General features: G+C 40.9%; 1 protein-coding gene across 1 annotated transcript; it reads left to right on the forward strand.

Moving 5' to 3' along the window:
- Positions 1 to 2,947: 2,947 nt before the first annotated feature.
- LOC127221948 (sodium- and chloride-dependent transporter XTRP3A-like) lies at positions 2,948 to 46,793 on the forward strand (the record flags this gene model as incomplete). Its single annotated transcript, XM_051183886.1, is given in 10 exon segments — positions 2,948 to 3,172; positions 22,671 to 22,744; positions 22,746 to 22,896; positions 25,774 to 25,893; positions 26,762 to 26,994; positions 27,966 to 28,039; positions 28,042 to 28,124; positions 38,194 to 38,305; positions 43,492 to 43,632; positions 46,702 to 46,793. Coding segments are annotated over 10 exon segments (1,305 nt in total), but the record flags the coding sequence as incomplete, so codon positions are not given.
- Positions 46,794 to 72,089: the final 25,296 nt, after the last annotated feature.

The raw sequence follows: 72,089 nt of genomic DNA on the forward strand, positions 1-72,089 counted from the left end.
TTAGGGTGGTGTGGTGATCTGACTACTTTATTTGCATTTACTTGGACTGGGTGATTCTTTATACTACACACACACACACACACACACACACACACACACACACACACACACACCACAGAGACACGAAGGCAGAGATTTTCACTTACTGGGCCTCATATATTGGGATGGCTTCCCAAGGCAGCTAAGACCAGATGCTGGCCTGGTCCCTGGGGTAAGGACTAAAAGAAGGGCACTGCCACCATTGTAGCAACAAATCCCATGGTAACCGTCCTGGGTATCTTTCTGAGGTGTCCAGTTCCTAAATGTCACTATGTGGCTAAGAACCCTATAGGAGAACTAATTTGTGATACCCAAAACATAAGTATATAGCTGGAGGCAGCAACAGCTTTTTTATCCAAACTATTCACCATCATGCCGTTAGGTAGACCCTCTACCAGGATGGCTGGGGCTGGAGATGGCTCATTGGGTAAAAGGTCAGGGACAGTGGCACATGACTATTTCTCCAAATACTGAGGAGAGGGAAAATATAGAGACAGGAGGATCCCTGCAGTGCATTAACCACCCAGCCTAGCAGAATCCTTGAGATCCAGGTTTGGTGAAGGGCAGTTTCTAGGCAGTAACTCATTCACTGCTGAGACTAGCTTTGCTAAGGGGTTGACTCCTCAGGAATATCTTCATGACCTTGGACTTGATAAGGAAGAAGTTGGGCTTTTTGCTGTTTGGGTTTTTTTTGTTTTGTTTTGTTTTTGTTTGCTTTTTTGTTTTTGTTTTTTGAGACAGGATCTCTGTGTAATCACTATGTTAAATCAGGATGGTCTTGAACTCACAGATTCTCCTGTCTCTCAATTAAAGGCATCTACTACTCTCCTGGTAGGAAAAGATTGTGTAAAGTAAGATATAAGGGAAAAAAATGGCCATGAAGACAACTTTTTAAAAAAGAGTGATAGATTTGTTTGTTTTTAATATTTATTTTTATTTTGTGTGTATTTGAGGGCACATGCATATAGGTGCCTCAAAAAAAAAAAAAAAAAAAAAAAAAAGAAGCCATCAGATCTCCTACTACACCTGGAGTTACAGGTGGTAGTGAGCTCACCATATGGATGCTAGAAACTAAACTCTAATCCTTCTGCTTACTTGTTTACTTTTTGAGATAGGGTCTCCAATAACAGGCTAGCCTTGAACTTGCTATGTAGCTGTGTAGCTGAGGATGACCTTGAACCTCTGATCTTCCTGCCTCTACCTCCCAAGTTCTGGGATTATAGGTATACACCACCATACATACCTAGTTTATGGAGAGCTAGGAATAGAGCCCAGGGTCTCATGCATGTTAGGCAAGCACTCTAAACACTGAGCTACATAAATCTCCAGCACAAATTGAACTTTGTTAATGTTAAGAATTCTCTACAATAGAAGACACTTAAATGGGCCAGAAAGGCAACACAGTAAGAAATGAAACTGTTGGTATATAAAGCAGACATAGGGCCCGTAGCCAAAGTAGGGAAACAAATGCAAATCAGTAGAAAAAGACAGCCCAGTAAAAAAAAAAAAAAAAAAAAAAAAAAAAAAAATCAAGGGCTCAGGCAGACATTTCAGAAACCCCGGGCTCTTTTGATGGCCCAGTGAGCAAGTGGAAAGGTTGCAGACTTGTCAGTTGTCAGGGAAATCAACAGGCAAATGGAACCATCAGTGTACAGTCATAAGTCTACATAAAAATTTAAAAACAGAACAGCAGGACCAGTGAAATGGTAAGGGCACTTGCCTGGTTCCCACAAATTGTCTCTGACATCCACTCATGCTGTGGCACCTGCCCCCAATAAATGCTTGTTTAAAACACACACACACATACAAACACATACACACACACACACAGAGAGAGAGAGAGAGAGAGAGAGAGAAAGGAACATGCTAGAATGTGCATACTAGTTCTGTTCATAGTAGCTGCAAACTGGAACAACACAAATACCCATCAGAGATAGACTGGAACTAGGCATGGGGGGAAGCAGACAGGGGTGGGAGTGGGGGTGGGGGTGGGGAAACCTATAATCTGAAGCTTAAGTGCCTTCTGCTGTATTGTGCCTGCTTTCTTTACTGTTTGAAGGTGAAAAGTTCTGGGATAGGTAGTTTAAGCTTGTTGGGGTGGGGGTGGGGGTAGCAGGGATTTGTTTTTGTTTTCTATTGCAGATGAAACAGTCAGAGGTGTTAAATGACTTGCCCAATCAGAGAGCTTAACCACTGGTGGAGTGGAGACACAGACCCAACATCACTGGTGGAGTCAGGTTCAGCAAAAGCATGAAAATCTTAGGTTTCCACCTAGCCTAGGGAATGAGACTCTCTAGCTCCCACTGGCCTCAAAGCAGTTGCTCAAAACCTGATTCTGCCACACCACAGGTGAAGAAGAGACCAAGTAGATGGAGAAGCTTAGGGTCAAACTGAGGGCCTCACAGGTGCTAGGGCAGTGGTCTGCCACTGAGCCTCCACACTCAACCTCTCTGTGCAAAAGTTATCTCTTCTCTGGAGCGCCCTGGGTCCCGGTCTATCGGTTCTAGGACTTATCCCTTTAAATTGTTCCTGCATCTCTGATTTAGGTGAACTAGGTGGTGTGTACCAAACGAAACTACCCCAGTAGGTCAAAAGAAGCCAAGAACAAGTCATCCCATAGCATTTAAATGTTCCCGCCATCTGAATGTCAGCTCTGGCGTGAGAGGGCTGTGTTTTCCTGTTGCACAGCTGTGCCTGGCAAATAAGTATTGCCATCGATGAATCCATAAGAGGCTGAGGAAATGTGATCCTTTGAAGTCCACACCAGGTGCCAAGGAGGGGCACCTTTCCTGCAGAGGCTTGGCGGGGGTGGGGCTCGCCCCTCTGATGCTTGTTAATGAGATTAGCAATTAAAAGGCGGGAGAGCAGCGGCCAGAGACCAGGACCTGACTGAGAGCAAGCATGGGACATGGAGAAGGCATGGCCTCAGTGGGGCAACTTGCTGCAGTTCGTGTTCCCCTGCATCTGTGGGCTTGGGCAATGTGTGGCCCTTCCACTACCTGTGCCAGATGTATGGCGGAGGTCAGTGCCCACTAGCAGGACACAGCAGGTGCCTGGACGCAGGTGGCGGTGGCGTTCTGTCCAGAGCGCCCCAGCTCGGGAACAAAAGTGCTTGGTTCTACGGGCTTCAAGGGTAAGTGGTTCTTACCACAGTCCAGAACCCAAGGCGCAGGGACTTTCACCCTAAGATACTGAGCCTAGTGGTCCTGAGCCAGAGCTGCAGCTCCAGCAGGTGCCTGGCAGAGGCAGGGAACCTGCTGTCCCAGTGTGGCAGGACAGGCACATCACCCTCTACTTTACTGAGGTAAAAGTGAGCAACCCACAGATCAGAAATTTAAGTCCCAGACCACAAGTTGAAACACAAAGCAAAAGTGTCATGAGTTGCTTCTTTACTTTTTATTAATAAAGAAAAAGATTGGTTTGTGGATGTGGAGGCTTGGTTTGGGTTTGGAATTATAGAAGGCGGGAAAAACAAATAATCCCACACATGGATACTTTGTTTCTTGCTCCTGCTCTCGTTTTGTTTTTACAATGTTTTCTCTGACAGGGAGTCGAAGGGGTGAGGGGTAGAACAGACAGCTGCAAACTCACCAGGCATTCCTGTTAGTGGAACAAAGAGCAGGGAACTCCTGGGACTCAGACCCGGACATTCCTAAGGCCAAGTACCTTTCTGAAGCCAGTATGGCATGAAGGAAGTAAGTCTCAGCATGTATTAAAAAAAATTCCTCTCCAACTCCATTTTTCTAAAGCCTTGTCTAAAGGACAAGTCAGCGTTCTGAGGCAGAAAATAACGTGATCACTGTCTTTTAATAATATCAAAATGTTAAAAACATTCTAAGCCCTTCAGAAAAGGGGGTTGGTTCAATAAATTGTGGGACATTCACCTAATGGTGCCCTTGACAGCCTTGGAGGTAAAGTTTTAGTAAGATTTTATCATATATTAAGTGGAAGGAGAGGAAGTCAGATTCAAAACTGGTAACATTTTAAAGCTGTTGTGCTTAAAAGCATGCATGGAAAGGAGAACTAAAAAAAGTATTCTAAAGTATTTAGAGTAGTTCCCTGGGTGTCTCTTGTTTACCTAATAGCATGAGTGTGTGCACCTGGGGGAATTAATCAGCACTTCTTTCTCACCCTCAGAACTGTGAAAGATGCTAAACTGGTGTATGACAAAATTTAACCTGTTTAAGAAAAAAATCTAACCCTCCCTGCTCCTGTTACTCTAGCCAGACCAAAATCAAGTCAACAAAAGGTTAAGCTATAGATTTTTAAAAAGTACATTCGTAATTCTCTGTCTCCTTTATTATAATTTAAAGTGATCAAATATGGCGTATATAGAGGACATATGCCACTGCATGCTTCTAAAGCTTCATAACTGGCTTTGGAGAGAATTATTTTCAGAAGCAAATTTTCATATCTTTAGTATACCTGCATTCTTTTACCTGGGTTCATAGTGGTTCCATTACTGTTTAATTTCTTGTTTATAATGGTACCATCACCTGAAAAGTCATCAGGTGGGTACTAGTGATGCTAAATTGTTTTGAAGTTGGTCATGTATGGGAAAACCTTTAAGATACTGGAAAAAGAAAGCAAAAGGAATTATAGATCTGGTACAGTGGTTGTTTAGCTGGGACTGAGGGTCCAGTAAATAAATGGATTAGTGTGGAGCAGGTGACAGGGGGTAATTGTAGGTGAGAATGTGTACAGAATAAAAACTAAAACCATTTGCCCTGCCACAGGAAGCATTTGACCATCTTGCTTGATGGTTCCACTTCATCCTATCCTATGCAATTCATATTCAATCCAGTCCCTAAGCTCCTCCCTTCCCCAACTACCCACGAGTTAGGAATCCAACTACCCATTAGGTAGCTCCTTCTCCCTACCTTGGCTGTTTTTTGTTTTGTTTTGTTTGTAAGACCCTCAGAATGAGGAGTCTCCTAATTTTGGTCGGTACCCCCAAGAACTCAATGTCCAGTCCAGTGGCTGCAACATGCAAGAGGCTTTAATGGACAGGAAATGTTTGCACAAATGGGCTCCTCCAGCATGCAGGCTAGAGAGAAGCCCCCTCCCCTGGGCACAGGTGTTTTTAAAGGCAATCCCACAAGCTTGGGGGGGGGTGGGGCCCTCTGTCCATTGAGTATGTGACCCTTTGAGGCCCGATGGTCTCGCTATTAGGGTCAACAGATCTTAGGGCCTCAGGGTGTGCTAATTAATTTTGTGTGGGCAAACCAGGGAGTTGCAGCTATCTCTTTGTTTTCTAAGGACACTATTCACCACCTGCTGACTCACAAGAAAGGAGGGGCAGTGTGAATTCTTGGTATCTTGTTATCTCAGGGCCTTGTGAGGGGAAGTTAGCAAATTCCAAGGAATATTGGTTTCCAGGTTAGTCCTTCATTTCAAGTGAGGGGTTTCTTTAACTTTACTTTTTTTGTCTTTCAGTTTACTTGGAGAACTCCCTTGTTACCTTCTTGTGTTTGTCTTTCTGACTCTCCTTACCTGTAAAATCAGATGAGCACTTGGTCATGAATGCTGGGAGCTTTAGAATTTCTCTTTCACCCTGCTCATCTAGTCCTCCGGTGCAGGGAAGCCAGAGGAAGAATCCCATTAAAATCTTACTGAACAAATGAGCCAGAGCTGCAATGAAAGCCATACATTCAGACTAAGAAGGTGGCTCAGTGGATTAAAGCACTTGCAGTGCAATGGTGAGGGTCAGTTTGGATACCCAGAACCCAGGCAAACATCTGGCAGATGTAAGAGTCTACGCTCAGGAAGCAGAAACAAGATCCTTACAGCAAGCTGTGTGGCTGCACCAGCCCATCAGAGAACTTTGAGCTCAAATAAGAGACCTTAGGTCAGTAAACAAAGTGGAGACTGATGAAGGAAGACACCCATCAACTTCAAACTTACTAAACGTGTGCACGTGCACACACACACACACACACACACACACACACACGCAAAGTCAATAATGGGAGATGCTGGAGGCACTCCCATACCCCTCTGGATCCATAGTAGTCAACTACCAGCAAGTTATTAATATCACCCAAACCCAAGTATTTTGAACTCGCTCTTAACCTCCATGGTAAGGATGGACCAGCTACAAAAGCAAAACTGTTGACGCTAAAGCAGTGATTCTCAGCCTCTAGGTCACAACCCCTTTGGCAAACCTCTGTCTCCAATATCATAATAGTAGCAAAATTACAGTTAGGTAGCAATGAAGATAATTTTATGGTTGGGGGTTACTATAGCATTGTAGGAAGTTTGAGAACCAATGTTCTTGAATATAAAGGAAGGATGTAAGATGTTTCCTGACACAGATGTAATCATGCCAGTCAACCAGGAACTTGTTTATAAACTGCCAAAAAACCTGGAATCAAGCAGACTGTAACTGCTCCCTTCAGCCAGTCCTGAACAAAGAATGTTAATTCTAAGGATTATGTTCCAGGTGTCCCTCCTCTCTGCACGACTCTGTAGTTCCAACTCCTACAACAAAGATGAAAAACAAAACCAACAAGGAGGTTGAAGGAATTTTACCAAATCACACTTTCAAAAAAGTCAGCAGACCAAAGTCCAAGATGTTAATTACTTCCGGGCTGCATATGGGCTGAATACCAATGTGTGAAAACACATGCACGAACGGTGTACTTGAATGCATGTAAAATGTTTGGGAGAAAGGCAGCAGTCATGTGACTGAAGAAAGATATTATGCATCCCCCCTCTTAATTATTCTCTAGATGATATTTGAACAAGGGGAAAATTAGAGGGCATTTGATTCTATAGAGGGTCATCATTCTCAGAGTTAATGTTCCATTCCTCTTTAATGCTTCCCTTCCCTCTCCTTCCCTACCCTTTCCTCCACTTCCCTTCCCTTCATTTCCTTTCTTTTCCTTCCTTTGCCATTCCTTCCCTTTCATTTTATTCCTGTGCTTTTAGTCCTTTAATTCTGCCAATTCTCAAAATGTTGCTTTTTTTTTTTTTTTTTTTTTTTTTTGAGATAGGGTTTCTCTGTGTAAAAGTTCTGGCTGCCCTAGAACTGGCTCTGTAGATCAGGGTGGCCTCAAACTCATCGAGGGCTGGGAGTAAAGGCATGAGCTACCACCACCCAACCAGGATCTGACACTTTTAAACAGCTCCTGTTGAGATCATACCTTGGAAGAAGATTCAGGGTTATTCAAATGTCCCATTCTATCAGCTGCTGGGGGCTTAGCCTGCCACCCTGGGTCTTAAATCATAGCATTAGCTTTCCATCCTAGTATAAACAGTCCCACTGTGCCTGGCTCCAGAATGCCACACAATTCTAGGGTGAAAGCCTAGAAAGAGGTGAGGATGGCTAGGTGTGTGAGCTGCACCAGAAAGGCTTGTATACACCACTGGAGTGAAGCGCTATGGCGACCATGGCTCAAATAAACATTCAGCCTGGGCGTGGTACACACCAAAATGTTTAGGAACGGATGGGGACTTACCCTACAGTGTTTACTTAAGAGTGTGTGCACACACATTCAGGCTGTGTCTTGTGTTGTTTCTGTAGTTCTGGGTAGAACAGAACCCGAGCGTGAGAGAGCAGGTATTAAGCCTCTAGCTAGTATGTACAATTCCCAAACTGAGCTTCCAGGTATGAGGCCATAAAGTTGTGGTCTAGGCCATAGAAGACCCCTCTGCTTCTCTTCCCTGGTATTTTCAGCATCAGTCCTGGTAACAATCTACTCCACTGGGCTTCATGCTGTAGAACATTTTCTACAGATGTTCAAGGCAATCTTTAAGCACTCCCAGGATTGACCCTGTCTGTTACAGAGGAAAAACATGCCCAGGAAACCAAAGGTGACTTCAGGAGGAGTAACAAGGCTTAAACCATCCCTGTCTCCAAATTGGGACTCTGAAACTCTGCTTCTGTGTTTAACCTGATAAAGGCTGGAACTCCTCTTGAGGCTCTTTCAGTCAGGGCTTTGGGTAAACATTGGAGGTGGCCTGGCCAAGAGCTTGGGTGTCCTCTGTGCTCTCTTTTAAAGGTCCCATGTACCTTTTGTTCCAACCTCTTCTCTAGTTCTGCCCTTCTCTGAGTGCACATTGGAATATCTGATGTCCTCCCTCTATCTATGAACTTGGTCCCCTCACCATCTCCTGGAAACATCATTCTCCACCAAATCAGAAGTATTGCATGCAGCCTTTCTAGGTACCTAGGCTAAGCCATCTCTCCTCTGTGGTGATGGGTGTCACCCCATGGTAGAGAGGATAAGTGACAAGACTCAGTGTCCATGTGTTGGTAACGAAGCCTCCATTCTCATACACGATAGAAATACCAGTAGCTGTAGGTGTGTGTGTGTGTGTGTGTGTGTGTGTGTGTGCGCGCGCGCGTGTGTGTGTGCATTCCCAGTATCCCACCCCCAGAAGTCCTAAACCTAGAGAATATTAAAACTTCCCTGGATTGTTCAGTCAGTAATCACTGTCTTATAGTTTGTTCTTAGAAGAAGGGGACATAAAACAAAAATACATAATATAAACATTCTAGGCACTTAAGTCATTTCATAAATATTTTGAGTATCAGCCACAAGGCAGGACTTATATTGTGGGTGAGCTACCAGAGATGGAGACTATACTGGGGGAAGAAGGAGCAAATGTATAAACATCCTATGCACAGAGAAGGTGGAGCTTTCACAGAAGGCTGTTTACTGAAATGATTGAAGAATGACTTGTGTATGAGGGAGCCCAGAAAGCCTGTGGCAATGGCATCATTTAAATGAGCATATCAGATAGAGCTAAGGGCAGAATACTCCAAGCAGAAGAGACTGTGGAAAAGGCATAGAGAGCATGCATACATGAAGCAGAGACCAAGGTAGTGGTAGAAGTGGTGAGAGAAGTAGGTCCTTAAGGGTTCCTTATTCACAGGCAGATGAAGAAGAAGAGAAGGAGGAGGAAGAGGAAGAGGAGGAGGAGAAGAAGAAGAGAAGAGAAGAGAAGAAGAAGAAGAAGAAGAAGAAGAAGAAGAAGAAGAAGAAGAAGAAGAAGAAGAAGAAGAAAAGAAAAAGTGCTTTGATTTTTACTCTTGAGGGCAAGGCCAGGGTTAAGCATGAGAGTGGTATTGTCATCACTGAGGCACAGGAGGATGGTGGCCAGGGAGTAAGTGGACAGTGAGTGAAGGGGGGGGGGATAGAGAAAGGGCTAGAAGAGAAAGCTTTAGATCCAGGTGACCAGGGACAGTAAGAAAGGCTCCAATTTTCCTCGCCTGTGCTTTTGCTCTTTGTTGCTAAAGCATGAGTCTGAGCGAACCCCAAAGGGAACCTGTAGAGTAAACTGAAGTGGGAGGAGGTAAGTGAATAGAATTAAGGAGTAGGATGGATGGAGCCCTGCATCCAGCGTTTACTCGCGAGTGGCTCTTCAAGTGGTCCCCATCACAGCGAGCTGCAGGGTAGCCTGTAGGCCTCAAGAAGGAAATCAGGCTAATGGACACCTGCTGTGGGTTTTGTAGAGGACTAAGGTATGTAAGTGGAGGGGAGATCAATAGTCAGAAAACATGAGTCGACTTTCTGCAAGCCACTAACTTTGGGTTTTCTATCTTTCTCTCTCTCTCTCTTTTGAGTCCCAGGGGGATAGAACTCAGTGCAAGGCCTTGGCCATAGTGATAAATGTCACACAGAAATGAGTCTATCTTCCAGTGAGACCCTTGGGTTCAGCAAACAGGGTACTGCTGTGGTGGTTATAAAGATAAGTCATTGCACGCTCCAAATAACCTATTGTATGAGTAGGAATTCTGGAAAATATAGAAATTCATGAAGAATAAAATACAAAATCAGGGTCTAACAGTGAGGTTTAGTAGTAAGACATTGACCTAGCATGAATGAGGCCCTAGGTTGAATCCTTAGTACCTGCACACACACACACAAAATCAATAACAAAAAACCCTGAAATTCTGCTACCCAGTGATAATAATAGCTCCTATTTTTTATTTTAAAAACGAGAGCTACCTTTTACATGTCATTTGATGTTTTGCTCTTAAAATTAACCTAGCCTAGTTTGGCCAGCAAAATGGCTCAGTGAGTAAAGGCTCTTGCTGCCAAACCTGATAACGAGTTCAGTTCCCAGAACCACATGATAGAAAGAGAGAACCAACTCCTGAGCACTGTTTGACTCTGTACATATGACTTGGCATATGTGCAGAAACACCTGGTCAGGCATGATGAGTAATAGCACTCACGTAGCTGAGGCAAAGAGATTTTAATTTCAAGACCAGTCTATGGTACAGACTGAGATCCTGTCTCAAAAAATAAGATAAAATAAAATGAGAGAGAGAGATAAAAGAAATGAAGGAGGAAAGAAAGGAAGAGACAATAAAGTGGGGGGAAAACTTTTGTAATAATTTTCAAAGTCATATCCTATTATTTAAAAATATAAACTTAATGGCTCCATAGCATTCCATTTATAGAGGTAACAACACATTTAAGCATTTTCCAGTTGTGGAACCTAATTGCTTTAAAGTTTGACACTTTATTATTAAATAATTATAAACTTCTAGTGGAAGAGTTGGATTCGTTTATAATCATCACACTATATTTGCTGATTTATTATTATTATTATTATTATTATCATCATCATTATTATTATTATTACTGAGGCAGGATTTCTCTGTGTAGCCTTGGCTGTCCTGAAACTCACTCTATAGATCAGACTGGCCTCAAAGTCAGATCTGCCTGCCTCTGCCTCCTGAGTGCTGGAAGTAAAGGTGGGTACCACCACCTATTGACTATTGGCTATTTTATGTTCTTGCTGTTTGATTGTTGCATTCTGATCTCTTATAATACAAAATATAATTGCTTCTCTCTCAAATGATTACAGGTTTTAAGTACCAATTTTACTCTGCTAATAATCAAATTTTTGAAAAATTGTTCATTTTCCTTCATCAACATCATGAATGAAATGTTATCTTTGATATCACCCTGTGGAGTTCAAACTTTTAACACATTAGCATTCCATTTTATGTTGTTATAACTGAATAGCACCCAGTGAGTAATATATAAAGCACAGGCATGTGTTCAGCTCATAAATCTGAAGGCTGAACAGTCTGAGAGTGTGATGCCTGTATAGGCTACTTTTCCCATTGCTACGACTAATACTTGACAAGGGCAACTTAAGGAAAGAAGATTTTGGCTCACAGCTTTAGGGTACAATGCTTCCTGGCAAAGAAGTAATGGTACAACGTTGCTGTTTTCCCTACTACCACCAACACTCTCATATCTGTTTGCACATACACACACACACACACACACACACACACACACACACTCATAGGCACGCGCGTGTGTGGTTGCATGTTCACAATTTATTTATACACATGTAAGTAGAGGCCAAAAAGTCAACATTGTGTCTTACTCGATTGCTCTCTACCTTATTATAAAAAAATTAAACATTTATTTTTATCTTATGTCAAGGAGAGTTTTGTCTACATGTATATCTGTATAATATGTACAAGCCTGGTGCCTGTAATGAGTACGGGTTTTTCCACCCACCGCCTGGTCTTGTCCTGCCGCCGCGCCAGCCCCAATTAACACACAGAGACTCTGTATTTGATACTATGCTGTTGGCCAGGTGCTAGTTTCTTATCGGCTAGCTCTGTCTTAAGTATTAACCCATTTCTATGTATTTCCACGTGGTCTTACCGAGAGTGGAGGAATGGCGGTTCTGTTCTCTCCAGACTCTCCATTCTGACTCCTCCCTACTTCCTATTTCTTCCTTGTCTCCTAGTCCCTCCTATCTTCCTTTCCTATTGGCCAACAGTGCTTTATTATTAACCAGTATGAGAAACATATACAGAATGACATCTCCCATCATCTCTTCTTTTCTGTCTAAATAAGAAGAAGGGTTTAAACCTTATCATAGCAAAATATATAACACAACAGTTATCCAACAAGAATCACAGTTAACAATATTTAGTCCATTAACATTTAGTAAGATTTAAGAAAATATTCCATCATCTATTCTATCTTTGTGAGTTTAAAGCCCTATATATAACTTATCTTTAATCCTAACTAAGGAAAACTATAACCATAACTATTTGTCTTCAACCACAGAAGGATAATATATAAACTCTAGAAATGACAGAGACAACTCACTGCCTGGTCACCCGAAGTTCTTTTGTAATCTTCCATCTTCAGCCCATAGGCCATAGTGTGTCTGGCAGACTCTTCAGCAAAGCAGGAAACTTTAAACTGTCTTCTTGTATTGGCAGTTTGTTAGTCACTTTTCTCTGTGTCCTGCATACTGTCTCGCAGACTCTTCCATGAAGCAGGAACTCTGTAGCAATGTCCATCTTGAATCACCAGTCACTTTTCTGTGGGTCCTGCATGTCCAGTTTATACAGCATAAAGTCAAACAGTTTGCCATATTGGAAGCAAATTCTGTAACGAGTTTCTTCAATGTCCATCTTCCTTTCTGATGCAGGTGGTGTTGCCAGGAACAATTATGTCTCATTGTCAAGAAAAACCCTAAACCATTTTAAATGCCATATTCTGTAGGTCTTTGAAAGGTTTGAAGAATGCCTATCTATCTCAAATACATCTCTGTGTATCTTGGGCGTTGTTCTTTCCAAACTACTTCCTGCTGATAGGGGGCGCTGTCATGGGGATCCTAAGAACATGCAGAAATCCTTGCTGTAGTCTGCAAGGCTGTCTTGTTCAAGCTGTTTTGAATGTTGGATCACCCTGTTTCAGGGGGTCTGGCTTGCTCAAACCACATTAGTCTTTTTATTTTCTGTGGAAACAAAAATAGAAATCCTTTTCCCCAGTAACTTGTCCTTAGACTTAAATTTTTGAGTCAAAGCATTTTTAAAATATATAAATTGAATTAATTCAGCAGCATTTGTTTTAACAGTTGTTTCCTTAGCAGTCAAACAATACAAAGACAGTACCATACAGTAACCAGATTCTCTCTGAGCTTTTCTTTTTCTTTTCTTTTTTTATTTAATTTTATATAACAAAGTCCAATTAAATGAAAACAAACATTTATACACAATATTTGGGAATTTGGGCGTCGTTCTTTCCAAACTACTTCCTGCTGGTAAGGGGCGCTGTCTTGGGGGATTCGAAGAAGATTCAGATATCCTAGCTGTAGTCTGTAGGGCTGTTTTGTCCAGCTGTTTGGAATGTAGGATCAGCTTGTACTCTGTTTCAGGCGGTCTGGTGTGATCAAACCACATTAGTCTGTAAGGAATCCACATCTTTTCATTTTCTGTGGAAACAAAAATAGAAATCCTTTTCCCCAGTAACTTGTTCTTCAACTTAAATTTTGGAGTCAAAGCTTTTTTTTTTTTTTTTTTAATTTATTATTTTACATGTCGATCCCAGTTCCCTCTCCCTCCCTCCCTCCCTCCCCTCCAGCCTTCCCTCCCTCCTTCCCTCCCTTTTGCCCTCTCTGCCCTCTCCCATGCACTCTAAACACCCTCCCCTCCCAACCCCCCACCACAATACCATATGTAGGGGAATGCCATCCAGTTGGGGTCATGTAGATCTGACAGATCCTGTGAAGTAGGGACTAGGGCTTCTCTCCTATCTCTAGAATAAGGCAGTTATCCCTCCATGGGGGATATGTTTGCAAAGTCCTTTTGTGCACCAGGGATACATCCTGGCTCCACTGTCTGAGGTCTCTTAGACTGCTCAGACCTTCTGGCTGAGACCCATATTCAGGGGGGTCCGAGTCAGTCTCCTGTTGGCTTCCCAGCTATCAGTCTAGTGGCCCTTAGCTCCTCCTTGTTCAGGTAAGCTGTCTCTATGTACTTCTACCGCATGGTCTTGTCCTCTCCATCTGCTTCTGGGTTCTAGTTCAGCTCAGTGTTTATGTATGGGTGTTTGCTCCTGTTTTCAACAGGCATTAGTTGAGGACTCCATGGAGATGTTAGTTGTTGATCTCATTCTCCGGGAAGGGCATTTATGATAGCCTTTCCACGGAAGCTGAGATTGTTAGTTGGGAGCAGTCTTGTAGTTCCCTCGACCTTTCTTTGTGTTCAACTTTATCTTCAAACCAATATTGGCTCCCTCTTTTATGTTCTCTCTCTCTCTGTCTCTGTCTCTGTCTCTCTCTCTCTCTCTCTTTCCTATTTTCCATTCCTAACCAGGCTCAATCCTCCTGGTCACACATGCCTTCCTCTCCTCCCTCTCATTTTCTCCTACTTCTCTCTCCATTAGCTGTCTTCCCCCACTTTACCTGGGGTCTGGGGGACTTGTCCCTTCCCAGTTCTGTGAGGGACATTATATGAATCTCTTAGAATACAACTTGTATCCTAGTTCCTCTGGTGATGTGAATTATAGGCTGGTGATCATTTGATCTAGTTCTAAAATCCATATATGAGTGAGTACATACTGTGTTTCTCTTTTTGTGACTGGGTTACCTCATTCAGGATGGTTTCTTCAAGTGCCATCCACTTGCCTGCGAATTTCAAGATACCATTATTTTTTTCTGCAGAGTAGTATTCCATTGTGTAGATGTGCCACATCTTCATTAACCATTCTTCAATTGAAGGGCATCTAGGTTGCTTCCAGGTTCTTGCTATTACAAATAGTGCTGCTATGAACATAGTTGAACAGATGTCTTTGTTGCATTGATGTGAATCCTTTGGGTATATGCCTAAGAGGGGGATTGACGGGTCCTGTGGTAAACTAATTCCCATTTTCCTGAGGAACCGCCATACTGATCTCCAAAATGGCTGTATGAGTTTGCACTCCCACCAGCAGTGGAGGAGTGTTCCACTTTCTCCACATCCTCTCCAACATAAGTCATCACTGGTGTTTCTAATTTTAGCCATTCTGGCAGGGGTAAGATGGTATCTCAAAGTTGTTTTGATTTGCATTTCCCTGATAGGTAAGGATGTGGAGCATTTTCTTAAGTGTCTTTCAGCCTTTTTGATTTCCTCCATTGAGAATTCTTTCTTCAGTTCTGTACCCCATTTTTTAATAGGGTTATTTGGTATTTTGTTGACTAGTTTCTTGAGTTCTTTGTATATTTTGGAGATCAGCCCTTTGTCGGATATAGGATTAGTGAAAATCTTTTCCCAGTCAGTGGGCTGCCGTTTGGTCTTGTCAACTGTGTCCTTTGCCTTACAGAAGCTTCTAAGTTTGAAGAGGTCCCATTTATTAATTGTTTCTTTCAGTGTCTGTGCCCCTGGAGTTATGTTCAAGAAGCGGTCTCCTATACCAATTTGTTCAAGGGTACCTCCTACTTTCTCTTCTAAGAGGTTCAATGTGGCTGGATTGATGTTGAGGTCTTTGATCCATTTGGACTTGAGTTTTATGCATGGCGACAGACATGGGTCTATCTGCAGTCTTCTACACACCCTCATCCAATTGTGCCAGCACCATTTGTTGAAGATGCTGTCTTTGCCCCATTGTATAATTTTAGCTGTTTTGTTGAAAATCAGGTGTTCATAGGTGCGTGGATTAATATCAGGATTTTCAATTCGATTCCATTGGTCTACCTGTCTATTTTTATGCCAATACCAGGCTGTTTTCAGAACTATAGCTCTGTAGTAGAGCTTAAAGTCAGGAATGGTGATGCCTCCTGAAGTTCTTTTATTGTATAGGGTTGTTTTGGCTATCCTGGGTCTTTTGTTTTTCCATATAAAGTTGATAATTATCCTTTCAAGGTCGGTGAAGAATTGTGGTGGGATTTTAATGGGGATTGCATTGAATCTGTAGATTGCTTTTGGTAAGATTGCCATTTTTACTATGTTTATCCTACCTAACCAAGAGCATGGGAGGTCTTTCCATTTTCTGGTATCTTCTTTAATTTCTTTCTTTAGAGTCACAAAGTTCTTATTATATAGATCTTTTACTTGTTTGGTAAACGTTACACCAAGATACTTTATGTTGCTTGTGGCTATTGTAAAGGGTGATGTTTCTCTGATTTCTTTCTCTGCCTCTTTGTCGCCTGAAAAAATAGGGCTACTGATTTTTTTTGAGTTTATCTTGTATCCTGCTCGTTTGCTGAAGGTGTTTATCAGCTGTAGGAGTTCCCTGGTAGAGTTTATTGGGTCGCTTATGTAAACTATCATATCATCTGCAAATAGAGACAGTTTGACTTCTTCCTTTCCAATTTGGATGCCCTTGATCTTCTTTTGTTGTCTTATAGCATTAGCTAGAACTTCTAGTATGATATTGAAGAGATATGGAAAGAGAGGACAGCCTTGTCTTGTTCCTGATTTTAGAGGCATTTGGTTTGCTGTATATTGCTTTTATTATGTTTAGGTATGTTCCTGTTGTCCCTGACCTCTCTAATACCTTTATCATGAAAGGGTGTTGAATTTTATCGAAGGCTTTTTCCGCATCTAGGGAGATAATCATATGGTTTTTCTTTTTCAGTTTGTTTATATGGTGGACCACGTTGATAGATTTTCGTATGTTAAACCATCCCTGCAATCCAGGTATGAAGCCTACTTGATCATGGTGGATGATTTCTCTGATGTATTTTTGAATTCGGTTTGCCATTATTTTATTGAGTATTTTTGCATCGATGTTCATCAAGGATATTGGTCTGTAGTTTTCTTTCTTAGTTGTGTCTTTGTGAGGTTTGGGTACCAAAGTTATTGTGGCCTCATAAAAAGAGTTTGGCAATAAACCTTCTGTTTCTATCTTGTGGAACAGTTTGAGGAGTAGTGGTATTAGTTCTTCCTTGAATGTCTGGTAGAATTCTGCACTGAATCCATCTGGCCCTGGACTTTTTTTTCGTTGGAAGGCTTTCGATGACTGCTTCTATTTCATTGCGGGTTATAGGTCTATTTAAGTTGTTTGTCTGTTCTTGATTTAATTTTGGTAAGTGATAGTTATCCAGAAACTTGTCCATTTCCTTTGAATTTTCAATTTTTGTGGAATACAGATTTTCAAAGTATGACCTGAAAATTGACTGGATTTCCTCTGTGTCTGTTGTTATGTTCCCCATTTCATTTCTGATTTTGTTAATTTGCATGTTCTGTCTCTGCTTTTTCCTTAATTTGGATAAAGGTTTGTCTATCTTGTTGATTTTCTCAAAAAACCAACTCTTTGTTGCATTGATTTTTTTGTATTGTTTTCCTTGTTTCTATTTTGTTGATTTCAGCCCTCAAGTTGATTATTTCCTGGCGTCTGCTCATGCGGGGTGAATTTGCTTCTCTCTGTTCTAAGGTTTTCAGTTGGGCTGTTAATTCTTTTATGTGACTATCCTCTGTTTTCTTCATATGGGCACTTAGTGCAATGAACTTCCCTCGTAGCACTGCTTTCAAGGTGTCCCATAAGTTCGGGTATGTTGTATCCTCATTCTCGTTGAATATTAGAAAGTCTTTAATTTCTTTCTTTATTTCTTCTTTGACCCAGGAGTGGTGCAATTGCACATTGTTAAGTTTCCATGAGTTTGCAGGTTTTCTGCTATTTGTGTTGTTGTTGAATTCCAATTTTAAAGCATGGTGGTCCGATAAGATACAGGGAACTATTCCTATTCTCTTGTATCTGTTGAGGTTTGTTATGTCTCCTAGTATGTGGTCGATTTTAGAGAAGGTTCCATGTGGAGCAGAGAAGAAGGTATATTCTTTTGTGTTTGGATGGAATGTTCTATAGATGTCTGTTAGCCCCAGTTGAGACATAACTTCTGTTAATTCTTTTGTTTCTTTGTTGAGTTTCTGATTTGTGGTCCTGTCTAGTGTTGAGAGTGGTGTATTGAAGTCTCCCACTATAAGTGTGTGAGGTTTTATATGAGCTTTGAGTTTTAGTAGTGTTTGTTTTACGAATGTGGGTGACTTTGTATTAGGGGCATAGATGTTCAGAATTGAGACTTTGTGTTGATGGATTTCTCCTGAGATGAATATGAAATGACCGTCTTCATCTCTTTTGACTAGTTTTGGTTTGAAGTCTAACTTGTTTGATATTAGGATAGCTACGCCTGCTTGCTTCTTATTTCCATTTGATTGGAAAATCTTTTCCCAACCCTTTACCCTGAGGTAATGTCTATCTTTGGAGCTAAGATGTGTTTCTTGTATGCAGCAGAAGGATGGATTCTGTCTTCGTATCCATTCTGTTAGCCTGTGTCTTTTTATAGGTGAGTTAAGACCATTAATGTTGAGGGTGAGTAAGGTCCATTGATTGTTGATGCTTGTTTGATTTAGGTTTGTTGTTGGCAGTGGTATTGTGAATATATTTGTTCTGCTTCACCCTAGGTTTCTGGTGTAGTTGGATTATCTGTTTCCTACATTTTTGTGGGCGTAGTTACCTTCCTTGGGTTGGAATTTTCCTTCCAATACTTTCTGTAGGGCTGGATTTGTAGATACATATTGGGAAAATATCTGGTTTTGTTATTGAATATCTTGTTCTCTCCATCTATATTGACTGAGAGTTTTGCTGGATATAGTAGCCTAGGCTGGCATCCGTGTTCTCTTAATACTTTTAGAACATCTATCCAGGACCTTCTGGCCTTGAGGGTTTCCATGGAGAAGTCAGGTGTAATTTTGATAGGTCTGCCTTTATATGTTACCTGTCATTTTTCCTTCGCTGCTCTTAATATTCTTTCTTTATTCTGTATGCTAGGTGTTTTGATTATTATATGTCGAGGGGTCTTTTTTCTTTGGTCCAGCCTATTTGGGGTTTGGTATGCTTCTTGTACTTTCATGGGCATGTCCTTCTTCAGATTTGGAAAGTTTTCCTCGATGATTTTGTTGAATATGTTTTCAGCACCTTTGAGCTGGGCTTCCTCACCTTCCTCTATGCCTATTATTCTTAGGTTTGGCCTTTTCATGGTGTCCCACATTTCCTGGATGTTTTGTGTTAAGGATTTGTTGGATTTATGGTTTTCTTTCGTCGATGAAACTATTTCTTCTAGTTTATCTTCTGCGCCTGAGATTCTCTCTTCCATCTCTTGAATTCTATTGGTTATGCTTGTGTCCGTGGTTTCCGATTTTTTGCCCAGCTTTTCAATTTCCAGCTTTCCTTCCATTTGTGTTGCCTTTATTTTCTCAATTTCGGTTTTCAAGTCTTGAACCGTTTCCTTCACCTGGTTAATTGTTTTTTCTTGGCTTTCTGTACTTTCCTTAAGGAATTTGTTCATTTCTTCCACTTTTTTGTTTGTTTTTTCCTCCATTTCTTTAAGGGATTTTCTCATATCTTCTTTGAGGGCCTGTATCATTTTTATGATGGTGATTTTTAAGTCGTACCCTTTTGCTTCCTCTGCTTTGTTGTTGTGTTCCATTCTAGTTGGTGTAGATTCCCTAGATTCTGGTGGTGTCATGTTTGTCTTTCTGTTGTTAGGTGTTCTCTTGTATTGCCTTCTTCCCATAGTTTCTTCCAGTAGGTGTTGGTGGTGTCTCTTCCCTCTCTCTATGGTCCTTCCCCGATGGGCTTATGCGGATCAAAGATTCAATATCTGTAGCTCTGTGTGGTCCAAGCTCTCTAGGAGGTTTCTCCGCAGATAGGGATCCAGGGATGGGGTCAAGGATGAGGATCCAGAAGAAGATGCCAGCAGGTACTCACAGTGGTCCTCTGGCCAATAGCTCTGGCCAATAGCTCTGGCCAATGACTGGCAGACGAGGACGAGGGCTGAGCTTGAACTTGAGAAGGTTTTGCAGGGTGGTGGGATCTCACTGGAAACTGGCGCTCTCCAGCTGAGACCTCGTTCTTTGGCAGGAGCCCGGATTTGGGGGTCAAGGATCTTGCCCGCAGGAACTCCGAGTGGACCTGCAGAGATAGTCGGATCTCTGGGAGGGGCCCGGGACTCCAGCACAGGACTGGAGGCGGGGTCAGAGACCAAGCCGGTGGAAATTACAGGTGGTCCCGAGTGGATAGTCAGGTCTCCTTTGTTCGGAGTTGCTCCGAGAGGTCTCCGAAGTAGGGTGGACTGTTGGCTCCACCCTCTGTCCCAGTGCTCAACCAGAGCGGCAGGACCATAGGTGGGGTAGGGCACAGGGTGGGGGGGGGTAGGCTGGAGGTTGGGATGGGTGGGGGTGTATCAGAGCTCCAAGGGTGCTCTCAATGGGGACCGGAGACAGGAGCAGCAGGATCAGGGGCCAATCCAGGGAGTTCAGGCGGGGGGGGGGGAAAGAGGTTGAAGGGGACAGGCAGCCCCAATTGGGCCCAGACTCACCTCTGGCCAATAGCTGGCAGAAGAGGAAGAGGGCTGGGCTGGAACTTGAGTAGGTTTTGCAGGGTAGTGGGATCTCACTGGAAACTGGCACTCTCCAGCTGAGACCTCGTTCTTTGGCAGGGGCCCGGATTTTGGGACTCATTTCTTATATGCAATTTTCTCTCTGAAATCCTAATTTTCTCACATACTTTTTAATGCTTATTGTTGTCTTTCCCTAATGCATACCTTAAAACTTGAAAATTTTACTTTAATATTGATGTGTAACTTTTCCACAAAGAATAATTACGATTCCTAACAGCAGTCTTTACACTCTCCAGAAAGAAGATGGGGCCCCACATCATCGTTTCCACTTGACTCAACCTGATGCAGCTAAACTACAAACATCACCCTAAAACTGGTTTGAGACTGTTTTGCTCAAGACAACTCATGACTAGCTAAGCTGTAATGGTGCCCTTTTTGATTACACCCTGGCCAGAGTTTCAGATACAACTACAGTCAAGAATTTTCTGCCACACAGTGACTAGCTACATATGTTACAGCCAGTTCTGTTGAGAAATTTGGTTGCTAAAAATTTTCTTCCTACAGGATCCATTGGAGCAATCATCGTCCCATTTCAGCAGGAAGTAACCTTAAGATAACCCTGTCCCCTTTCCCTATCCTTGGAATTTGGGATAATAGTCATCGTCTTTGGATTGGTTTTAGTTATTTAGGGTTGGGTATGGAAGGTGATGCTTACACTCAGGTTTATCTTTTAGACAGTAATAGGGAATGGTTGGGAAAGGCATGGTTTAGATGGGATATAGGTAGATTGGCCTATTTTCTTGTGAATTTGAGTAAGAATGAGATAGTATTTTACAGCTTACATTGTTATGTATTCTTATATGTGGTAAGCTATGTAAAATTAAGTTTATATTTTGTTATATTGTGTGAAATCGTTCCACTTACGATGTTTTATGCACATTATTTTTTACCATATTCTATGTATGTATACTTTTCTTGTATTCAAGACATTTGTATATTGATACAATTTGGGATATTTATCTTGCTGCCCTTTATAGTTCTACCTCTTGTCTTGACATTTCTACTCTACCTCTATTTTAGGGATTTATATGTATGTATATGTATATAGTTATATTGTTTAAGTATTTGTTCCTGCTTTACTCAGGGAAGTTTTAATCAGTTTTTTTTTTTAGCTAAGTTCCTGAGTATTACAGATTATCTTCACTCATGTTTTCTGTACCTATGAGATTAGTCAGATATAGATGCTTAATCTTCAATCACTTCATAGACATGCAGAACATGGAATTTAAATGTTTTAATATTAGTACTCCATTGACATGAGGCACTGTTGCTCCTGACAGCACCGTGCACTTTCCCGAATATATGTTGGACACTGTTGTTGCTCCTGCTGGAGTTTATTCTCGCCTCAGCTAATGGCCTGTTGGGCAAAGAATTGCCCCCACCTTGACCACTGATTTGGACATGCAGTCCTATGTGCTTGCAGGAGACAAATATAGAAGACTGCTTGACCTTGCCAAGTCAGGGTAAGACAGCCATTCTACCTCCCTGCTGTTGTTGTGGTCTGTCAAATTCTCTTGGCCTTAGCCAAAACTGGGTGTACCAACATTGCTGTGAGACCTAGGGTGACTGTTCAGGTGGCTTGCTGTTTCTGTCCTTGCTGCACCTTTTGGAAGTTGTCCATCCGCACTTCCTGTCTACTCTAGTATCGTTATTTTCCTTCTCAGGTCTTGATGAGGTTGAAGATTAAACTATCACAACTATTATTCTCTCTTCCTAGTTAGATATATTAGGTACTAGACTTACGTTTTCCAGCTTAGGACAACTCTATTGTAAACTCCATTATGCCTTCACCCTAGGACTAGATATGTAGGTCATTTTGTTCTCGATTTTCCTTTTCTTAGAGCACACTTGTTATTCACTGTTTTGTATATAGTTTTGTATTAAGCCAAAATCTTTTCTTTAGACTAAAAGGGGAATTGTAGTGAGATAGTCCTTCTGTGGCACTGCCCACGCCCATTGGGGGTGGAGCCATGGTCGGAAGTGACCTGTGGAAGGAAGTTGGAGGGAGAGACAGGAAAAGCTCTTGCTGGCATGACTCGGACAGGAGAGCATCGGGTTGAATTTCCTGGTGTTCATCTGTCTAGGTTGTAAGTTATTTCTCCCTGAATAAACATCTATTTGGCCTATTTGTTTATCCTGATCCTTATTAAACCACGATAGGTGCCCATGAAGAGTTACAGATAGGGAGCCATCCTATGGGTAATGGGACTCTAACCTGGGGAAAAACAGCCAGTACCCTTAACTAGTGAGCCATCTCTCTAGCCCTACAACTGGTTTTGAACAGGGTAGCTACAAGGATCTGGAAAGTCTAGGCCAGGAAGCCTCTGATCCACTGTACTTTGTTGTTTTACACAAGCCAGGCTAGCCCATATTTACAGGACAATGTGTGAAGCCTCCTGTCAAAGCCACTTCCTATCATCCCACCAAGCCCTTGACCTTCCCCTTGACTCTCTGTTGATTCTCACTTCATTCCAAAGGATCCTCTGCCGTGGTCTGTCTGCCAGCTGAATGGTAACAGCACAGGCTACAACAAGGAGTATGAAAAGGTTTCTTGACACAGTCCCAGAGTACAGGAAAACACTCAACATCTCACCATCCATCCAGGAGAATGGAGGAGTGCAGTGGGAGCCAGCACTATGCCTCATCCTGGCCTGGCTGATGGTGTATCTGTTCATCCTGAGGGGCACTGAGTCGACCGGCAAGGTGTGCTAGGGAGTGTGATGGGACTGAATCTGGTCCATGCTAGGAGCTGTCTCTTGCCATCCAGAGTAGAGGCTCAGTGGGTCAGTGGGTCAGAAGGCATGGATGGTGTTATTGGCATGTCCCTGTACTAGTTGACAGTGGAGGATGTCAGAAGTGATTAAAGTGAATCTGAAATGACACTGAATCTGAAATGGCACTGAATCTGAAATGACACTGAATCTGAAATGACATGCCCCAGCCAGCTCTCACACTCACCTGTACCAGGGCATTTTATGGAGATCTTCAAACACCCTACTATTCAGTCCTTCCCCCTCAAATGCCAGAGCTATTATTCTGTGGAGGGAACCTCAACAGCAGACTAGCCAGCCTCTGGTGACTTTATTGTGTAGTTAGATTTGGGGTCCCATTTCAAAGTGCTTTCAGGAAATCAATACTACCCAGAACTGTTGGGTTCTCCCTTGTTTTTTTTTTTTTTTTTTTTTTTTTTTTTTTGGTTTTTTTTTTTTTTGTTTTTTTGTTTTGTTGTGTGGTATGGGGTTTTAGTTTTTGTTTGGATTTTATTTTTAAAGTGTCTCCTTATGTACTTCAGGCTGGCTTGAAACTGGCTGAACAGCCCAAGTTGGCCTCAAACTCACAGTGATCCTCCTGACTCAGCCTTCTGAGTGTGGGATTTTAGGCCACAGATATGCCAAAATACCCAGCATAGGCCTTTTATTTGCCTAAGCTCTTTCTTTCTGTTGAAATGCTCACGTTTCCATTCATCCTAGAGCTGTAGTATCTGCTGTATTTCCATCACCCGTACCTGTTTTAAGCTGGGGTGAATGCTCCATACTCAGCTACTAGGCAAAGCAAATCCATAGTTGATCACGGTGTCTTATTCTTGTAACAACCCCTCAGAGTAGATATATGAGGTCGCTCCCAAAAGGCTTAGATAGGCAAAGTAGTCTTCCCAAAATCACAGCCAGGGACAGCAGACTCAGGACATAGTCCAGATTTACTCCAAGCTCTTCCCATCCTATTGGTGACATGCAGCATGAATGATCTCTTCACATCTTTTGTGACTTAGTCATTTACAATTTTCTTCTTCTGAGAATCCCATGAGACCCCTAGATCTCACTCTCCTGATCACCTGACTGCCTTCTCCAGCACTGACATGTTTGTTTGGTTTTGTTCTTTCATGAGGCATCAAGTTTAGAACGAACTATGTCATTGAGATATTGCATGACAACCCCAATGTTGTGCCTGGCATGACATTTCACATTGGTTTCTAAGTCCCCATAATGGCCAGCACTTTGCCTCACAGCTGAGCAGAAGAATCAGGGTGTTCTTTCTCAGCTGAGCTCAGACCTTGCAGCATCTGCTCTGTCCCAACCTAGACCAAGCATGATCCAAAAGATCTAAGGGCGATGTCTGTACCCTTGACTATTAAAGCAGTCCTTTCCTCTCCATGCCTCTTATAGTTGTGAAAATAAGTAGAGTCTGGACATGATGCCATATTAATCCTCACCATCTATTTTCTCTGCTGATACTATGACCCTCACCCTGACGGAAATGCCCCAGGGTTCCATGTATGGGGAAAGAAAGATGCTGCCTTTTCCTTTTTGTTTGAAATCTCTTTTATTCTCCTCGGAAGTTTTACTTACTTCTCAGAGTTATTTCTCCTGATAGGTTAAGCTAAAACTAGATCACATGTCCAGCCATCCTTCCCACAAGAAAAAGAAGGAATCCACTTTTTGAGGACTCTAGAAAGCCCATAAGAAACATGGCCCACTGGCAGGGTAGGGGGGAAGTCCAGAGCTTTCCCTGAATGTCTTCAAAGTGCCCAGTGTTATGGACTGGGATCAGCCCTCCCCCATGCCCCTGAATTTCTTTCACCTGGTTTGACATATTAGATATTTGGGTATATTTACTAGCCCCCTAAATGTGTAAGAAGCCATGGTAAACATATACTCCACATTCTGCTCAGTGTCCTTCTGACAGTCTTAGAAGTTCATGAAATATGGTGCCATGCCAAGGAAGAAATGGAAGACTGAGATTAATTCAAGCATATCAAGACATGGGTCACTAGCTGTGTTTCTCAGAGGTGGACCCAACCTAAAAGAAGATTGATAAAACAAAACCAACCTTGTGAAAAGTTTTGTTTCATTTTGTTTTTGTCTATGAATCTAGGCATACATAGGAAGTGAGTTACACAAAATTTCCCACCCATGCTAGGCAGACGTGCATCTGAAAGCCCTTACTTTCAGGCTTTTAGAAGTCAGGGTGACCCCGAGTCTGAGATTCCCCTGCCAAAGAGACTAAGAACACATCCTTAAATTGTGATGCATGTTAACAGGGGAAGAAGATTGGCTTAACCAAGTAGCCTTTTTTTTTTTTTTGAAGAATGCACAAAATCCCTTCAGTACATTTGTTGCATTTATTGTGGGGACTTTGCCTTGTGCACTGCTTTCTACATATGGACATTCCTAACCAGGCTTCCCTTGGATCCCATCCTGAAAACCCAGTTCTGCCCCACAAGACACTAATTTCCCTTCGGAGATAACATAGACCCTGTAAGTGATTAGTCTTTCTGATTTTCTTGGGCCCTCAGAAAGCTGAGTCAAATCTGGCTGAAAAACAAACAAACAAACAAACAAAAAACCCCCCAAAAAACAAAAAAAACGTGTTGTGTGGGCTCTTCCAGTCTTTCAGCCTTTCTTAGAGAAACAGGGGCTGGGGGAGTGTGGAAAAGAGAAACTGGGTACCTGTTGCCTCTCACAGCTACTCACAGCTCTTAGCAGCTGTGGATGGAGCCTAAAAGCCAAAGAGGTAAGGTGTTTGTGGGAGTGGCTGTCCCCATCTCTCCAGCAGTCTTATTCTGTTCCTGGATGCCCACAGGTGGTCTACTTCACCGCATCTATGCCCTACTGTGTACTGATCATCTACCTGGTCCATGGCCTCACACTCCACAGAGCCACCAATGGCCTGATGTACATGTTCACACCCAAGATATGGGCTGCAAGGGAAGGGGACTGTCCCTTTCTGATACCTGGGAGGAAAGGGAAAGGGGGTAAGATCTGTAATAATCAGAGCTGGTGTGAGCCCATGACTGGCCAAAGACTATAGAATATCCCGGAAGTTAAATTCTCTGTACCCTGTCCTGCAGCCCTCACTACCACTGATGACTAGTGCCTGTGCCTTCCTTCTGGTCTTCCTGCTCCAGTTCTCACCTAAAGTCCAGTCCAGACTCCTCACTGAGCTAGGGACCATGGGCATCTCTCCAGTCATCTCCTTTATCTGCTCCCATATTTTCTTAGACCCTTTCCCTCTAGGGAATGCTATGGTCCCCTCCTTAATGTTTTCTTTCCAGTCACCCTAGCCAGTGTTCTTCAGTCTAGATGTTATTGCATTTAGAGTAGGGCACATTCTTTGCTTAACAAATGGCTGGAATCAGATGACTGTATCCTTTCAAAACGGACACTCATTTTGCATAAGCCTAAAGTGTCAGTACTGGAGTAACCTCAAACTTGACTCCACATCCACCTAAGTTTCTGTGTGTTAAGACCAGTGTTGTAGCGGGCTGGTGATTTAGAGGTTTTATGTGTTTTGGACTATTAGACCAGGCAATACTCAATTGCACTCTCCATGGGTAGGGTGCTATAGAGGGTATGAGAGGAAGATTGCTGAGTAGTTTACCTGCCAGGAAATACACTGGAGACATTCTGAGACAGGGACCTAGACTCCAGCCCCAAGTCATTCTGACTACCTGTGAGTTGGAAGTAATTTCTTCCCCATCTCTGAGCCTCCATCTCCTGGGAGGGCAGAGTTTGGGATTAGAGCTCAGGATTCCTCAGCCCTATCCCTACTGACATTCTAGATGAAACAGCTAGCCAACCCCAAGGCCTGGATCAATGTAGCCATGCAGATCTTCTTCTCACTGGGCTTGGGGTTTGGCAGCCTGATTGCCTTTGCCAGCTACAATGACTCCTCCAACAACTGCCAGAAGCATGCCATCATTGTGTCCATCATCAACAGCTCCACCTCCCTATTTGCCAGCATCGCTACCTTCTCCATCTATGGCTTCAAGGCCACCTTCAACTATGAAAACTGCTTAAACAAGTGAGTCTAAGCTGTCCCTCAGAACCTTGGACCCCAAGTGGGAAGGCAAGGCTCCAAAGCCCTGAGCTGGAAGGGAGACTGGGAAAGACTGGGTTCCCAGAGGTCAAGGAGTAGACTAAAGACACCAGTATTGAGGTCTGCAATGTGAAGGTCAGTTCTCTTTCTTTGACTTGCTAATTGCTGCCTTCTACCAGCACTAGAAACTGAGGGTCCAGAAAGTGAAGGCCTGCCTTGCAGGGAACGGGATGTTTACAGTAGGCATTGCACTTAGCAGAAAGGGGCGTTCAGGAAAAAACACAAACAAAACCAAACAACAACAACAACAAAAACACACCAGTGTCTTCATCTCAAGTGTAAGCAAGGCCTCTCTAGCCGAATCTACTGTCTTTGGCTTCCCTCAAAACAGATGCTAATATGTCCAGTCACTTACATGAGTAGCCATCTCTAAACTAGGACTTAAATTAATGGAAATCATTATACATGTGGATCATTTAATTCGTACTGTGATATAAAATTAAACTTAATAGTTCTAGGCCAAATGTAGTGGTGCATGTCTTTAATCTCACCAATCTGGAGGTGGAGGCAAGTGAATCTCTTAAGTTTGAGACTAGCCTGGTCTACACAACAAATTCCAAGACAGCCGAGGTTGCATAGTAAGGCCCTATCTGAAAATAAGTAAATATGCTTAAGTGATTCTAAGTGGTTGGTCATGGTATTAGTCACATTCTTGTGTTGTCACCACCAAAGGGTACAAATCTGGTTATGAAGTATTGAATACTTCCAGCATCCTACCCAATCTCACTGGAGGCCACTTATCCAGATGTGAGGTAGCCTGTTGGGAGGGAGTTTCTGTCCTCATCTCTTCTGCACTGGGCAGGAGGGAAGAGGAAAGAGGCTGCCTGCCTTCCTCCCAGGCTTTAGAGCCAATGGCCTTTTAGTGGTAAATGTTAAGATGATGGTCTGCTCTGCAGGGTGATTCTGCTGCTGACAAATTCTTTTGACCTAGAAGATGGCTTTCTGACAGCCAGCAACCTGGAGGAGGTGAAGGACTGGCATCCACCTACCCAAGCAAGTACAGTAAAGTGTTCCCACACATGAGAAACTGCAGCTTGGAGTCAGAGCTGAACATGGTAAGAGGCCTGGAAAGTGTGGGCACTGCCTCTCTCCACACGGTCCATGAAGACAGGGAACTGGATTGTTTCCCCTGCAACAGTGTCGAGAGACTGGACTCCTGCTCTCTCCTACCTGCTACTAGGAATTCTTTTCATTTCCCTGTCTCTTTTTGAAATTTCCAAAACTTGAGAAAAGCAAAGCACAAGGTAACACACTGTCTTACTTAGGGTTACTTAGAGGAGGAGAGGGTTTATTTGGCTTACACTCTCATGTTGCTGTTCATCACTGAAGGAAGTCAGGACAGAAATTCGAACAGGGTAGAAACCTGCAGGCAGGTGCTGATGCAGAGACCATGGACGGATGCTGCTTACGGTTTGCTCAACCTGCTTTATTTATAGAGCCCAGCACCACCAACCTAGGCATGGTACCACCCACAATGGACAGTGCCCTCTCCCAGCAACCATTCATTAAGAAAATGCTTTACAGACAGATCTTATGGAAGCATTTCTCAGCTGAGGTTCCCTCCTCCCAAGTTGACATAAAACTATCCAGCACACAAACACCAATACTTCCATTTCTCAAATTAACACTATAAACCTTTTTGTTACATAAAATGTAGATTTTTATATAGGACAAACAAAATTTTTTAAAGGACACACAATTAAAGGTCCCTGAAATTAATAGCAAGTTTTCCCTACTCATTGTAGAAAAATCCCTTACATTTTTGTGCCCATGATACATTGTTTTTAAATTTTATTTATTAACATAATATCTGTGCGTGCTTATGAAGGGCCTGATGATTTGATACAAGTATGAAACGCATAGCAGCTAGACAAATGCCACTAGCATTTCCTTCTCCTCATACATGAATTATTTTTTTTTTACTCTTCTAGTTATTTTTATGTATCATGGATTCTTGTAGATTAGAGTTGCCTACAGTGCTGGGCACAGAAGCAGCGATTTCTGCTTCTAATCGCTGTATTTTGGTGACTCTTGTCTAACCTTTGTCTTCACTGCCTTTCCCATCTTCTTGGAGGTTCATTTATCACTTTCTACAAATGAGTGCAAAAATGCATTATTTGTCTATGTCTGATTTGTTTTATTTACCATGATGCCTGCACTTCTCTCTACCTTTACACATGACAAGATTTCATTCTTTTTATGGATAAGTAGTATTCCTTTGTTGATACATATCACATGATTTCTATGTGTTCACTCTTCCATGGATGGTTTTATATCCTAGATTATTTTTAAAGGAATATCACAGTAAAAGTGAGAGTGCTGCTATATGGCTTTTAAGATCCCTTTGCAATAATATCTAATTGTGGTTTTTATTTGTATTCCCTTGAAGATTAATGATGCTGACTTTTTGTTCATATATTTGCTGGTTATTTGTGTCTTAAATTTTTAGATATATTTATTTTATTTGACACATATGAGTATTTTGCTTGCATGCGTATGTGTATGCCACATGTACAGCTGGTGCTCGCAGGGGTAAGAAGAGGGCTATGGCAGTGGTTATGAGTTGTTGCGCAGGTGCTGGAAACTGAACCCAGGTCCTCTGCAGGAGCAGCAGGTGCTCTTTCAGCCAGACCTGAAGTCCCCTCGTGTCTTTTTAAAGAAATGTCTATGTAGCCCATTTATTTGCCCATTTTTAAGGTGGACTCTTTGCTCTCCAGTTGTTTGAGCTCTAAATAAATAGAATTAAGGGAATGAGAGGTATTGGCAATAAAAGTGTGAAAATGCTAATGAAAGATGTCAGGAAAGGAAAGGTAATCTATGGAGCAGAAGATGCCCTAGTTAATTTTCTGTTCCTGTGAAGAGACACTATGTATTATGTACTCTGTACTCTGTACTATGTACTCTGTACTATGCTTATCAAAAAAAGCATTTAATTGAGGCTTTGCTTACAATTTCTATGAGTCTATGATCGTGGCCGGAAGCGTGGCAGCAGGCAGGCAGGATTAGATTATATCTAATCCACAGGCAAGAGGCAGAGGGAGGGGAAGGGTGAATGGCGAAGGAGGAAGTGGTAGGAGATGGAGGAAGAAAGAGAGAGAATGGGTTCAGCCTGGGCTCCCTCAGTGACATACACACTCCCTTCAACAAGGCCACCTCTCCAACCCTTCTAAAACAGTTCTACCAACTGTGAACCAAGGGCTCAAATATATGAGCCTGTGGAGATCATTCTCATTCAAACTATCACAGAGTTGTTATTGTTATTGTTATTATTATTACTAATTATTATTAAAGTGTACATACTACCCAAGACAGTTTACAGATTCAGTTCAATCCTTACCAATAATAATGTTCATAGAATCAGAAAAAAATCTTAAAATCTACATGACACTATTGAATAAAAGAACAAAACTGAAGTCATGTTAATACCTGATTTTAAGGCTGTCTACAAAATGCCTGGTATTGGCTTGAGAAAAGACAAGGAGACAAGTAGAACATTAGTAGAGAACCTGGAAAACCACATATTTCTGTCAAAGACACCAAGAGAATACATTGGAAAGCCATCATATCAATAACTAGATGTGCTAGATCCACATCTGACATGCTGTACAAAAGTCCAAAAGTCTAAGGGGAAACACTTGAAGACACAGGTTTGTGTGTACCTATGTTTTGGGATAAGATCCCAAAACTTGCAACAAAGTAAAAACCTTTAGGATTACATGAAAGAAAGAACTTTCTGTGCAATAAAAGAAATAGTCAATAGCATGAAGAAAATATTTAGGAACTCACACACACATTCACAGAGTAAGGGGGAGACTTAAATAAATAATATTGTTTTGTTAGCAGTTGTACTAAGTAATGACATTGTTTAAATAGTAAATACATAAAAAACAAATTTAATCATGGCATTTTAATACATAAGTATCATTGCTCCTTATTCTTATTCACCCTCTCTATCCTCCCTCTTTACCCCTTCTTTCTGGTATACTTTAGAGGAAAAGTATATGTTGGAGGTGTAAGAATAGAGGAATTACTATAAAAATACAAAAGGAAAAGTCATAAAATGCTGCTCAAGTAAGATGATTGTGGTTGATACATTGTTTATGAACTAATGAAGCAATGAAGATCAGAGAAGCAAAGCATCCAGGCTACCAGAGAGCTCTGTCCTGTACCATAACAAGCTGGAAACTAATTTCCAAGACTAAATACTTAATGCCCTGCTCCTATCTTATATATTAGTGCTGGGGATTAAAGCTGTGAGCTCTATTTCTCTTTTAGACTGATTCACTTCTCGTGTAGACCTGGATGGCCTTGTAAATCTAACATTAAGTATTTTTGACTTTTATATTTTCTTACTCTCTGTTGTTGACTGTGACCTTCTCTTGTGGCTCACTCGTTAGTTGTAACAGGATTTTCTTTAAACTCTGTAGGGATATGGAAGAGTGTTGTCTCCCCCTCTATCTTTTTCCTGGGTATTGGGTTTTGATTTAGGAACATGCTTTCTCTTATTCACCTAACTCTGTCAGCTAATTTCCTTTGTGAATGTCTTTGCATATTTTCTGTTACATTGCTATTATAAATAGTGTCTTTCTCCTTATTTCTACCATTGTTTATGTTGGTTGCAGAAGAAACATAAACATTTTTGTATGTTAGTCTTGTACCTTGAAATCTTGATGCATTTCCTAATGAATTCTCACAACTACAGATTGCTTCTGTTTTCTCTATAAACTATCCTATAACCTGCGGATATGATTTTGCACATTTCTTTTCAGTGTCTGTATTTCAGCCCTTTTTATTGTTGTTTCACTATTATTATTGATTTTATTGGAGTCTCAAGCACAATTTTCCTGTACTTTGAACACAGTGAAATTCCAAGTGTTAGGTAAACACTCTGACTAGTTCTTAGATTTACTATAAAGACTTTCTCAGACTGCTTTTAGAGAATACTTTCAAGGCCAGGATAAAGGTTCCATGGCCTTCGCTTATTGGTGAGGTTAGGGAGTAGTTGGTTTGGTTTTTTTTTTTTTTTTTTTTGTTTTTTGTTTTGTTTTGTTTTCTGGGTTTACCATTCTAAATCAGTTCACGGAGAGATACAACACTTTCCTCCTGTTGCTTGTTGTTGTAGTTAGGGTTATAATTGCTATGACGAAAGGCATGGCTCAAAGCAAGTTGGGGAGGAAAGGGTTTATTTGGCTTACACCTCCATTAGGAACTCAATGTAGATTCCTGTAGCTAAGAACTGATGTAGAGGCCACGGAGGGGTGCTGCTTACTGGCTCATGTTCAGCCTACGTTCTTATAGAACTCAGCACCACCAGCCACAATGGGCCGCTCCCCTCCCCATCACTAATTAAGAAAATGCCCTGCAGCTTATGGAAGCATCTTCTCAGTTGTGGTCCCCTCCGTTCAGATAACTCTAGTTTGTGTTAAGTTGACATAAAACTAACCAGCACTATTGTAGAGCTCTGAGCCCTGCCTACAGGATTTATAGCCTGACCCTCCATTCCTGCATAACTCAGACACCAAGACGCTGACACCCAGGCTTCCAGATCTAGATCCCAGTTGGGCATCTATGGTGCCTGTTCTAAGCTTTGGCATCCATTCAGTTCCCTTCTTTTGGTTCTGACACTTAGTTTTTCCTCGCTTGTTTTTGAGATTGGCTTTATGTCCAAGATGTTATAATTACTGATTTTATTTTATTTTTTTTAGAATTACTTTCTTTCCCCTGCTTCTGCCATTCTCTCTCTCTCTTATTTCCTTTCCTTTCTACTATATATTCTCTACTGTTTGAAATTTGAACTTTCTTATCTCCTTCCTGAAATCTCTTAATTAATATTTAACTTAACACAGCTTAATGTTAGAGAGTATTTATGACTTCCCTTTCAAACAGTGTAAGAATTTTAGATCACTTTCTCCTGTCTTTCCTGTCTTTGCTTTTTTAAAGACAGAAGAATGATATTATAATCCTGATCTTCCCACCTCTGCCTCCTGAGTGCTGGGATGACGGGTGTGTGCCAGACCTGGTTCCCCTCTTCCATTTTAAACATTATTGTCATGCAATTCAGGCCATTTGAGCCTATAACTTTCTAAATACCCAAACATAGGATGCACAAGGTCCTGAGATCAGTCCCTGGCCCCAGGGATGGGGACACACACACACACAATTTTATTTGTAAATACACTTTCTTGCATTCCAGCTATCTTTGGGAGAGAGGAGCCTGCTTTAAAATACCTTCCTGTGGGGCTAAAGAGATGGTTCAGCAGTTAGAAAAGCTTGGTGTTCTTCCAGAAGACCGGAGTTTAGTTCTCAACACTCACATCAAGTAGTTCAAAGTCACCTCCAGAGAATCTGATGTTTCCTTCTGACCTTGTGGGCACCTGCACAGACATGGTACACAAACACACATGTACATGTACATATACATATAACTAAATAAATCTTCTTTTAAAATATTGTCCTATAAGGCAAGTTTGTTTGTTTGTCTGGGGGGGGGGAGAAGGATGTGTGCTCAAGACAGAGTTTCTCTGCATAACAGCCCTGGCTGTCCTAAAACTTGTTTTGTAGACCAGGCTAGCCTCGAACTCACAGAGATCTGCCTGCCTCTGCCTTCTGAGTTCTGGGATTAAAGATGTGAGCCATCATCACTGACAGGGCAAGTTTTAAGGACTGTAAACTTTGTTAGATTTTTGCTTCCATATAAACATCTATATTTGTTTTCTCTCTTTCATTCTTTTTTCCTTATTTTTATTTGTTTGTTTGCTTCTTTTTGATGCAGGGTTTCTCGGGGTAGCCTAGACTCTCCTGGAACTCCCTCTGTAGACCAGGCTGGCCTCAAACTCAGAGATCCGCCTTCCTCTGCCTCCTGATTGCTGGGATTAAAGGCATGTTCTATCACTGCCTGGCAATATATAACAGTCTTTTAAAACATTGTTTTATGTGTATTTTGTCTATATGAACCATGTGTATTCCCAGTGCCCATAGAAGTCAGAAAATGCTGTCAGATCTCTGGAACCAGAGTTAGCCACTGTGTAAGCCACTGTGGGCACTGGGAATTGAACCCAGGTCCTTTGGCAGAGCAGCCAATGAATGCTCTTAACCACCAAGACACTTCTTCAGCCCCTGGCCCATTTCTTAAAGAACTTGTCCCAAGGGTAGGTTTTTTTTTTTTTTTTGCTAAAAGTTATTTTCTCCCAACACTTGGATAACATTTGCCTTATAATTCTGGTTTCAATCCTTGCTGCTGAATTTTTCTTTTATTATTTTGTTTTAAATTAATTATGTGTGTGTGTGTGTGTGTGTGTGTATGTGTGCGTGTGGGTGCATGTGTGCATGTGTGGAGGTCAGGGGACAACTTTGTGGAGTCAATTCTCTCCTACCTTTACATGGGTTCTACAGGTTGAACATAAGTTCAGGCCTGCACTGCAAAAACCTCTACCAGCTGAACTGTCTTGTCTGCCTCTCTTTTATTTGTGTAAGTGAGCAGTCCTTTGTCTGACTTCACTAAATATGTCCCTTTGTCTTTGGCATCTTTAGTGAATTTAGTATGGGTGGGTTTTTATTACCTCATCCAGGCCTGAACCTAAACACTATTAAACCTGCTGGATTTATGAATCCATGATTTCTTCTCGGTTTTGGCAAGTTAATACATACTATGTCTTAACTGTCACCTCTGCTTATGTCTTTTCTCCTTGAAGATCTTCATTTAGATTTATGTTAATCTTTCCCCTCCTATTCCACATGTCTTATAACTTTTTGATTGCATATTACACTCTCATGTCGTCATTTCTTTGGATTTCCTTCTATGTTGTTAAAAGGGAATATGAGGTGGTTTAATGAGAATGTCCCCATAGACTCACATGTTTAAATACTTGTTCCCCAGCTGGTAGAACTGTTTAGGAAGGATTAAGAGGTGTGGCCTTGTTGAAAGAGGTGTGCCACTGGGCGTGGTTAGCTCTCTCTGCTTCCTACTTGAGAATAAGGATGCCCCAGCATCATGACTGCCTGCCTGCCTGCCTGCTGCCTGCTGCCTGCCTGCTGCCTGCCTGCTGCCTGCCTGCTGCCTGCCTGCTGCCTGCTGCCTGCCTGCCTGTCTGCCTGCTGCCTGCCTGCCTGCCTTCCTGCTGCCTGCCTGCCTGTCTGCCTGCTGCCTGCCTGCCTTCCTGCTGCCTGTCTGTCTGCCTGCCTGCTGCCTACTGCCTGCCTGTCTGCCTGCCTGCCTTCCTGCTGCCTGCCTGCCTGCCTGCCTGTCTGCTGCCTGCCTGCCTGCCTGCCTTCCTGCTGCCTGCCTGCCTGCCTGCTGCCTACTGCCTGCCTGTCTGCCTGCTGCCTGCCTGTCTGCCTGCTGCCTGCCTGCTGCCTGCTGCCTGCCTGCCTGTCTGCCTGCTGCTATGCTTTCCCCATGATGATCATGGATTCTAACCTTCTGCAGCCATAAGCCCCAAATTAAACACTTTCTTTTTCATAAGTTGCCTTGGTCATAGTGTTTTGTCATGACAACAGGAAAGTAAGGAAGACAAAAGTTGGTACTAAGGGGTGGGGTATTGCTGTGACAGGAGGCTGGCCATGCTGCTTTTGGAAGGAATATGGAAAACCTGGGGAAATTAGATTAGGAAAGCTGTTGACTGCTGTAAGCAGGGCTGAATGGACATCCTAGCAAGAGCTTGGAGACAATAGTGCTAAGATCATTGAGGGTTGTGGATGCTCAGCTCGAGAAACTTCAGAGGGCAACAATATTACTGACAGTGTTAGAAACCATTCTTGTGGTGCTTGGGAAAAAAATGAGGATGCTTTCTGCCTGAGGGCAATTTGAAATTAGTTGGACTAATTTTATAGGCAGAGGAGATTTCAAAACAGCCTAATATTAACTCTGTTGCATGGTTATTAGTAATCACTTTCATGTGGAGCTACAATAAAAAATAATAAGCAGAGCAAAAAGAAACACAAAATGTACAGTTTGAGGAGGGGAAAAAGCACCAAGGAATTTGATGTCTGTACTGAAAGAGACAAGGAGAGGCCTGGTGTGAAACAAAATAAAGGGAGTGTTGTCTTTGGGTCAAGACCCCACCCAGCAAACCCTAAAACTTGTAAAAAGGAAATGCCTAAGGGATTTTGTATTTGTAAAAAGCTGCAATGGGGGAAAATGTTATGCAAATATAATTTAAGAAGGGGAACAGGCTCCAACCCAAATGGCTGAACTTGGCAGCATTGGCCAGGTCATTTTGGCTTTAGATCCCTGAATGATACAGGAGTACAGGAGTTGGGGAATCTTCCTCTGCAGTTAAGAAAAGCCTCTGAAGTGAGGTGTTTGGCATGGGAATCCCTTCAAGGAAACCCAGAGAAGCTATATGTGAATTTATGAAAATGAAGCCTGGATTGCGTTGGAGACCTCAAGATGTTGGAGATGTCAAAATCATAGGAAATACTTACCAAGAAGCTTGGGACCAAATCAAGAGAGAAAGACACATGTTGTAGCCAGCAGAACTTGAAGGGAAGAGCCATCTAAGCCCATTGGCAGCAGATTGGAGCTATAGGATTTGGAGTTTGCCCTCCTGGATTTCCATCTTGCCTATTAGCAACAGATTAGAGCTACAGGATTTGCCCCGCTGGATTTCTGTCATGCCTTGGTCCAGTATTTTCTCACTATATTCCCATTCTTCCCTTTTGAAATGGTAATATATATTCTATGCCGTTTTACATTGAAGTATATAATTTACTTTTTGATTTTACAAGGAGTTATAATTAAAAGTTGCCTTGGGTCTCAGAAGAAACTTAAAACAGTGGTCACACTATGAAAGACTGTGGGGACTATTAGAGTTGGATGTAAGTCATTTCACATTATGATATGGCCAGCACCCAGATGGTGGTTCACAGACATCCAGAACCCCAGTTCCAAGTATGTATATGCCTTATGTATATATATACATATATATGTGTATATGTAAAATATGCACATAAAATAAAATCAAATCTTTCTTTTTTTTTAAAGGACAAGAATTGCAACACCATCAAAAACAAACAAACAAACAATAACTCGCAAGGTCTTGCCACCAGTGCTAAGGAGTTTGGACTCTCTCATACAGGGAAACTAGAAACTCTTATGATTAATTAACAGTGAACTCACCAGGATGAGCAAATGATTGAAAATTGTATAACCTTAATTTGCAGGGTAAGACTATAGATCCCTGGGTAGAGCTATCCCTGCTTTCTCTCCTTCTTCCAGAGTTCTGGTGATTCGGCTTGATTATGTTCTTTATTGTGTTTCTGATAAGCACGGTGAAGTTCCTGCCCACAGACAGTCATCCATTAGCCAGAATTGCATCCTGGAAACACTCAGGTGGGGCTAAGCCTGACTGAGTCGCCTGCACTGGGAATCTGGACACCCCAGAGAACTGAGATCCATCCCCTTTGTTGAGATGATTTTTAAATACAGTTATAACCGAGGTCTGAGTGATGTGTAAATTTTAAATCAGACACAACGCTCAAAACTCAGGATTTATGATTGCTTGTCAGTTGTGCTCCAGAGGCTACCTGTGTCATTGTACATGCAAGGTTGGAGGGAACCCAAAATAATAGTGTCCCGATGCACGTATTGGTAGCTCAGGATGAGCCATTGTGGGACCGTTTATACTATAGAAATTGACAAGCACATAGATCGGAGTTTTTCTGCAGTTTCCAGTTCACCATCAGCCTCCGGCAGACACAATCATATCTTCATGAGATATTTTGCAGTAACCCTTAATAGTAGTAGTTTGAGGAGCCCAGAAATCCTGGAGTTTGAGAGACATGACACAGAGAAAAGAATGTGACCAACGGTCAGTGGGAGGGTGTGAGGGTGTGAACTGGCCACCCCTGAGGTTAAGGCAGGGGGATGCACAAACCGACCAGGGAAGACCCACACCAGGGCCTGACAGGGCAGAAAGCTGAACAGCAGGAAACACAAGGGCCTGGAATCCAGAAGAGAGCATAGGAGTTGGCCCATTCTACACTGAGGGTTGTCTCAGAAGATGGAATTAACCTCGGCACATGTGGTCTCCCTGCCAGAGGATGAGGGACTGCAGCCCAAGGGCAGCCCTGAATGCCCTGACCAGCACCCAGGAAGACTGGGCCCAGCCTGGGGTTGTGGAGTAGGTGCGACCAAAGTGGGACAACCCCCTGCAGTTCTTGCTTACCTGCTTCTCCTATGCCTTGGGCCTGGGCACTGTGTGGCCCTTCCCCTACCTGTGCCAGATGAATGGCGGAGGTGAGTGCAGTGAGCAGGGACAGCAGTGTCTGAGTAGCTGAGGGCTTCACATCTCAAACTCTCACCTTCCTGGAATCTGCATGAATTATAGGACTGTTGGATGTCACCTCCAAAGAGCTGGCCCACAACAACCCAGCAAAGAAGGAAGATTGGGCTTTGCTTTCACAGACATTGCTTTTGTGTTGTCTAAAAAAAAAAAAAAAAAAAAAAAAAAGCTTTGCCTAACTTGAAGTCATAAAAGCTTTCTGTTCCTCCTCTAAGTTCTTAAGCTCTGGGTTGTGCATATGGAGCTGTGATCTACTTCCTTTATTCCTTACTTTTTTGTATGTGTGTGTGTGTAAAAATGTGGTACCAACTAAGACTCATTATATTATGTTGTTGTATTGTTGTTTTCATGACGAAAAGATTGCAGAGCTCTTTTGCTTGGAATACTTTGAGGAAGTGATGAAAGGTTGCTAGGCAGAGCTGAGAAGGCGCCCACACTCCCACCTTGGTACGAGCAGGCAGGCTGTCACAGAGACAAGTTGATGTGGGCCATACCAGATCTGCTGTAGTTGCTACTTGGTACTTTGAGTTAAAATTAGACTATCTTATGACCTTTGTGTGATAGAGCATAACTCCAAACAGCTGCGGGGAACATGGCTATGGCTCCTGCTCCCAGGTGTCTCTAAGAATAAACCACACAGGCCTCGGCCTCCTTCAACATCAAGCTGAAAGTAAAACCCCAGTGTTTAAAGAGCAGGATTCCCCTCTGCAAAGCAGGCTTGGAGATGACTGTTTCCTGTTCCTGGAAGGTGTTGTGAAGAGAAATGGTAGGAAGGTGGTGGTGGTGTGGTGTGTGCGTGCACGGGATGGGGACGTCTAAACAGTACCAATAAGGGAAAAGGGAAGATCCCAGGTACCCTATCAAATACTCATGGGAGTGAAGGCTGACAGCCTTAGGCCCACCCCCATTCCAAAGAATGAAGCTATTACTTTCCCTTTCCCTGCACATGTTACATTTCTGGGCATCTCCCATCTGTAATTTGAGAAGACCTCCTGAGCTGTTCTATCACATAGGCATCAGAAACCATTCACTGTTGTGGGGTCAGGAAAACAAGAAGGGATTAAGACCTTGCAGGCCAATCTGAAAAAACAAAATCACAGTCACAGAGTTACATAACTTGGAGTTGTCTCCCCTAAAGCCAGCACATCTGGGGACAAAACAGGAATGTGAATAACCCTGCCTGTCAGCCAAGGCTGATAATGGGCTGGTAATTCTAGTTGTTTTTCTGAGATTTATTCAACTGACTTTTAGAGAGTTTCTGAGTTGGTGGGTTGATGTGTCCCAAAAAGGAGATAGAGCCTTAAATATTGGACTTCTTAGAAGCTCTCCATGATGAATATTGTCCCCTAGGCTCATCCTAGTAGAGTCTTGGCTATTTATAACTACATAACATGTGTGACAGTTGACTCACATGATGGAGCCTATCTATCTAGCTCCTTTTTTTTTTTTTTTTTTTTTTTTTTTTTTTTGCATCAGTCTGTCTGGCTCTGTGAACTTGTGTAATTTACTGATCATGGGAAATAATTGTAGATTTTGTGATCATGAAAGGATGGAACAGAGATGCCCCTGTCACACACACACAGCATGTGCTCAATGAACTCAGTAAATGTGTCTCCAGCACCTCTTCCAGAGCTTATGTGGTTTATATGGAAAGTGACTCATGGTACATCAATAGTTTGGTTTGGTTTGGTTTGCTTTTGGTTTTTTGTTTGGTTTTGTTTTGTTTCTTTTGAGACCAAGTTTCTCTGGCTGTCCTGAAACTCACTGTGTAGACCAGGCTGGACTTGAACTCCCAGAGATCCAACTGGCTGTGTCTGCCACCTTCCAGCCAAATCAAGTGTTTTGAGGAATGGTGGCATTAAATGTCTTGCGTACAAATGGAGTTTTAGGGGACTTTAGCCTGACTCCCTGTGCCCAGGCACAAGGTATCAATATTGCAGTAAGAGAGACTAAAAAGGAAAACTGGGAGATGGCAGGGACCTGAGTCATAGTTAGGTGGGTCAGCCTCTTCTAGGGACTACCCTGGCTGCTGATTGTTGACAAGCTGGAGATGTCCATCAAGATGTATGTGGGAATGTGGATAGAAAAGGGGCAATCCTGATCCAAGACTTCTCTGTTTTCTTCCCTCTCTTTGTAAATGAGGCAAACGATTTCCAAGGTTCTTCTAAAGTCAACTCCTCAGTGAGCTGAATCAGGCTTTGTGGGAGAACTCTACTGACCACCTATGTTCACAGAGCCTTCTCAGGTAGCTCATTAGGAAGACAGATAACTTCCTCCTTTATTATGGAGGCTCACTGCCCCTCACCCATGGCTTTATAAAATTTTAAAACTCTTATAAAAGGATCACCTTTTCAATCTCTGTTCCGATTGCATGACCCAATGACACTCACCTGGATAGTTCTCTACTGGTTATAAGGAAAACAGGTACTGTGGGTTCAGCCAGGTGTCACTGGATCCAACAGAACGTCTCTTGTCCAGCATAAACCTCTGGGTTCTGTTTTAAAGGGGGGCAATGTCTTTTGTGTAAGATGTCATGTGCTGTTTGAACACACTAAGAAACTGGCTCTGGAGGAGGAATTGAGCCATTGCACTTCAGACCCAACCATGTTTGCATCATAATATCCTCCAATGCTCCTTTTCCTGAGTCAGAATAACCACCAGACATTGTGACAAGGATAAAGAACAATAGGCAAAGATTAAGGGCATTATTTCAGGAGACATGAGCTACTTATGGTGATTCAAGACCAAAAGTTTAGTCATGGTAGGTCACTATGTACTGTATGAAGACTGTCTTGTGTAACCAGATGTCTTATGTAGTCTGATACTCTAGCAATGGCTATCTCCTAACAAAATGAAGAAGAAGAAGAAGAAGAAGAAGAAGAAGAAGAAGAAGAAGAAGAAGAAGAAGAAGAAGAAGAAAAGCCAAAATCCCATAGTTGTTCAGTCCACAAGGCTATGTGTTTGAATCTGTTAGAGCCAGAAGAAGTAGGTTCTTAATGGCAGCAAAGGAATACCTACCTCCTCATTAGAACTTGGCATCAAGCTTCCTCCTTCCATATCCTTTTATGTAAACTTCCACAAGGTATGGCCTTGACTTTGTGTGGGTCTTCCCTCCTCAAGTGATCCAATCAGGAAAAGTCCCCACAGCTGGGCCCAGTTCTTTGGGCTTTCGGTGATTCCATATGTAGTCAATTTAACAATCAAGTTTAGCCATACCAATGGGAATAATATAAGGTCTCTTGAAAGGTTGGACTGGAGCTCTGAATGGACCAAGTGGAAGACCTTGGGCTGTTCCTGAAACTATGGGGCTGCAACCCTGTGGAGGGGCCCTAAGAGCCTGCCTTGCAAGAGTCTCCCTCCAAGCCCAGACTCTGCCCATCTCAACAGGAAGCAGCCAGAGCCATCATACCCCCTTCCCCTGGCCTCAGACTCTGAGTGGGGCTGGGGGAGTACTGCAGGAGTGTTAGAGCAACACAAGTAGACAAATGAAGTCACAGCTGGCTTCCTGAAACGGTAGATTCTTGTTCCCAGAAAACATTGTGGGGAGGAATGCCAGGAAGGTATGAGGGCAGGTATCAAAACAGGACCAGAGGGAAAAGGGGGAGGACACAGGGCCCTATAAAACACACAAGTCAAGGAGACTACTGGTCTTAGGGCCCCATCCAATCTGAAGGGTTAAAGCTGTTACTTTCCCTTTCTTTGCAGTTGGGTCTTCATGGAAGCTCAGTTCTTGGTCCCATAGATGACCATCAACACCCCTGCTACACAGGCAGCCCCTGTGTACCATGGAGGTATTTTATGACTATTAGGGTTTGTGTATGCCTATGCTTGTTTTCCTTAATGCCAAGGAGCCCCTTCCCTGTACAGGCCACCCTCAATCCCAGCTACTGCTCATCAGACTGTTTGCATTTGTATGCCCTTTTCCTGTGGCAGTTTCCCAGGTCCCAGCCAAGTAGCCATGAGATGGGGTGAATAAGAGAAAATTCTAAAGTAGTCTTGGGCCATGCCTCCATGCCACAGACTTGGTGGGCAGCCTTGTATTCCTGACTACCTCTGTACTTTCTTCTAGCAGTGGCAGGGTGTTTACAGCTCCATTCACAGACCGATTCTTAGGAATCTATGGATTTGAAGGTTTTTCTATTTAAGTCACTGGTACCAAAATGAAATTTTACACTGAAGGTGCTTGTTCAAAACAGACACACAGAGATCACTTTGAAAGGAGGATGTGGTATGAAGCTTTGGGTACTGAGGGGTCCAAGTAGTTTACCCACCCACGTATTTGCTAAGCTACTAAGCACTCTGAAAATATCGGCCGGATGAACATTCTATGGTCCAGGCAACTCTAAAGGACCCAAAATGCCTCAACCTAGGTGAAGCCTCCAAGGCAGGCAACAGGTTTGCTGACTTTTCCACTCCACCTACAAACCAGGTGTGACCAGAGCTTTAAAATGCCTGTTTCAGATACCACATCGCACAGACACCACCAGAGCTGTAGGAAGACAGTCAGGAGCACTAGGGAGTGAAGTTAGCAACTTGGTGGTCTAGCCTTAAGCGCTGAGAGAGATGACCCAGTAGATAAAGATACCGCACAAGCCTGGTGTCCTGAGTTCAGTCTCCAAAAACCCATGTACAGGTAGAAGGAGAAAGCCAACTTCCTGGAGTTGTCCCTCTGACCTCCCAACCTCCCCAACACGTTTTTTAAAAAGAGGGTAGACGCTTTTACTGGCAGAAGCTGGGCCAGCACAGCCATGGAGAATGATGCCCAAGGACCCGGGGCCAGGGGCAGTTTCCCTGCCAGGATAGAAGTATTTAAAGATTTAAACAACTGAGATGGCTATATGTCATCCATGGACAGGTGAACAGATAAATCATTGGCAGGAGAGGCATGGTGGGTGAACAGATGATGAAAAGTTGGACTGGTAGGATGAGCAGAAGACAATTGCTGAGAGGGTGACTGGGGGATGGACATGGGAGGTAGAAGAACCCACAGCAGAAAGAATAGATTTTGAGTGGAAAGGTGTGGGGGGTAGAAGGGCTGCCGGAAGAGGCTGGTGGAAACGCAGGTGATGGAAGCACAATTGCAGAGACATAAATCTCATCTCTTCTCACTGAGCTGATGCTCAGCTCTGGCCTCCCACAGGGAGTTTCCTGGTCCCCTACATCATCATGCTCATTGTAGAAGGGATGCCATTCTTGTACCTGGAGCTGGCTGTGGAGCAGCGCAGGTGGCGGGGCAGCACCGGTGTCTGGAGGACCATCAGCCCCTACCTCAGTGGTGTCGGTACATGGGGCCCTTCTCAGTTCCTCTGACAGAGACTTGTGGGCATCGCCAGTGTGCATGAGCTGGACCTGTGACTAGGTAAAACGACCCCCCAAGAGGGCTAGCATGGAGCTCGGGCAGAGAGGGCCCTGGATTCTGACCCTCACATGGAACCGCACCCCATCCCCAGAGAAACTCCTACTTCGGGGCATCTGCACTCTGGACCTCAGCTTGAGATTCTCTGACTGGCTGGACATAGAATTCATTTGGTCCCAGCTACATACCCTCTGGGGATGTGTGCCTGGTGCTGAACATGGCATGTACGCGTGTGAGGTCATTTCATCTTCACCGCACCACTTAGGGGCACTGGCGCATCACAAATGTTCCCAGTGTTTGAACATGCCTACTAGGTGGCTTTGCTTCACACCATAGCCTTTCAAAGTGACCTTCAGTTGCTATCCTCTGGTATCTCTAAGACATGGTTCATCTCCTCTGATAAAGCCCAGGATCCAGGCCCATCAGTGGTGAGTACCTCTCCAACACAGAAAGGAGAATTGTTCAGGAGCGAGGAAGGGTCAGCTCTGTAGAATGGGAAAGGAAGTACCGGAATCCCTAAGGGCCAGATCTCCCTGTGGTGGTGGCTATACCACTATACTCCCAGCATGACTAAGGTCAGCAGCTTAAGAAAAGACCTGAGAGCTGATGTGGGGACTAGAATTCAGAAGAGGAGCTACGGAATGGGCAGACCAACCACTCAATTTGACTTTCCTATCTGAGGTGGTAAAACTTAGTTCTCTAGGGCTGGCAAGTGGGGCAAAGTTCAACACTCTGGGGCCAGGGGAAAAGGGAAACACACACATACACCTTTAAGGTGTCTCTATAATATCTCTCTCTCCCTTATTTCTTTTCTTACCTCTATTCTAATGTATCCCTTCTATGGCTTTATCTTTTTTGCCCTTACACCTTGTATACCCCGGCAGTATCTCTCAAGCAATATAAAAATTAGTGTGGTTACATTCTATTCTTTAAGTGAACGATTACAAGTAAAAACTGACACGTTTTCCATATCCCTTTCATGATTAAACATTTTGCATACATGTCCAAACAGCTTTAGATTAACAGAGTGTGTAAGCAAGCAAGATATTTTTCTCAGACAGTTCTTTTACTAGCAGGCTGCATTTTGCAGTCCTCAGGGAGCTTACCCATTCACCAACAGTGTTTTTTGTTTTTTTTTTTTAATATCAGGAAGCTGAGGGTAGAAATGGGTACAAGGAATTAATCATCACCTTTGATCACAAATCCATCCTAGCAAGAAAGGTATGTGAATCAGTAATAGCTAGGCTGCCATCGCGTTTGTTCCTGGCCTCAGTGAGTCCCTCATTCAACTATCCAAAGTGTGCCTTTCAAAACTTTAAAATAATTCTCCAGGTCAATAACAAAGACACTTTATCCTAACCTTAAGTCATGACTTAAAGCTGTGTTTTAGCAATGATGCACACCAAAACCCATGAACACATCTCCCAACATTAAGATTAAAAGAAGTTGAGCTAGCCTAGTCTCTGGGACTCTATTGTTTTCCTTAACCATTGACCTAAGCTGCAGTCTATATGGCTCCCTCAAGAGGAATCCCTAAGTTCTAGCTGCAGGAGCCTTCCTTGTCCTTATTTTCCCACCCTCTGTAAATCCTGCTTTATCAGGGGCAGGTACAACACTATATCCGTCTTTACCTATATTAATATTCCTACTAAGCATCTATCATAATCCCTTACTATATTTAAAAAAAAACCTTAACGATCAATTGTATTTAAACTAACACAGTTTGTTGTATAAAATCATTGCTTCAATTAAAGGGTACAATTTAAGAGGAAATCATCTTCATAATAATCCACAGTAGAGGATTATTACTCCCAGTAGAGGGCAGGAGGAGTGGCTCAGCTGTTAAAGGCTAGGCTCACAACCAAAAATGCCCAGTAGAACTGGATATTTCCATGAGATAATCCCACACCATGCCACATACCAGAGAAAAGCACGCAAAGGCATGGCAGCAGCCAGAGACATTCTGCAGCCGAAGCCCTCGGGGCCTTGCCTATCTGGGATTCACCCATCAGTGCCTCACACTCTGGTGTGCTGACTGAGCTCCTGAATTAGAGTGTCACCTGCTGCTCCTCTGACATGGCCACCGGTCCCTGGGTACATGAGGGATGGTGAGAGCTGGGAACAGTGCTCCTAAAGGCCAAAGTCACCACCCCAGGGCAACTTGGTGCTACACTCTTCCCCTGTCCGAAGGCAGTGGGACTCTCCTCCACACTTCATGCCTCTGCCAGCCTCCATCCCTCCTGATAGCAGAGTGGCAAGTGTGGCCCCAGTGACCTGGTCTAAAGGAAATAATTATCCTACCAGGCACATGAGTGATGTATTTCTCAGGAGGTTTATGTCCTGGTTCCTCTGGGTGGTCTTCGCCTTACTTTTCTGCAAAATGGAAATGTCAGAGACACATGTGGCTGTTTGAATGAAAATGGCCCCCACAGGTTCATAGGGAGGGGCACTATTTGAAAGAATCAGAAGGTGTGGCCTTGTTGGAGGAAGTGTGTTACTGGGGGTCGTGGTCTTTGGAGTTTCAGAAGCCTAAGCCTGTCTCAGTGTCTCTCTCTTCCTGCTGCCTCCAGGTCCAGAGTAGAATGCTCAGCTTCCATGTCTGTTTGTCTGTCTGTGCGTGCCACCCTGCTTCTGTCTATGGAAATAATGGACTAAACCTCTGAAACTGTAAGCAGGGCACAATTAAAATGCTTGCTTTTATAAGAGTTGCTGTGGTTAGGATATCTTTGCAGCAATAGAACACTGACTAAGACACACGCCAAGCATAGATCCCGGGACCTAGCACTTAGATATTAAAACATGTATGAGAGGTTGGGGAGGGGGAGAAGAACCCTCAGAAATGCGTCACAAACTTGAAGTCATGGTTAGAAAAAAAAAACATGGAGGGGAAGTATTCCTGTCCTGGGTGGTCCCATCATGTCTAGGGGTCCTAGGGGTACTTATAGGTTGGGCTACCACACCTGGTTCTCAGCATGACCTTCTTATTCCTTTCAGGCATTGAGAGCTTGGTGGTCTCCTTCTTGATCTCTGTGTATTACAATTTCATCAAAACCTGGTCTCTCTGGTACCTTTTCAACTCCTTTCAGGTGAGCAGATACCAGCAACAACGAGGGGAGGGGGCAGGCCTCCCCTCTAGGAGGAATGCAGATGATTGTGGATTATAACTGGAGGGAGCCTGAGGGGGAGGCATACTTCCAAACATTCATTGGACTTCTGGTTCTGATGTTCCATACTCAGGGGAGAGAAACTGCTCTAAAACAAAGGAGATGAGGGCAGTTGGTTGCTGTCTTTGGGAACCTGCACAACGGCTCTCACATCCACTAGCGAGGCCTGCTTGGAGCCAGGGTCTCATGGGATAAGTTCCCTAGAGTGCAGATCTGGCTCCTGGTGTTATGTAGAGTAGCCTTGGTTCACACACACACATACACACACACACACAAACTGAAAACATTTTATTGACATGGGTCTAATATATGAACAATGAGTCCATAAAATTGTTTCAATATTTCTTTTTTAAAGTTTTTAAGAAACATTTATTTTTTATTTTTCACATCATCATCATCATCATTATTATTATTTTATATATCAATACCAGTTCTCTCTCCCACTTATCTTCCCATGCTCCCTGATACCCCATCCCATCCATTCCCTACCCATTTCACAGAGAGGATGAGTCCTCAGGAGGGATCATCATAATCTGTCATTTAGAGTAAGGCCTAGGCCCTCCCTCGTGTCTCTAGATTAAGGGGGTATCCCTCCATGGGGAATGTGCTCCCAAACCCTTTCGTGCAATAGTGATAAATTATCTATATAACATGCTAAATTTATAGATCTGGAACTTTTATGACCAATATTTGTTTATAAAATTTTCCCATAAGAAAGTATTTGTGTATTTTAATGTGTATAAGCAAGCTCCCCACAATAAGCAACTTAACACATGAAAGTACCATATCAACAGTCTATTAAAAAATGAAGCTGAATTAATGTAAACCTAACCAATTTCTATTGATTCCTTAACAGAAGGAAGAACATGGGGTAAAGCCAAGCTTTGTAATTAGTAGGATGGACAAATGAAAGAAGGGAACCTGTCATATCCCATCAAGACAACAAGAAAAGCTGAATGAACCATAAGAGTCCAGGTCACCACTCATTAAAGCATGAATAATAATCATAAAACTATAAAATACTTCCTCCCCTCTTGGCGCACTATAGTACCAAAGTCCCATTTACCTAGTGCTTCATGTCGGGCTATAAGGAAATATCAGGGAGTCCTAAAAGACATAGCAAGTCAGTAAATAAACATGTGAAGAGACAGAGCAAAGCTCAAGTCTGTGGGATGGGTTAGCAGAAGGCTAAACTCACCTCATTTTAATATACTAAGAATTCTAAAAGATGAAGAATCCTGCAAGAAGAGACATACGGGCAACACTAATGGGTGATAAAAGTTCTAAGGGAAAAAAAAAAGTAATCATTGAGAAAAGGAAGGATGTGGAAGGCTGTACACACAGAAGACAAGTGCCTTTAATCTTAAACAAGTATTTATATCAAATGTCAAATTTAACAGGTATTTCGGAAAAGGAGAATAGGTATCAAAGAAGGAGTACAGGTACTGTAAAAAATTATATGTGTGCATCATGGATGTATCAAAATGGAAGTGAGAAAGAACACTAACTCACCTTCTATTGTTACACTCATTTCTTTGTATTAGATAATTCTACTTTTATTGTTCCATTAGGCATTTCATGATTAATCATTTTGCCTTTGCTTTAGCTTATAATTTGTGATACTGCTGTGGAAGTTCATGTAGAAGTTTTGTGCAGTCATATGCATTCATATCTCTTTAGGATGTTCCTAACTGCTGAGGTGGCAAGCCCCAGAGTAAACTCTTTATTTAACATTATACAAAATTTAAGACAGTTTCTCTTTATTGATAATATATATTACTTTAAATTACCTCAACCAAGTTCTGATTTTCACAGATATCAGAAAATATCTGACTTTCTGTATTGTTACATTACTTCTTCTACATTTTCTACATATTTCCTGTTGACCAGAGAACAAATTCCATGAGTGCTAAAGTATAAAACTATTCAAGGAATGATTTTGGAAGACCTTGAGACAAGATCTTTTGAGTCTTGGTAAGCCGATGATCTGAATAATAGCTGAAATCTCTTGTGGTTTTTCTGGGGAAATGTATTATTTATGATTTAATAAAGCTTGCCTGGGAATCAGAATTCAAAGCAGTGACACTGATGGAGCTCTGTGAATCCAATACCACCCTGGGCTTCATGAGAGTGAATCAGTCTAAAAGAGTAACAGAGCTCATAACTTTAATCCCAGCACTAGAGAGGTATATAAGGAAGAAGAAAAGGGTCTTATGGGAAATTCAGTTTATATTCAGGGAAGACAGGATCTCCATTTCAGCCTTGGTACAGGAAAGAGCTACTGGCTGGCTGCTTTGTTTTTCAGCTTAAATCCCAATATCTGTCTTTGGGTTATATTATTCGTGCTATATTTTCCTTTTCTTCTTTGGCAGATGTCTGGCTACAAATGCTTACAACACCATTTGATGAGGAAAAAAAGTGTATACTAAAAGTTGTTTAAAGGTATCTGAGTTGATATTTACATTTGCTCGTTTGTAGAAAATATTTTTTGTAGGAAGCAGACTTTTATTAAAAATTGCTTTCTCTAGATATTTCATTTAGTTTTAATAACCTAACCTAACAAGGATGAAAAGACTGTATCAAAGTATGGAATCTAATCCTGAAATAACTTGGTCAAAACTAAATTAAATTTTTTCAAAGTAATAGAGAGAACATATAAGAAGTTTCTGTGTCCTATTTTTATAGGCTTGATTATATAAGTGGATTTACACATATTACCATCTCACAATTTGCTTATTACTTCCATAGTAACTTTTTTTTAAAAATTTCCCTCAGATACCAAACCTGTTTTGAACACAATAGACATGCCAAAATATATCTGGGTTTGTTTGAATAGAGCTGATGAAATACCACATTACATGTTCATATATAATTTTTAATAATGGCAAAATAAAAGAGCTTGTAAATTAGAAAAACTCCTTTTTTATTCACCTGAATAAATAGTTTGAGGTCCCATCAGATTTATAGATTTGTCTTAGAAGCATATTATATTTGCTAGTACTATTTAGATCTCAAGTAACAGAAACTTATCACTAATTTAAGACAAATAATTTTCTGGTTGTAATGTTGAGGATTCTCTATCTTAGAGTCAACAGCAGTGCTTCTCAGGTCCAGACACTCAAATACCACTAAAATTACATCTTTTTTTTATCATTTTTATTCTTTGGAAAAATCAGTTTGTTCTAATAAAACTTACGTAATATATAACCCACTTCATTTAAAGAGGCCACACATTTGTTTAACCACAAATTCCTGAGACACCTCCTGAACTTCTCTGTAGGCAAAACAACCTCTTCCACGCTCATCTTAAAGAAATGGAGTGCTCAAAATGAGAGATTGAACATCTGGTTTTAACATTTATACCATCACTTTCAATTCAGATTTTCATAGTAAAGTAAATTGGTCATCACAGTTGATTTTACAGCTGATTTTCATGTCTTCAGTTTAGCATTTTAACTAGATTCAATTCATTTGCAAGTCAGCAGTAGTTTAGTTTGGCACCTTGTGGAACCCTCACAGACCTGAATACAACATTGTAAACACTATTCAAATCATTACATTTCAGAACAGCAATGACAGGAATTATGCCCTTGCCCTGACAGGGCTCACTGAGGTTCCTGTTCAGTGATGTTATTTATGTTATTCTCTTAATCATTCCCTGGCCAGCAACCCCAAGGGATGGCACATCTTTGCATGTACATCAGAAACTGTAGTAGCTGTCCTGGCCACCAGAATTGGCTGCTCAGGATCAGTATCAGATCTTTAGTGTTCTTTATATTCTGCAGGATCCTACAAGCTCATCAGAAGAACAATATGTGGACTTCAATGCTCCTTCACATCAAGAAACACAGAGCACAGTGATCATCACATTCTTAGTTCTTCATGAACACTGAGTATACTTATTATATGCTAGCTTATTAATATTGATTAAAAAGTATGCAGTTAAAAATGCAATGATGCTGAGACAAAGTGTATGTGGCTATAGAAGCTTAACATTTATAGTTTCATAGATAATTTCTTAAAACTTAATGGGTTATTTCTTCAGTATCCACCTCAAAATAACAATAAAACAAAACTTCAGTCCATATAACATGATGTTTTAAGATAGCACAATCCTGAAGACAAGAGAAAGGTTGGGCCTCAGCTTAGTTTGGACACCCAAAGAAGAAATATTTTTGCCTCACTTAAAATATTATAACCATTTCATAAAAAAAAGCAGTAAAGAAGAAATAAGGGAACGTGTGCTGAAAGGTTAGGTGCTAGAGGGACCATTGTTCCATGGCTAGAAAAGGTCATTGTCAATTAAAAATAGAAATATCTAGTGCAGCAAAGGCTGTTCATTATAAGTGAAGACACATTGGGAGATTAATTCAAGTTGAGTCATTTAGGAAAATTAGATAAATCAAAGGATAATAAAATCTACTTGTGGTAAATGAAGTATGAATAATGCCACAGTTCTGAACCTTTTCTTTTTCCCTCTCTAAAGTCCAATGCATCGCTGCTTATAATTTTCAAAGATAAGTTTGAGATACCACAGTCCTTAAGTACTAAAGTTATTAACCCCAAAACTTTTGTTCATTGTCTACTCCAATACTGAAGATGGACTTTTGCCCCACACCATGTCCATAATAGCTTTCAATTGTTCCAAGATGTGGTGTAGCTAACTGTTGGGAAACCGGAAATCTCAAACAAACTGATAGTGTCTAATCTCCTTCTGAAAATCTCTAACCAATTGTTCTCTTTCTTTCTTGGACTATAAAGTCAGGAACACAAGTTCAGCAAGTCTCATTCTAAGTGGCTTGAACAGGTTTCCGAGGTGGTCTCAGGTCCAGTTTTCCTCTGTTAAATGCAGCCACCAGACCTCATTTGCTTCCTGCAAGAAAACACAAACATACCCTTAACCCAATATTAGGACACAATTGGGTCCTTTCCATTGCTTAGTGCATGAATCTTTCCATTTGAGTTAAGCAATTGTCACTTGAGTTCCATCAAGCCAGAATCTGTCTGCCGCAAATTGCTCATGAAGGTCCACATTCAAAATTTAAAATGAAGGATGCATGATTTAGCTAATCATGTGGAGACTAGGAGCACAACTCCCTTCTTATTTTTTTAGAAGTTGTGTTTTCAAGGAGATATGAGCACGCTCCACAAATCCTTGTCCTTGTGGATTATAAAGAATGCCTGTTCTGTTTTCAGTTTTCCATTGAGCACAAAATTGCTGAAATGCTTTACTGGTATATGCAGATCTATTGTCTGTCTTTATAATTTTTGGAACTCCCATGTTAGCAAAAACATTTTAAACAGTGACTTTCCACATGCTTAGTGGCTTCTTCGGTTTGTGCAGTGGCCGGGAAAAAGCCTGAATATGTATCGACTGCCATATGTACATATTTTAATCTGCCAAATTCTGCAATATGAGTAACATCCATTTTCCATAAATGATTAGGATGCAGACCTTGAGGATTTAATCCTACATTAGTTACAGGTAAATATTGTGGACACACATCACATTGTTTGACAATTTGCCAAGCGGTCTCTCTACTTAAACCAAACTGTTTTCTTAGACTATTACTATTTTGATGATGAAAGCTGTGTGACTGCTGAGCCAATTCTACCTGAGATAAAGCAACCATTTTTGTCAGTCTATCAGCTGACTCATTACCTTCAGCCAGTGGGCCGGGAAAGTTTGAATGAGCTCTTATTTGACCCACAAGCACGGAGCCTTTCTTTGATGAATGGCACTCTCAATTTGCTCAAACAGTATTTTAACCTGATTATTACTAATTCCAATGTATGGAACTGTATCTATAACTTGAAGAGCTCTGAAAATATAATGAATATCAGTATATAAATTAAATTCATTAAATTCATTAGAGGCTGAAAAACTTGCAACAGCTCGTAACTCAACTATCTGAGCTGAATCTGGATCGGTCTGTACTACATATTCTTTTCCATCAATAACATAAGCTGCTTTTCCATTAGAAGAACTATCAGTAAAAACTAACATAGCATTTTTTTTACAGGATTACTCCTTACAATTTTAGGGAATACAAAAGGATGAATTAGTGCAAATTGCAGCAGTCTATGAGCTGGAAAATGATTATCAATTTTTTTTCCAAAAACCGAGCAAAAGCAATTGCCCATGAAACACTGTTTTGAAATAACCAATCAATTTGCTGTTTGGTATAGGGAACATGTATTATACTTGGTTCCCTGTGAAAATCTCTCCTAGATTCCATACAGTATTTTTGTACCATAAAAGCTACTGCTTCAAAATGAAGTTTAAAACTTTGGCTAGGAAAACAGCTAAGTGCAACCATAGCAATGGTCCCCCTTGCCATAAAACAAAAGTCAGACTATGCTGTGTGGGAATCAAATATGCCTCCCATGGTTTTGCATAGTCAATATGGAATATCTGCTGGTGATGGATTGCATTCTCCAATTGTAGGAGAATTTGTCTACTCTCTTTAGTTAGCTGTCTAGGTGAATTGGGATCATTATCTCCTTTCAGGTTTCAAATCACCAGTAGGTGCATTTAAAAAAGGATGTAACCATTGGAATGTTTCCCAATAAATTCTAAAAATTATTCAATGATCATAAGCACCTACAGTAGAAGATCAAACACTGAAGCAGAAACTCTGCAGAAAACCACTGGCATGCAAAAGCATTGGAAACATATGCCATGAATGAAACATAGTTGATTTTTATTTATTTTTTCTATTTTACATATCTATCCCAGTTCCCTCTCCCTCTCATCCTCCCATGCCTTCAGAACCCCTTCCTACCCCATTCCCTACCCACTCCACAGGGAGGGTGAGGCCTTTGAGGAGGGATCGCCAAAAATCTGTTAAGTCATATGGAGTAAGGTCTAGGCCCTCCCTCCTGTCTCTAGGTTAAGGGAGTCATGGAGAATGTACTTCCAAAGTCCTTTCGTGCACCAGTAATACATTCTGATTCCACTGTCAGAGGTCTGTAGACTGCCCAGGCCTTCTAACTGAGACCCATGTTCAGGGCATCTGGGTCAGTCTAATGCTTGTTTCACAGTTATCAGTCTAGGGTCCATGAGCTCCCCCTTGTTCAGGTCAGCTGTCTCTGTGAGTTCCTGTAGCCTGACCCCATTGCTTATCACTCCTTCCTCTCTGCAACTAGATTACAGGAGTTCAGCTCATTGTTAGCTGTGGGTGTCTGCTCCTGTTTACATCAGCTACTAGATGAAGGTTTTAGGATGACATATAAGTTAGTTTTCAATCTCATTATCAGGGAAGGACATTTAAGGCAGCCTCTCCACTGTTTCTCAGATTGTTAGTTAGGGTCATCCTTGAGGGTCACTGGACATTTCTTTAGAGTCAGTTTTCAGTTCAAACCTATAATGGCTCCCTCTTTTATGGTATCTCTTTTCTTGCTCTCATCTATTCATCTATGTGTTCTCCTCTCCTCCCCTTCACTTTCTCTTAATTTCCTCTCCATTCACTGCCCCACCATGCCCCCAATATGCTCAGAAGATCTTGTCCCTTTCACCTTTTGTGGGGGACCTTGTATGAATCCCTCAGGTACCTCCTTGTATCCTAGTTTCTCTGGTGGTGTGACTTGTAGGCTGGTGATCCTTTGTTCTGTGTCTAAAATCCATATGTGAGTGAGTTACATACCATGTTCCTCTTTTTGTGACTGTGTTACCTCACTCAGGATGGTTTCTTCAAGTTCCATGCATTTGCCTGCGAATTTCAGAATTCCATTTTTTTCCCCCAGCAGAGTAGTATTCCATTGTGTAAATGTACCACATCTTCTTGATCCATTCTTCAGTAGAGGAACTTCTAAATTGCTTCCAGGTTCTTGCTTTTACAAATAATGCTGCTATGAACATAGAGGAACAGATCCATGGATGTGGATCGTTTGGGTTTATGCCCATAACTGATTTTTAAGGGTCACTTGTATATTTCAAAATTGTAGAAATAAACTCGGCACATTCTATTATATGTTAGTTGCTCTTAAACCATATGCTTTAACTTCAGGGAAAAGTAAATAATGATTTGATCACCATAATACCCAATGGAACTTAAGATTTAATGGTGTTGATTGTGTGAGATTGGAACATTGATTTATGAAAGTATAAATATTTAAAATAAAATTATTTGGATTTAAGATGAGCACTAATTTATGTTTCATGTTGATAAAAAAGTGTTGACAGACCTGTACTATGGACAAGCAGCCAATTATAGGACTCAATGGAGTACATTTTCATTAAAATCACCACAATACCACAATAATCTACAACAAAACATTATATACATACATACATATACATATATATATATGTGTGTGTGTGTGTGCATGTGTGTATCCATATATATCTATATCTATATCTATATCTATATCTATATCTATCTATCTATATATATATATATTTGTTTTTTTGATACAGGATTTCTCTGTATTGATTTTGAACCTGTCCAGGTACTCACTCTTTTGACCATACTGGCCTCTACTAACAGAGATCTGCCTAATTCTGCATCCTGAGTGCTGGGATTAAAAGCATGAGCCACCAATGCCCGACATGATTTTAATGTATAGTGTTTAATTATTAAATATTAAAATATTCATTTTATTCTCATACTGTTTTTGTTTGAGACAGAATCTCAATCTGTATGGTAACTTCATACAAATTATTCAGTTATGGCAGGCACCAAATTCACAATCCTTAAGTGATAAAATTATAATTATAGGCCACTGTCCCTGGTTTAGCTGCATAATTTTGATTAAAAACACAGATTCATGGAAATATCTTAAAAATCTCATTGAAGGAATAAAATCAAGGAGCAACATACACTTTTATTTTCCCACCAGAAAATTAGAACAGAATTTTTTTGTCTTTAACTTTAACTTGAATTCTGTGATTTGTTCTAACTTGACACTTTAATTTTAATTTTAAATTTATCTTCATATCATTTTTCATAGCAGACAATAATATTGACATTGAGAGATGAAAATTGTGTTATGTGCTAATAACTTCCTATGACTCTCGATAAGGAAGATTAAGATGGACAACAAATGGAAGATGGCATTATAATATCTGGCCAGAATTTACTCTAAAAACTACCAGGAATTACTTGGTAAACATCTCTGCACACAAAACTCTGTTAGAAAATCATCATTGCTGTCGGTCTGAGGGCCCATTGGCTCCCCTTGTTCAGGTCAGTTATCTCTGTGAGTTTTTGTAGTCTGATCTTGTCTGTCCTCTCTGCATCTGGATTCCAGTTCAGCTCAATGCTTAGCTGTTGGTGTCTGCTTCTATTTCCATCAGCTACTGGATGAGGGCTTTATGATGGTGGAGAAGTGCATCATCAATCTCATTATCAGGGAAAGGTATTTAAGGTAGCCTTTCCACTGTTGCTCAAATTGTCAGTTGGTGTCACTCTTGTAGGTCTCTGGACATTTCCCTAGACTCATTGAACCGTCTCAGACCCCCTGGACAGTCTAAGGAACCCTTGACAATGGAACCAGGATGGATCCCTGGTACACAAAAGGACATTGGAACCACATTCCCCATGTAGGGATATTCCCTTAACCTAGAGGCAGGAGGGAGGGCCTAGTCCCTACTCCAAATGACTTGACAGATTTTGTTGACCCCTCCTGGAAGGCATCACCCTCCCTGTGGAGTGTTGGGGGGGAATGGGTTGGGAGGGTAGTCGTGTGGCATGGGAGGGAGGGAAACAGGAAGGAAAGGGGTGGAGGGAGAGGGAACTGAAATAAAAGAAAAAGAAAAATCATTAGCTGAAGATTTTGTATTGTTAGGTTTTCCTCAAGCAATTTTCATCATCGACACAGGTTAAATGTTGTTCAGTTTCCTTCAGTGTAGCCTTCTACACTGATATGCTTCCTTTTGGATCTCTTTTTCTATGCAATGCAGTTAGATTGTAAATTTTCTCTTTTGATATCTAGAGATATCCTTTGGGATATCTCTACCACACATGCTGCTAGTCCTGACTGGTTCGTGTATTCTAGCTTCCTGCCTACTCTAAAAGTCTACTTAAGACAAATAGTCCCTATGGAGTTTGCTTTTGCTGCTATGGCACACATTATAACCATACCATGCATATGTATCATTTTTACTTTGGTACCCAAATCATTCATATTTCAAAAATTAATAGCCATTTCTAGTTATTTTTATTGAGTAATTTATCCATTTATTGAGCAGGAAAGTTGAGACCACGTTTTAATCTCAGCAGGCATAAAGAAGAGCTCACACTCTCCTGTACCTCCAGTTGCAGCAGATCAGGCTTCCTTTGGTGGACTCTGCAGGCTTCTGCATGTGTGGTGTACATGGACTCACACAGGCAAAGTTGAGCATACATGGTATACCATAAAAAAGTGGACTCTCTACAAATCATGCATTTGCCTAAGGTCTTAAGCAGTGAAACTGGAAACATAAATATTTTTTGTATTACCGTGACTCTCAAAATTCTAGCAACACAAGTGAGCATCTTCAGAAGGATGCTGGGCTTTACTGTGTCTATACTATTTTATTTACAGGTATGTTGAAAGAAAAAAATTTCTGAGGTCTTACTATCATATGAAATTTGTTCAAAACCACACCCTGACAGAAGAGTGAAAAATTTTAGATATAACTGTTGTAGAAGAAATGCTATGACTTTAGTTTATTGTAAAGATATGATAGATAATGCAAAACAAACAGTAACATAGCATACCTAAAAATAAAAGCAGAGATCATAGATTCAGAATGAAGTCACATTTACGTTAAGAAGACTCCATTATTTTAGGAATGCTCAATATTAAATTTAAAGAGTGAAACCAATTTAAGTAATTGGAAAATAAACCTGACCTTAACCCTAACCATATCCCTAAACATAACCCTATCCCTAGCCTCAAAGCGAAACATAGTAGCAAACCTAAGGTGACCCCTATTGCAAACATTAAACTGACACAAACCTAAACCCTAACCTTAACCCTAAATCTAAATCTAACCCTGTCCCTATTCTCAAGTAAAACAGTCACAAACCTAATGCGATCACAATTGAAAACATTAAACTGACACTAAACCTACCCTCACCTAACACTAACCCTAACTCTAAACCTAAACCTAAACTTAACCCTATCCCTAACCCTATCCCTACCTTCCAAGTGAAACATAGTCACACCCAAGGCAACCACTATTGCAAACATTAAACTGACACTAACTCTAACCCAAACCCTAAACCTAACACTAACCCTATATCCCTTTCCTCAAAGTAAAACATATTCACAAACCTAATGCCAACACAAATGAAAACATTAAACTGACATTAACTGGAACCCTAAACCTAACTCTAACCCTAAGTCTAACACTAACCCTGTCCCTATTCCTAACCTCAAGGCACAACACGGTCACAAACCTAAGCGAATAAAATTGAAAACAACAAACTGACACTAATCCATCCCTAACAATAACCCTAACCATAAAACTAGCCCTATCACTATCGCTGTCCTCAGAGTTAAACATAGTCAAAACACTTAAGGCTTACACAATTAAAAACATTAAACAGACACTAACACAAACCCTGGCGTTAACCCTAACCCTAACCCTATTCCTATCCCTAACATCAAATAAAACATAGCCACAAACCTAATGTGAACACAACTGAAAACATTAAACTGACACTAAACCTATCATAACCCTAAACCTAAACCTAACCCTAACTGTAACCCTAGCCCAACCCTATCCCTATCCTCAAAGTCAAACATAGTCAAAAAAACTTAAGGCAAACACAATTGAACACATTAAACTGACACTAAACCTAACGCTAACCCTACTCCTAACCCTAAACCTAACCCTAAATCAAACCCTAACCCTAACCCTATCCGTATCCCTATCCTCAAAGCAAACCATAGTCACACGCCTAATTTGAACACTATTGCTAACAATAATCTGACACTAACACTAACACTAACCCTAAACCAAACCCTAAACATAATCCTAAACCTAACCACAACCCTAACCATAACCAAAACCCTAACCCTATCCCTATCCCTATTCATACACTCAAAGCAAATCATAGTCACAAATCTATAGCGAACACTATTGTAAACATTAAACTGACACTACACCTAACTCTAATCCTAATCCAAAACCTAACCCTATTCCTATTCCAACATTCAAAGGGAATCATTCTCACAAACCTAATGTGAACAGAATTGAAAACATTAAACTGAAAATAACCCTAACCCTACCCCTAAATTAAACCCTATCCCTATCACTATCCTCAAAATGAAACATAGTCACAAACCTAATGCGAACAGAATTGAAAACATTAAACTGAAAATAACCCTAAACCTAACCCTAAGCCTAAGCCATATCCCTATGCTCAAAATAAAACATAGTCACAAACCTATTGGGAACACTATTACAAACATGAAACTGACACTAACCCTAACGCTTACCCTAAACTGAAGCCTAACCCTAACAATAACACTATCTCTGTCACTATTCCTAACCACAAAGCAAAACATACTCAAAAACTGATGCAAACACAATTGAAAACATTAAACTGACAATAATCCTAACCCTAACCCTATCCCTATCCCTATCATCAAAATAAAACAGTCAGAAACCTAATGCGAACACAATTGAAAACATTAAACTGACACTAACCCTAACCATAACACTAACCCTAATCCTAACCCTAAAACTAATGCTAACACTATCCTTATCCCGATCCTCAAAGCAAACAATAGTCACACACTAATGCGAACACAATTGCAAATAATGACCTGACACTAACACTAACACTAACACTAACACTAACACTAACACTAACACTAATCCTAACCCGAACTCTAACCCTACCCTACCCTAATAATAACCCCATCCACAACCCTAACCCTATACCTATTCTCTAATGAAACCATCGTCACAAACCTAATGTGAACACTATTGCGAACATGAAACTGACACTTTCCATAACACAAACCCTAACCTTAACCCTAACCCTATCCATATCCTCAAAGTAAAACATAGTCACAAACCTAACGCGCACACAATTGAAAACATTAAACTGACACTAACCCTAACCCTAACACTAATACTAACAATATACTTATCCCTGTTCCTATTCCTTACCTAAAATCAAAACATAGTCACAAACCTAATGCGAACAAAATTGGAAACATTAAACTGACACTAACACTAACCCTAATCCTAACCCTAAGCATAACACTAACACTAAACCTGTCCTTATCCCTATTCCAAACCTCAAAGCAAAACAAGCTCACAAACCTAATGAGAACACAATTGGAAATATTAAACTTTCACCAACCCTAAAACTGACCCTAACACTTTCCCTAATCCTACAGCTACCCTAACCCTAACCTAACCCAAACCCTAACACTAACTCTTTCCCTATCCTCAAAACAAAACATAGTCACAAACCAAAAGGGGACACGAATGCAAACATTAAACTGACACTAACCCTAACCCTAACCTACACCTAACCCTAAACCTAACCCTATCCCTATCCTCAAAGTAAAACATAGTCACAAACCTAACGCGAACACAATTGAAAACGGTAAACTGACACTAACACTAACACTAAACATAACCCTACTCTAACCCTAACCATAACCCAACCCCAACCCTAACCCTATCGCTAACCTTAACCCGATCTCTATACTCAAAGCAAACCATAGTCACAAACCAAATGCGAATACTATTGCATAGATGAAACTGACACTAACATTAACCCAAACCCTTAATCTAAACCAAACCCTATCCCTATCCCTATCCCTACCCTCAAAGTAAAACATAGTCACAAACCTAATGCGAACACAATTGAACACATTAAACTGACATTTACTCAAACCCTAACCCTAACCATAACCCTATCCCTATCCCTATTCCTAACCTTAAAGCAAAATATAGTCACAAACCTATTGCGAACAAAATTGAAAACATTAAAGTGACACTAACCCTAACTCTAACCCTAACCTATCCCATCCCGATCCCTATCCCTATTCCTATCCTCATAGTAAAATATAGCCACAAACCTAATGTGAACAGAATTGAAAACATTAAACTGACACTAACCCTATCCTAACCCTAACCCTAAACCTAACCCTATTCCTAACCTCAAAGGAAGACATAGTCACAACCATAATGCGAAAACATTGAAAATATTAAAGACACTAACCCAAACCCTAACCCTAACCCTAAACCTAATCCTACCCTAACTCTTACCCAACTGCAACCCTAACCCTGTCCCTAAACCTAGCCCTATCCCTATGCTCAAAGCAAAACATAGTCAAAAACCTAATGTGAACACTATTGCAAACATGAAACTGCCACTAACCCTAAACCAAAACCTAAACCTAACCCTAACAATAAACCTAACCATAACCCTATCGTATCTTCAAAATAAAAAATAGTTACAAACCTAATGTGAATACAATTGAAAACTTTAAACTGACATTAACACTAACCATAGCTCTAAAACTAACCCTAACCCTAACCCTATCCTTAACCCTATTCCTAATCTCAATGCAAAACATAGTCACTAACCTAATGCAGACACAATTGAAAACATTAAACTGACACTAACCCTAACCCTAACCCTAACCTTAAGCTATCCCTACCCTCAAGTAAACCATAGTCACATACCTAATGCGAACACTATTACAATCAGTAATCTGACATTAACAGTAACACTAACCATAACACTAATACTAAAACTAACCTTAACCCTAAACTTAACCCTAACCTAACCCAAACACTAATCCTCCTCTAACCCTAACCCTTACACTATCCCTATCCATTTCCCCATCGTCTAAATAAACATAGTCACAAACCTAAAGCGAACACTATTGCAAACATGAATCTGACACAAACCCTAACCAAAAATCTAACCCTCACATTAACCCTAACCCTAAACCTATCCCTATACTCAATGTAAAACATAGCAACCTAAAGCGAACACAATCGAAAACATTAAACTGACACAAACCCTAACCCTAATCCTAATTCTAACCCTAACCCTATCCCTATCGTCAAAGCAAACCATAGTCACAAACCTAATGCGTACACTATTGCAAACATGAAACTGAAACATTCCTTAACCCAAACCCTAACCCTAACACTAACTCTATCCCTATCTTTAAATTAAATCATAGTCACAAACCTAATGTGAACTCAATTGAAACCATTAAACTGACATTAAACCTAACCATAAAACTAACCCTAACACTAACCCAATCCCTATCCCTATTCCTAACCTAAAAGCAAACCATAGTCTCACACCTAATGTGAACACAATTGCAAACTGTAATATGACACTAACAGTAACACTAAACCTTACACTAACCCTAACCCTTTCCCTATTCTCAAAGCAAACCATAGTCACGACCTAATGCGAACATTATTGCAAACATGAAACTGACACTAACCCAAACCCTAACCTTAATCCTATCCCTAACCCTAACCCAATCCCTATCACTATCCTCAAAGTAAAAATAGTCACAAACCTAATGTGAACACAATTGAAAACATTAATCTGATACTAACCCTCCCTTAACCCTAACCCTAAACCTAACCCTAAACCTAACCCTATCCCTATCCCTAATCTCAAAGCAAAACATAGTCACAAACCTAAGGTTCCCACTATTGTATACATTAAACTGACACTAACACTAACCCCAGCTCTGACACTATCCCTATCACTATCCTCAAAAAAAAAAAAAAAAAAAAAAAAAAATAGTCACAGACCTAATGTGAACACAATTGAAAACTTTATACTGACACTAACTCTATCCCCAACACTGACTGTAATCCTAATCCTATCCCTATCCATATCCTCAAAGTAAAACACAGTACAAACATACTGCGAACACAATTGAAAACTTTAAACTGACACTAACCCTAATCCTAACCCTAACTCTAATTTACTCTAACACTAATCCTACCCTACCCTAACCCTATCCCTAACCCTAACACTATCCATATGCTCAAAGCAAACCATAGTCACAAACCTAATGCAAACACTATTGCAAACATGAAAATGACACTAACCCTAACCAAAACCCTATCCCTATCCCTATCCTTATTCTCAAGTAAAACATAGTCACAAACCTAATGCAAACACAACTGAAAACATTAAACTGACACCAAGCCTACCCTAACCCTAAACCTATCCTTATCCCTATCCCTATCCCTATCCCTAACTTCAGAGCAAAATATAGTCACAAACCTAAGCCAAACATTATTGTGTACATTAAAATGACACTAACCCAAACCTTAAGCCTAACCCCAACCCTAAACCGAACCCTAACACTAAACCTAACCTTATCCCTATCCCGATCACTATTCCTAACCTCAAAGAAAACAGTCACAAAACTAATGCGAACAATATTGCAAACATTAAATTGAAACTAACTCAAACCCTAAAAAAAGCCTAACCCTAACCCAATACCTAATCCTAATGCTAAACCTAACACTAACCCTAACCCTACACTAAACTTAACCCTAACCATAACCATTTCCTTATCATCAAAGCAAACCACAGTAATAGACCTAATGCGAAAAATATTGCAAATATTAAACTAACACTAATCCAAACCCAAACCTTAATGCTACCCCTAACCCTATCCATATCCTATCCTTAAAGTAACACATAGTCACAAACCTAATGCGAACACAATTGAAAACTTAAACTGACACTAACCCAACACTAACCCTAACCCTAAAACTAACCCTGTCCCTATTGCTAACCCTAACCTCAAAGCAAACCAGAGTCACAAACCTAAGGCGACCACTATTGTAAACTTTAAACTGACTCTAACCCTAAACTTCAGCCTAACCCTAACCCTAATCCTAACCCTAAACCTAACACTACCCCTAACCCTAACACTAAACCTAACCCTTACCCTAACCATAACTCTGTACCTATCCTCAAAGCAAACCATAGTCACACACCTAATGTGAACACTTTTGTAAACATTAAACTGACATAAACCCAAACCCTAATCTTAAGTCTTGCCCTAACTCTAACCCTATCCCTATTCTAAAGTAAAACATAGTCACAAACTTAAATCGAACCCAATTGAAAACATTACACTGACACTAACCCTACCCTAACAACCCTAACCCTAACCATAACTCTAAATCTAACCCTATCCCTATCCCCATACCTAGCCCCAAAGCAAAACACAGTCACAAACCTAGGCGACCACTATTGTAAACATTAAACTGACACTAACACTAACCCCAACCATAACACTATCCCTATCCTCAAAAAAAAAAAAAAAAAAAAAAACATAGTCACAAACATAATGCGAACACAATTGAAAACTTTAAAAAGACACCAATCCTAACCACAAACATAACTCTAATCCTAAGCCTATCCCTATCCTCAAAGTAAAACATAGTCACAAACATACTGCGAACACAATTGAAAACTTTAAACTGACGCTACCCTAATCCTAACCTATCCCTAACTCTGACTTACCCTAAAACTAACCCTACCCCTACGCTAACCCTATCTGTAACACTATCCATATGCTCAAAGCAAACCATAGTCAAAACCTAATGTAAACACTATTGCAAAAATGAAAATGACACTAATCCTCACCCTAACCCAATCCCTATCCCTATCCTCAAGTAAAACATAGTCACAAACATAATGAGAACACAATTGAAAACATTAAAATGATGCTAAACCTACCCTAAACCTAACCTTATAACTATCACTATCCCTAACCTCAAAGCAAAATATACTAACAAACCTAAGGCGACCACTATTGTATATATTAAAATGACACTAACCCAAACCCTAACCCTAACCCCAACCCTAAACCTAACCCTAAACGTATCCCTATCCCTATCGCTATTCCTACCTCAAAGAAAACATAGTCACAAACATAATGCGAACAATATTGCAATCATTAAACTGACACTAATTCAAACCCTAACCCAAACCCTAATCCTAACGTAATCCTAACCCTAACCGTAATCATTTCCCTATCATCACAGCAAACCATAGTCACAAACCTAATGTGAACACTATTGCAAACATTAAACTGACACTAACCCAAACACTAACCTTCAACCTAACCCTAACCCTATCCCTATCCTCAACGTAAAATATAGTCACAAACCTATTGCAAACAAAATTGAAAACATTAAACTGACACTAACCCAACCTTAAATCTAACCCTAACCCTAACACTAAATCGAACCCTGTCCCTATGCCTATCCCTATCCCTAACCTCAAAGCAAAACATAGTCACAAACCTAAGGCGACCACTACTGTACTCGTCAAACTGACACTAACCCAAACCCTAAGCAGTATCCCAAACCTAAACCTAACCCTCACCCTAAACCTAAACCTAATCCTACCCCTATCACTATCCCTATCCTCAAAATAAAACATAATCACAAACCTAATGCGAACACAATTGAAAACATTAAATTGACACTACACTAACCCTAACCCAAAACCTAAACCAATCCTAAACCTAATCCTAAACCTAAACCTTATCCTAACCCTAACATTAACACTAACCTTATCCCTAACTTAACCCTAAACCACTATCCTCAAAGCAGATCATAGATACAAACCTAATGCGACCACTATTGCAAATATTAAACTGACACAAACTCAAACCCTAACCTTAACCCTAACACTATTCTGAACCCTAACCCTATTCCTATCCCTATACTCAAAGTAAAGCAGTGTCACAAACCTAATGTGAACACAATTGATGATATTAAACTGACATTAACCCAATCCTAACCCTAACCCTAACCCTAAAACCAACCCTATCCCTATCCTAAGGAGATGACTATTGTAAACATTAAACTGACACTAATCCTAAACCTAAGCCAAACCCGAACACTAACCTTAACCCTAACCCTAAACCTATCCCTATTCCTAACCTCAAAGGAAAACATGGTTACAAACCTAATGCGAACAATTTTGAAAACACTAAACTGACACTAACACTAACCCTAACTCTAACCCTATCCCTATCCTCAAAGCCAACCATATTCACACAACAAATGGGAACACTATTGCAAACATTAAACTGACACTAACCCTAAACCTAACCCTATCCATATCCCTATCCTAAAAATGAAACACAGTCACAAACTTAATGCGAACACAATTGAAAACATGAAACTGACACTAACCCTACCCTAACCTAATCCTAAAATTAACCCTATCACTATCCCTAACCTCAAAGCAAAACATATTCACAATCCTAAGGCGACCACTATTGTAACCATTAAACTGACACTAACCCTAACCCTAACCCTAACCCTAACCCTAACCCTAACCCTAACACTAACACTAACACTAACACTAACCCTATTGGTAACCCTATTCCTAACCTCAAAGGAAAACATAGTCACAAACCTATTGTGAACAATATTGAAAACACAAAACTGACACTAAACCTAACCATAACTCTAACCATATCTTATCCTCAAAGCCAACCATATTCACACACGAAATGCGAACAATATTGCAAACATTAAACTGACACTAACCCTAAACCTAACCTTAACCCTAAACATAACCCTATCCCTATCCTCAAAGTAAAACATAGTCACAAACCTAAAGCAAACACAATTGAAAACATTAAACTGACACAAATTAAACCCTAAAACAAACCCTAACCCTTACCCTAAAACTAAACCTGTCCCTATACCTAAACCTATCACTAACCTCAAAGCAAAACTTTGTCAAACTAAAGGTGACCACTATTGTAAACGTAAAACTGATACTAACGCTAAACATAACCCTATCCCTATCCTCAAAGTAAAACATAGTCACAAACCTAATGGGATCACAATTGAAAACATAAAACTGAACTAACCCTAAACCTAAGCCTAACACTAACACTAACCCTAACTCTAACCCCAACCCTAAACCTACCCTTAACCTAACCCTACCCCTATCCCTATCGCTATTCCTAACCTCAAAGAAAACATAGTCACAAACCTAATGCGAACAATATTGTAAACATTAAACTGACACTAACTCAAACCCTAACCCAAACCCTAACCCTACCAAAATCCTAACCATAACCCTAACTCTAACCCTAGCCTAACCTAAACTTAACGTACACAATTCCCTATCATCAAAGAAAACCATAGTCACAAACCTATTGCGAACAACATTGAAACTTTAAACCCTAACCCAAACCCTAACCCAAACCCTAACTGTCACCTAAGCCTAACCCTAAAACTAACCCTGTCCCTATGCCTATTCCTATTCCTAACCTCAAAGCAATACATAGTCACAAACCAAAGGTGACCTCTATTGTAAACGTCAAACTGACACTCCCAAACCCTAAGCCTTACCCCAAACCTAAACCTAACCCTAACCCTAACCCTATCCCTATCGCTATTTCTAACCTCAAAGAAAACATAGTCACAAACCTATTACGAACAAAACTGAAAACATTAAACTGACACTAACCCTAACCGTAACTCTATGCCTATCCCTATCCTCAAAATAAAACATAGTCACAAACCTAACGCGAACACAATTGAAAATATTAAACTGACACTAACCCTAATCCTAACCATAACCCTAACCCTACCCCTAACTCTAACTTACCCTAAAACTAACCCTACCCCAACCCTAACACTATCATTATCCCTATCCTCAAAAAAAAAACATAGTCACAAAACTAATGTGAACACAATTGAACACATTAAACTGACATTAACCGTAACCCTAACCCTAAACCTAACCCTATCCCTAAACCTAACCCTATCCCTATCCATATTCCTAACCTCAAAGCAATACTTATTCACAAACCTAAAGCATACACAATTGAAAACGTTAAACTGACACTAACATTAACCCTAAACCTAACCTAAACCCTAACCCTATCCCTATCCCTTCTCCTAACCTCAAAGCAAAACTTAGTCACAAACCTAATGCAAACACAATTGAAAACATTCAAGTGACACTAACCCTAACCCTAACCCTAAACTTAACCCTGAACTCTAACCCTAACACTACCTCTATTCCTATACCTATCCCTTTCCTCAAAGTAAAACATAGGGACAAACCAAATGCTAACCCAATTTAAAACATTAAACTGACACTAACCCCAACTCTAACCCTAAAACTAACCCTATCCCTATCCTTAAAGAAAAAATAGTCACATCTAATGCAAACACAATTGAAAATATTAAACTGAAATTAACCCTAAACCTAACACAAACACTAACCTTAACCCTATCCCTATCCCTATTCCTAAACTCAAAGCCAAACTTCATCACAAACCTTATACGAACACAATTGAAAACATTCAACTGACACTAACCCTAATCCTAACCCTAACCCAAACCCTAAACCTAAACCTAACCCTAACTCTAAGCCTAACCCTATCCCTATACCTATCATCAAAGTAAAACATAGTGATAACCTAATGCTAACACAATTTAAACATTAAACTGACACTAACCCTAACCCTAATCCTAACCATGACACACACCCTAATCTAAACCCTAACTCTAACCCTATCTCTATCCTCAAAGCAAACAATAGTCACACACCTTATGTCAACACTATTGCAAACATTAAACTGGCACTAACCCTAAACCTAACCCTAACACGAACACTAACCCTAACCATAACCCTAATCCTGACCCTAATCCTCTCGCTATCCCTATCTTCAAAGTAAAACATAGTCACAAATATAACGCGAACATAATTGAAAACATTAAACTGACACTAACACTAACACTATCCATAACCATAACCATAACCATACCCTAACCATACCCCAACCCTAACACTAACCCTATCCCTATTCCTAACCTCAAAGCAAAACTTAGTCACAAATCTAATGCGAACACAATTAAAAACATTAAACTGACACTAACACTAACCCTAACCCTAAGCCTAACCCTACCCCTAACCCTAACCATAAGTATAACCAAAACCATAACCATAACACTAACAATATCCCTATCCATATCCTCAAAGTAAAACACAGTCACAAACCTACTGCGAACACAATTGAAAACATTAAACTGACACTAACTCTAACCGTAACCCTAACCCTAACCCTATCACAATCCCTATCCCTATCCTCAAAGTAAAACATACTCACAAACGTAATGCAAACACAATTGAAAACATTAAACTGACATTAACCATAACGCTAACTCTAAAATTAATCCTAACCCTATGCTAAACCTATCCCTATCTTTATCCCTATTCCTAACCTCAAAGTAATACTTGGTCACAAACCTAATGCATACACAATTGAAAACATTAAAGTCATACTAACCCTAACCTTAAACCTAACCCTAACCCTACCCTAACCATAACCCTACCCTAACCCTAACTCTAAGACTAACCCTATTCCTATACGTATGTATCCCTATCCTCAAAGTAAAACATAGCAGAAAACCTAATGCAAACACAATTGAAAATATTAAACTGAAATTAACACTAAACCTAACCCTAATCCTAACCTAAACCCTAACCCTATCACTATTCCTAAACTTAAAGCAAAACTTAGTCACAAGTCTAATGCGAACACAATTGAAAACATTCAACTGACACTAACCCTAACCCTAACCCTAAACCTAAACCTAAAACTAACACTAACTCTAAGCCTAACCCTATCCCTATACCTATCACCAAAGTAAAACAGTGACAAACACAATTTAAAACATTAAACCGACACTAACTATAACCCTAATCCTAACCTTGACACACACCCTAATCCTAACCCTAAACCTAACCTGATCCCTATTCTCAAAGCAAACTATAGTCACACACCTTATGCCAACACTATTGCAAACATTAAACTGGCACTAACCCTAAACCTAACCCTAACCCGAACCCTAACCCTAACCCTAACCCTAACTATAACCATAACCCTAACAATATCCCTATGCCTATCCCCAAAGTAAAACATAATCAGAAACCTAATGCTAACACAATTGAAAACATTTAACTGACATTAACCCTAACCCTAACCCTAACCCTAACCCTAACCCTAAACCTAATCCTAACCCTAAACCTAACCCTAACCCTAACCCTAACAGTATCCCTATCCCTATCCTCAAAGCAAAACATGGTCACAAACCTAATGTGAACACAATTGAAAACATTTAACTGACATTAACCCTAACCCTAACCCTAACCCTAACACTATCCCTATCCCTATCCTCAAAGCAAAACATAGTCACAAACCTAATGTGAACAAAATTGAAAACATTAAACTGACACTACCCTAACTTTAACCCTATTCCTATCCAATATTCAAAGCAAAACATTTTCACAAACCTAATGTAAACACAATTGAATATATTACACTGACACTAACCATAACCCTAACCCTAACCTAACCTGAAAGCAAAACATAGTCACAAACCTGAGAACATTATTGAAAACATTAAACTGACACTAACCCTAACCCTAACCTTACCATAACCTGAACCCTAACCCTAACCCTAACCCTAAACCTAACCCTAACCCTAACACTAACCCTAATACTAACTCTAAATCTATCCCTATCCTCACCTTATCGCAAAACTGAAACCAAAACCTAATGGGAATACCAATGCAATTCTAACCCTAGCAGTAACACTAGCACTAAAACTAATGCTGAAACCAACACTTCCTCCTCATCCCACACTATCCCTATACCTAACATGAGAGGGAGAAACTGACACTACTCTAGAGTCCTGAGATAGTATGTGTGAAAGTAGTGATTCTATGAGTTACATCTATGGCTCTTGCGGGTGTACCGTGAGCATGATTTAGGATACCGAGAGAATGGTTGTGACAGCTGTTAGAAAGTGGGTGACAGTGCTTTCATTCTATGCTTCAGGACAATGATAGAATTTCGAGAACAAGAACAGTATGTGATTTCATGTAACACAGGATCAGAACATGAACACCCTAGGCCCTAATGAAACTATTAATGAAAGTGATGGAAAACACATTATCAGTGCATTGTTAGTGATAGAATTTCAAATCACTGTGCCATAAAGTTCTGAGGCGGATAGATTCTGTGTGACATTATTGTTGAGGGTTTGGAAGTAGTGCTTTAGTATTGGGTATTCTGTGCGTTTTTTGGCACAACGTACGTGAGTCAGGAAAGACTTGATGATATGTGACATTGAAGGAGATAAACTTGACATGACGTTAGTTGGCTAACATAGAGTTTGTGAAGGGAGTGAACCTTTTGTGTCTCTGTGTCAGTGGTTCGTACACTGCAGCACTGCTTAAACATTGTGTCTGTCTGCTCTGACACTGAGAGTGCTCTTTCGCTTTGTCATTGTGCTGAAACGTGTGTTTGATATCGCTGTGACGCGAAGGATCAGATTAAGACACAGCTAAAGTCCTTATTCAATGGGCAAGACTACACTCTCAGTCTACGTGAATGTATTCCCAGCGTGGTAGAGTGCTGCGACAGTAAAGTTGGTGTGCTGTTTCTTAGCATCATGCTGTGACAAGTAAGAGAAAGTAAAACTACATTGCTGCTAACCCTAACCCTAGCGCTAACCCTACCCCAACTCTAAAGCTAACCCTAACCCTATCCCTAACTCTAACACTAACACTAACCCTAACCCTAACCCTATCCCTATCTTCACCTTATCACAAAACTGAATCTGAAACCTAAGTAGAATACTATTGCAATCCTAACACTAACAGGAACATTAGCACTAAAACTAATGCTGGAACAAACACTTCCTCCTCATCCCACACTATTCCTACAACTAAAACGAGAGAGAGAAACTGATATTACTCTAGATTCCTGAGATAGTACGTGTGAATGTTGTGATTCTATGATTTACAACTATGGCACTTGCATGTGTACCGTGAGCATGATTGAGGATACCGTGAGAATGGTTGTGACGGCTGTTAGACAGTGGGTGACAGTGCTTTCTTTCTGTGCTTGAGTACAATGACAGAATTTCCAGAACAAGAACAGTATGAGATTTCATGCAACACAGAATCAGAACGTGAGCACACTGAGTCCTAATGGAACTATTAGCGTGAGTGATGGATATCACATTATGCCAGCATTGTTACTGGTAGAATTTCGAATCACTGTGCCATAAAGCTCCGAGGGTGATAGATTCTGTGTGACATTATTGTTGATGGTTGGGAAGTAGAGCTATAGTATTGGGTATTCTGTTCTTTTTTTGGCACAATGTATGTGAGTCAGGAAACAATGTTGATGATATGTGACATT

This window comes from Phodopus roborovskii, unplaced genomic scaffold (genome assembly GCF_943737965.1).
Source record: "Phodopus roborovskii unplaced genomic scaffold, PHOROB, whole genome shotgun sequence".
Taxonomy (NCBI): Eukaryota; Metazoa; Chordata; class Mammalia; order Rodentia; family Cricetidae; genus Phodopus; species Phodopus roborovskii.